The sequence below is a fragment of the Phyllobates terribilis genome, unplaced genomic scaffold (genome assembly GCF_046119375.1).
Source record: "Phyllobates terribilis strain yellow unplaced genomic scaffold, ASM4611937v1 Scaffold_3__8_contigs__length_932513732, whole genome shotgun sequence".
In the NCBI taxonomy this organism is placed as follows: domain Eukaryota; kingdom Metazoa; phylum Chordata; class Amphibia; order Anura; family Dendrobatidae; genus Phyllobates; species Phyllobates terribilis.
This window is the reverse complement of record NW_027362763.1, coordinates 829,447,096-829,519,184: the sequence shown is the minus strand read 5'-3', so window position 1 is coordinate 829,519,184 and position 72,089 is coordinate 829,447,096.

Sequence of the window (72,089 nt, the reverse complement as noted above, 5' to 3'; positions counted from 1 at the left end):
ACTGTATACATGGTCCCTCATAGTGCTCCGTACTGTATATATGGCCCCGCATAGTGCTCCATACTGAGGACAAGTTGCCGCATAATGTTCCGTACTGTATACATGGCCCCGCATAGTGCTTCGTACTGTATACACGGCCCCGAATAGTGCTCCGTACTACTATTTACATGGCCCCGCATAGTGCTCCGTAATGTATACACGGCCCCCGCATTGTGCTCGGTACTACTATATACATGGACCCGCATAGTGCTCCGTACTGTATACATGGCCTCGCATAGTGCTCCATACTGTATACATGGCCTCGCATAGTGCTCCATACAGTATACATGACCCCGCATAGTGCTCCGTACGTATACATGGCCCCACATAGTGCTCCGTACTGTATATATGGCCCCGCATAGTGCTCCGTACTGTATCCACAGCCTGCATAGTGCTTCATATGGTATACCCGGCCCCGCATAGTGCTCCCTACTCTATATACGGCCCCCACATAGTGCTCTGTACTGCATACATGGCCTCGCATAGTGCTCCATACTGTATACATGGCCCCGCATAGTGCTCCGTACTGTATACATGGCCCCGTATAGTGCTCCCTACGTATACATGGCCCCGCATTGTACTCCCTACTGTATACATGTCCCTCGCATAGTGCTTCGTACTGTATACATGGCCTTGCATAGTGCTCAATCCTACTATATACATGGCTCTGCATAGTGCTCCGTACTACTGTATATATGGCCCCGCAGAGTGTTACCTACTGTATACACGGTCCCGCATAGTGCTCCGTACTGTATACATGGCCCCGCATAGTGCTCCGTACTGTATACGTGGCCCCGCATAGTGCTCCGTACTACTGTATACATGGCCCCGCATAGTGCTCCGTACTGCATACATGGCCCCGCATAGTACTCCATACTGTATACATGGCCCCGCATAGTGCTCCGTACTGTATACGTGGCCCGCGCATAGTGCTCCGTACTACTGTATACACGGCCCAGCATAGTGCTCCGTACTACTATATACATGGCCCCGCATAGTGCTCCGTACTGTATACACGGCCCGCGCATTGTGTTCGGTACTACTATATACATGGCCCCGCATAGTGCTCCGTTCTGTATACATGGCCCCGCATTGTGCTCGGTACTACTATATACATGGCCCCGCATAGTGCTCCGTCTTGTATACATGGCCCCGCATAGTGCTCCGTACTGTATACACGGCCCCGCATACAGCTCCATACTGTATACATGGCCCCGCATAATGCTCCGAACTGTATACATGCACCCCTCATAGTGCTCCGCACTGTATATATGGCCCCGCATAGTGCTCCATACTGAGGACAAGTTGCCGCATAATGTTCCGTACTGTATACATGGCCCCGCATAGTGCTTCGTACTGTATACACGGCCCCGTATAGTGCTCCCTACGTATACATGGCCCCGCATTGTACTCCCTACTGTATACATGTCCCTCGCATAGTGCTTCGTACTGTATACATGGCCTTGCATAGTGCTCCATCCTACTATATACATGGCTCTGCATAGTGCTCCGTACTACTGTATATATGGCCCCGCAGAGTGTTACCTACTGTATACACGGTCCCGCATAGTGCTCCGTACTGTATACATGGCCCCGCATAGTGCTCCGTACTGTATACGTGGCCCCGCATAGTGCTCCGTACTACTGTATACATGGCCCCGCATAGTGCTCCGTACTGCATACATGGCCCCGCATAGTACTCCGTACTGTATACATGGCCCCGCATAGTGCTCCGTACTGCATACATGGCCCCGCATAGTACTCCATACTGTATACATGGCCCCGCATAGTGCTCCGTACTGTATACGTGGCCCGCGCATAGTGCTCCGTACTACTGTATACATGGCCCCGCATAGTGCTCCGTACTGTATACACGGCCCGCGCATTGTGTTCGGTACTACTATATACATGGCCCCGCATAGTGCTCCGTTCTGTATACATGGCCCCGCATTGTGCTCGGTACTACTATATACATGGCCCCGCATAGTCCTCCGTACTGTATACATGGCCCCGCATAGTGCTCCGTACTGTATACACGGCCCCGCATACAGCTCCATACTGTATACATAGCCCCGCATAGTGCTACCTACTGTATACATGGTCCCGCATAGTGCTCCGTACTGTATATATGGCCCCGCATAGTGCTCCATACTGAGGACAAGTTGCCGCATAATGTTCCGTACTGTATACATGGCCCCGCATAGTGCTCCATACTGAGGACAAGTTGCCGCATAATGTTCCGTACTGTATACATGGCCCTCGCATAGTGCTCCATACTGTATACATGGCCTCGCATAGTGCTCCATACAGTATACATGACCCCGCATAGTGCTCCGTACGTATACATGGCCCCACATAGTGCTCCGTACTGTATATATGGCCCCGCATAGTGCTCCGTACTGTATCCACAGCCTGCATAGTGCTTCATATGGTATACCCGGCCCCGCATAGTGCTCCCTACTCTATATACGGCCCCCACATAGTGCTCTGTACTGCATACATGGCCTCGCATAGTGCTCCATACTGTATACATGGCCCCGCATAGTGCTCCGTACTGTATACATGGCCCCGTATAGTGCTCCCTACGTATACATGGCCCCGCATTGTACTCCCTACTGTATACATGTCCCTCGCATAGTGCTTCGTACTGTATACATGGCCTTGCATAGTGCTCAATCCTACTATATACATGGCTCTGCATAGTGCTCCGTACTACTGTATATATGGCCCCGCAGAGTGTTACCTACTGTATACACGGTCCCGCATAGTGCTCCGTACTGTATACATGGCCCCGCATAGTGCTCCGTACTGTATACGTGGCCCCGCATAGTGCTCCGTACTACTGTATACATGGCCCCGCATAGTGCTCCGTACTGCATACATGGCCCCGCATAGTACTCCATACTGTATACATGGCCCCGCATAGTGCTCCGTACTGTATACGTGGCCCGCGCATAGTGCTCCGTACTACTGTATACACGGCCCAGCATAGTGCTCCGTACTACTATATACATGGCCCCGCATAGTGCTCCGTACTGTATACACGGCCCGCGCATTGTGTTCGGTACTACTATATACATGGCCCCGCATAGTGCTCCGTTCTGTATACATGGCCCCGCATTGTGCTCGGTACTACTATATACATGGCCCCGCATAGTGCTCCGTCTTGTATACATGGCCCCGCATAGTGCTCCGTACTGTATACACGGCCCCGCATACAGCTCCATACTGTATACATGGCCCCGCATAATGCTCCGAACTGTATACATGTACCCCTCATAGTGCTCCGCACTGTATATATGGCCCCGCATAGTGCTCCATACTGAGGACAAGTTGCCGCATAATGTTCCGTACTGTATACATGGCCCCGCATAGTGCTTCGTACTGTATACACGGCCCCGTATAGTGCTCCCTACGTATACATGGCCCCGCATTGTACTCCCTACTGTATACATGTCCCTCGCATAGTGCTTCGTACTGTATACATGGCCTTGCATAGTGCTCCATCCTACTATATACATGGCTCTGCATAGTGCTCCGTACTACTGTATATATGGCCCCGCAGAGTGTTACCTACTGTATACACGGTCCCGCATAGTGCTCCGTACTGTATACATGGCCCCGCATAGTGCTCCGTACTGTATACGTGGCCCCGCATAGTGCTCCGTACTACTGTATACATGGCCCCGCATAGTGCTCCGTACTGCATACATGGCCCCGCATAGTACTCCGTACTGTATACATGGCCCCGCATAGTGCTCCGTACTGCATACATGGCCCCGCATAGTACTCCATACTGTATACATGGCCCCGCATAGTGCTCCGTACTGTATACGTGGCCCGCGCATAGTGCTCCGTACTACTGTATACATGGCCCCGCATAGTGCTCCGTACTGTATACACGGCCCGCGCATTGTGTTCGGTACTACTATATACATGGCCCCGCATAGTGCTCCGTTCTGTATACATGGCCCCGCATTGTGCTCGGTACTACTATATACATGGCCCCGCATAGTCCTCCGTACTGTATACATGGCCCCGCATAGTGCTCCGTACTGTATACACGGCCCCGCATACAGCTCCATACTGTATACATAGCCCCGCATAGTGCTACCTACTGTATACATGGTCCCGCATAGTGCTCCGTACTGTATATATGGCCCCGCATAGTGCTCCATACTGAGGACAAGTTGCCGCATAATGTTCCGTACTGTATACATGGCCCCGCATAGTGCTTCGTACTGTATACACGGCCCCGAATAGTGCTCCGTACTACTATTTACATGGCCCCGCATAGTGCTCCGTAATGTATACACGGCCCCCGCATTGTGCTCGGTACTACTATATACATGGACCCGCATAGTGCTCCGTACTGTATACATGGCCTCGCATAGTGCTCCATACTGTATACATGACCCCGCATAGTGCTCCGTACTGTATACATGACCCCGCATAGTGCTCCGTACGTATACATGGCCCCGCATAGTGCTCCGTACTGTATATATGGCCCCGCATAGTGCTCCGTACTGTATCCACTGCCTGCATAGTGCTTCATATGGTATACCCGGCCCCGCATAGTGCTCCGTACTGCAGACATGGCCCCGCATAGTACTCCATACTGTATACATGGTCCCAAATACTGCTACCTACTGTATACATGGTCCCGCATAGTACTCCGTACTGTATACATGTCCCCCGCATAGTGCTCCGTACTGTATACATGGTCCCGCATAGTGCTCCATACTGTATACATGTCCCCCGCATAGTGCTTCGTACTGTATACATATCCTTGCATAGTGCTCCATACTGTATACACGGCCCCGCATAGTGCTCCCTATGTATACATGGCCCCGCATAGTGCTCCGTACGTATACATGGCCTCGCATAGTGCTCCATACTGTATACATGGCCCCGCATAGTGCTACGTACTCTATACATGGCCTCGCATAGTACTCCCCACTGTATACATGTCCCTCGCATAGTGCTTCATACTGTATACACGGCCCAGCATAGTGCTCCGTACTACTATATACATGGCCCCGCATAGTGCTCCGTACTGTATACACGGCCCAGCATAGTGCTCCGTACTACTATATACATGGCCCCACATAGTACTCCGTACTGTATACATGGCCCCGCATAGTGCTCCGTACTGTATACACAGCCCACGCATAGTGCTCCGTACTGCAGACATGGCCCCGCATAGTACTCCATACTGTATACATGGTCCCAAATACTGCTACCTACTGTATACATGGTCCCGCATAGTACTCCGTACTGTATACATGTCCCCCGCATAGTGCTCCGTACTGTATACATGGCCCCGCATAGTGCTCCATCCTACTACATATATGGCCCCGCATAGTGCTCCGTACTGTATACATGGCCACGCATAGTGCTCCGTACTGTATACATGGCCCCGCATAGTGCTCCGTACTGTATACATGGCCCCGCATAGTGCTCCATCCTACTACATACATGGCCCCGCATAGTGCTCCGTACTGTATATATGGCCACGCATAGTGCTCCGTACTACTGTATACATGGCCCTGCATAGTGCTACCTACTGAATACATGGTCCCGCATAGTGCTCCGTACTGTATACATGACCCCGCATAGTGCTCCGTATTGTATACATGGCCCCGCATACTGCTACCTACTGTATACATGCCCCGCATAGTGCTCCGTACTGTATACATGGCCCCGCATAGTGCTCCGTACTTATACATGGCCCCGCATAGTGCTCCATCCTATTATATACATGATCCCGCATAGTGCTCCGTACTGTATACATGGCCCCGCATAGTGCTCCGTACTGCTGTATACATGTCCCCCGCATAGTGCTTCGTACTATATAAATGGCCCCGCATAGTGCTCCATCCTACTATATCCATGGCCCCACATAGTGCTCCCTACTGTATACATGTCCCTTGCATAGTGCTCCATCCTACTATATACATGGCCCCGCATAGTGCTCCGTACTGTATACACGGCCCCGCATAGTGCTCCGTACTGTATACACGGCCCACGCATAGTGCTCCGTACTGTATACATGGCTCCGCATAGTGCTCCGTACTGTATACATGGCCCCGCATAGTGCTCCGTACTGTATACACGGCCCACGCATAGTGCTCCGTACTGTATACACGGCCCACGCATAGTGCTCCGTACTGTATACATGGCTCCGCATAGTGCTCCGTACTGCAGACATGGCCCCGCATAGTACTCCATACTGTATACATGGTCCCAAATACTGCTACCTACTGTATACATGGTCCCGCATAGTACTCCGTACTGTATACATGTCCCCCGCATAGTGCTCCGTACTGTATACATGGCCCCGCATAGTGCTCCATCCTACTACATACAAGGCCCCGCATAGTGCTCCGTACTGTATACATGGCCACGCATAGTGCTCCGTACTGTATACATGGCCCCGCATAGTGCTCCATACTGTATACATGGCCCCGCATAGTGCTCCATCCTACTACATACATGGCCCCGCATAGTGCTCCGTACTGTATACATGGCCACGCATAGTGCTCCGTACTACTGTATACATGGCCCTGCATAGTGCTACCTACTGAATACATGGTCCCGCATAGTGCTCCGTACTGTATACATGACCCCGCATAGTACTCCGTATTGTATACATGGCCCCGCATACTGCTACCTACTGTATACATGCCCCGCATAGTGCTCCGTACTGTATACATGGCCCCGCATAGTGCTCCGTACTTATACATGGCCCCGCATAGTGCTCCATCCTACTATATACATGATCCCGCATAGTGCTCCGTACTGTATACATGGCCCCGCATAGTGCTCCGTACTGCTGTATACATGTCCCCCGCATAGTACTTCGTACTGTATAAATGGCCCCGCATAGTGCTCCATCCTACTATATACATGGCCCCACATAGTGCTCCCTACTGTATACATGGTCCCGCATAGTGCACCATACTGTATACATGGCCTTGCATAGTACTCCGTACTACTATATACATGGCCCCGCATAGTGCACCATACTGTATACATGGCCTTGCATAGTGCTCCGTACTACTGTATACATGGCCCCACATACTGCTGTTTTGTATACATGGCCCCGCATAGTGCTGCACACAGTATACATGGCCCCGCATAGTGCTCCGTTCTCTATACATGGCCACCGCATAGTGCTCCGTACTGTATACATGGCCCCGCATAGTGCTCCGTACTGTATACATGGCCCCGCATAGTGCTCCGTACTGTATACATGGCCCCGCATAGTACTCTGTACTACTATATACATGGCCAAGCATCGTGCTCCGTACCGTATATATGGCCCTGCATAGTACTCCATACAACTATATACATGGCCCCGCATAGAGCTCCATACTGTATACATGGCCCCGCATAGTGCTCCGTACTGTATACATGGCCCCGCATAGTACTCCATACTACTATATACATGGCCCCGCATCGTGCTCCGTACTGTATACATGGCCCTGCATAGTACTCCATACTACTTTATACATGGGCCCGCATAGTACTCCGTACTGTATACACGGCCCGCGCATAGTGCTCCGTACTACTGTTTACATGGTCCCGCATATTACTCCATCCTGTATACATGGCCCCACATACTGCTGTTTTGTATACATGGCCCCGCATAGTGCTGCACACAGTATACATCACTCCGCAAAGTGATCCATACTGTATACACGGCCCCCGCATAGTGCTCCGTACTACTATATACATGGCCCCGCATAGTACTCCGTACTGTATACACGGCCCGCGCATAGTGCTCCGTACTACTGTTTACATGGTCCCGCATATTACTCCATCCTGTATACATGGCCCCACATACTGCTGTTTTGTATACATGACCCCGCATAGTGCTGCACACAGTATACATCACTCCGCAAAGTGATCCATACTGTATACACGGCCCCGCATAGTGCCCCGTACTACTATATACATGGCCCCGCATAGTGCTCGGTACTGTATACACGTCCCCCGCATAATGCTCTGTACTACTATATACATGGCCCCGCATAGTGCTCCGTACTGTATACATGACCCCGCATAGTGATCCATACTGTATACACGGCTCCACATAGTGCTCCGTACTACTATATACATGGCCCCGCATAGTGCTCGGTACTGTATACACGTCCCCCGCATAATGCTCTGTACTACTATATACATGGCCCCGCATAGTGCTTTGTACTGTATACATGGCCCCGCATAGTGCTCTGTAATAATATATACATGGCCAAGCATAGTGCTCTGTACTGTATACATGGCCACCGCATAGTGCTCCGTACTGTATACACGGTCCCGCATAGTGCTCCGTACTGTATACATGGCCCCGCATAGTGCTCCATGCTGTAAACATGGCCCCGCATAGTGCTCCGAACTGTATACATGGCCCCGCAAATGTGAAGCCCAGCTGTGCTTGGTATCACAGATCCTAGAAGGGTGTATTGAAGGATTCCTCCACAAGAGGCCCCCATAACCATTCACACATCTCCACCTTCCACCTCAGACCACCAGAGGGATTTTCCCGTTAGGGATAGATAAATAGAGAAGGTGGAGCCAGGTAGCAGTTAGTCTAGACTGGAGTCGACAGAGAGCAGAAGTCTGTTGAGAGAGTTCCTGCAGTAGAAGCCTGAGAGAGGTTAGTCTGCAGTGGAGTATGTTCTAGACTCAGTTGTAGCTCAGAGAAGTGAGCTTAGGTGTGCCGGCGCCATAAGATCTGTGAAGCGCGGCAAGCGGTGAGTAGCCTAGGAGGGCCCGAGTAGGCCGAAGGCGAGTAGAGAGAGTTAGTTCATAGGGGCAGAGGAGCTTAACTAGCTCACCCCGAAGAAGAAGCAGTTACCGGACACCGGGTCCGAAGCTTACCGGGATCTCCATGACCCAGTAAGATAAATCGGAATCCCTGGAGAACTACAAGTCCCAGGATCACTAAAGTGCTGATACGTATCAGAGCCAGGAGACACATAGGCCCCGTAGGTCGGGAGAGTGCACTCCAAGAGAAGGCCCTACCACAAGGTCAGCCAGCGCAGGACAGAGACAAAGTTAGGCCTAGCTTCAGGCACGTCAGAAACTTACTACGCAGAAGCAAGAAACAGGAGGCCCAAAACCCGCTCATTGGGGAGGATCCGGACATACACCCTTCACCCTACAGTGCTCCGGGAAGTGCCTGAATTTCCATCAGTAAAAGGTACTGAAGTCCCTGTTATTGCTCTGACTCGGCTGAGTCTCTCCGTCCTGCTTTCCCCGTCCATACCCTGCGCAGATGCTTAGCTCCACCTGTGGGGAGCCATACCATCTAGCTGCCTTATCACCGGCCTCAGTGGACTGCGCAGCGCTGGTGAATATCATCAGAAACCATAGGTGACGTCACGAACTCTTTAATAAAACTTAACATCTATCAACGCCTTTTTAAAGAGAGACCCCAGAGTACGGGCCCGGGAGCCGACCACCGCGACCTCCTTAAGGCTAAAGGCCCGGTAACCGAGTCATCCCCATCCCCTGGGCTAGTCATCTCTTCTGGCGTCATGAACAGGATCACATGCCCGCTGCAACGACAGAGTGTTGTGCCCATTGCCACCGGGTACTGTGTGCCTTTATTCTGAACTGTGTACGTGAAGTTGTGGTGAAGGTTGCCGTCATTGTTGGGTCGCTGAGCGAGAAGAAGGGCGTAATCGCGGGAAAATAAGGGGCGTACCTGCAAAAGAGTGCGAAGTCCCGGACACGCCCCACGCTTTGACGTCAAACCAACAAGCGCCAGGTCCTGTAAGGAGCGTCGCTGAACGCGCTGACGTAGGACGCAAGCGACGCAAGGTCCTGAAGACACCCGTCACCTGCGGAGCTGCGGCCTACTGGAAGAAAAACCAGAAGGTAGGCCACGGTTAACTAGGGGGGCGCCAAGATGTCCGACGAGCAGCAGAACACCGACCTACCGGTCAACGTCCCTGAAGTTCAGCCCGCGCCCGATGATGAGCAGGACGAAGCCGCCGCTCCACCAGCAGCCCCCATAACACCTGTAATACCTATGAATTTACCGTACATTCCTGGAGCAAAGTGGCTCCCCCAGTACAACGGCAAACCAGATACCCTGTCTGGATTCAAACGGAAGTTATGTGGTATCTTGGACATGTACTCCATGACAGGTAAACAAAGAGCCGCCGTTGTATTAGGACAACTGACAGGTGCTGCGGAACGGGAAGTGGAAACATGGTCGGCCGCAGACCAGGAGTCAGTGTCCGCAATATTCCAAAAACTACAGACTGTCTTTGAGGACCTTACTGAGGCGGACCTCCGGATGAGGTTCTACAGCTGTTCCCAACAACCAGAGGACAATGTTCGGGACTACGCCTGGCATCTCCAAGGGGCCCTGTGGGCTCTGGACCAGGTTAGTCCAACCAGCGTTGAAAATGAGAACAAAATGCTGAAGGAACAGTTTGTCCGGGGACTGAGGTCTCCAGAGGAGAGCAGGACTGTGCGTTGGTGGTCCCTGGATCATCCAGATGCCACCTTTGACAATCTCAAGGACATGGCTATAAAAGGACAGCAGCCCCTGGAAACAAATGCCATCCAACGTTACCAGGGTGGGGCTACCCCAGAGCCTGCAACACCCACCTTTTCCCCAGTGACTGCTGAAGCTAAGGTTCCAGTAACGTACCCTAGAGAGCTGGACAGTCTGAGCTCTGAAGTGCGTCAGTTGAGCAAAACCCTGACCACTGTGCTGAGTGCTCTACAGCTGCGGACGGAGCCTGAGGAAGGAGGGAAGATCCTGCTAGCCGATAGCCCTGAGGATGTCCCCTGGATGCGAAGGAGGAGGAGGCCAACACCACCCTCGCCGAGGACCAGTGACCAGCGCCGTCCACCTAAGGACCCAGCCTGCTACCGCTGCCGCAAGACCGGCCATATCGTCCAGAATTGTCCTTTAAACGAGAAAACCCTGGGTCCGAGGGCCGACACCCAGGAGTAGACTCACCAGGCCCATCAGACTGGTACAACAGGTTCGTCGGAGGAAGACCTTTCCTGTCCATTGTGTTGGACGGGATCCCGACGCATGCCCTGCTGGACACAGGATCTCAGGTAACCATCATGCCTGAAGTCCTCTACAAGAGGTTCTGGTCCATGGACGATCTACGTCCGCCAGCTCCAAATTTGTCTGTATATGCTTCAAATGGACTCCCCCTTAACCTACTCGGGGTTAAAAATGTGACTGTAAAGGTGGGGAGAGTGGAGCTGAATGACCAGGGATTAATTGTAGTGGAGACTAACCCTGATGACAGCAACCCATATATGGTATTGGGCACTAACGTTGTTGGTAACTGTTTGGGAGAAGTTGTGTTTTTGCTCCAACAGATAGCCGACACTGCCAGACCGAGACAGAGGAGGGCACTGCAGAGGGAGATCCGCGTCCTGATGTATCAACAGCAAGTAAAGTTAACAGATGGTGAAATCGGTAACGTGCGAGTAAAAGACCCCATACCCATTGTCATCCCCCCAATGAGTGAAATGCTCATCTGGTGTAGAGCTGCCATAGGTCTTAGAGGACAGAGCTATCAGGCGGTAGTATCACCCCTTTGCTCCGAGCATAGACCCACGCTCTTAACTGCCAGGGGAGTGGTAGACGTACGTAATGGGAGGGTGCCCGTCCGTCTTCTCAACTTAGGGGAAGATGAGGTCAACCTGCCACGTTATGCCACTGTTGCCAAATTACATGCTGTCAATAATAACTGCATTTATGAGGCGGAGTCCTTAACTTCACCAGAAGAAGTGGAGGATAATGACCCTGCAACCCAGGTGGAGGATTGGTGTCAACAGCTCCATGTTGGGTCGGACACCACTCCTACCCATCAAAAACAGGGTGTACACCGGGTGGTTCAAGAGTACTCGCAGGTGTTCAGTAAACATCCACTAGACTTCGGGAGGGTTAAGGGGGTTCAACATCATATCCCCACAGGCAACCATTCCCAAATCAAAGAACGTTATAGGCCTATACCCCCAGCTCACTACCAGAAGGAAAAAGAAATGCTGCATGACATGAGGAAAGCGGGAGTGATAAGGGATAGTTGTAGTCCCTGGGCAGCTCCCCTAGTGCTGGTTAGGAAGAAGGACGGGAGCATGAGAATGTGTGTAGATTACCGTCAAGTAAATCGCATTACACATAAAGATGCATACCCTTTACCACGCATAGAGGAGTCCCTAGCTGCCTTAAAGTCTGCAAATTACTTTTCCACCCTTGACCTCACTAGTGGGTACTGGCAAGTAGCTGTGGCTGAGGAGGATCGGGAGAAGACGGCCTTCACCACCCCGATGGGACTCTGCGAGTTCAACAGTATGCCGTTTGGATTCTGCAATGCCCCCGGAACGTTCCAGAGATTGATGGAGTGCTGCCGGGGACACCGCAACTTCGAGACTGTGTTACTTTACCTGGATGACGTAATTGTGTACTCCAGAACGTACGAGGACCACTTGAAACACCTGGCAGAGGTATTTGAGTCACTGTCCCGGTACGGGATGAAGTTGAAGCCCTCAAAGTGCCACCTGCTCAAGAGGAAGTACAGTACCTGGGGCACATTGTCAGTCCGGAAGGGGTAGCATCAAACCCGGAGAAAGTCACAGCCATCCAGAAGTGGCCGGAGCCGAAGAACCTCAAGGAGGTGCGTCAGTTCCTGGGACTAATAGGATACTACCGGAGGTTCGTAAAGGACTACACTAAGAAAGCAGCTCCTCTGCAAGACCTCCTGGTAGGGCAGTCGCCCAAAGGCAAAAACCCCCCATTCCACTGGGGTAAGGAACAAGCCGAGTCGTTTCAGGAGATGAAGGAGATCCTGACAGGTGATGAGATCCTAGCCTACCCTGACTACAGCCAACCGTTCCTGCTGTATACAGATGCCAGCAACGAAGGCCTGGGTGCTGTTCTAAGTCAGAAGCAGAATGGGCAAGAGAAAGTGATCACATACGCAAGCAGGAAGCTCCGCCCGACTGAGAGGAACCCAGAGAACTATAGCAGCTTCAAGTTGGAGTTCCTCGCCTTGGTCTGGGTCATCACTGAAAGATTCAAGCACTATCTGGCTTCCAGCAAGTTCACTGCCTTTACTGATAACAACCCCTTGACCCACCTTGAAACAGCTAAGTTGGGGGCTCTGGAACAACGATGGATGGCTCGGCTGTCAACCTACCAATTTACAATTAAATACCGGGCGTGCCGCAAGAACGCCAACGCCGACGCCTTGTCTAGGATGCCTCACCAGTCAGACACAGAAGAAGAAGTGGATGACTTGGAAGAGATTGAGCTACCTGCCTTTCATCGGAATGGGATGATCCATGAGCAGAGAGTCTCCAGGAAGCAGCGTGGAAAGACGTTAAACCCCCTGCCTCACCACAGCTGGAAAGAGACCCAGGACAGCGACCCGGTTGTCAGCCGCATTAAACAGCTGATAACCCAAGAAGGTGCCTCCCTGGAGAAGGATGCGTCTCTCCAATCAAAGCAACTGTGGAACGAGAGAAGCCGGCTGTTTATCTACCGTGAGAAGCTGTGCCGGAGGTACGTCAATCCAAAAACTCATGAGATGGTATGGCAGATAGTGGTCCCGAAGACAGACATCCAGATGGTATTAGAGGCTTACCACGATCAGGCGGGGCACTTTGGCTTTAAAAAGCTAGAGACCCTGCTGAAATGTCGATTCTACTGGGTAGGAATGCACAGCTCCATTGAGAGGTGGTGCTGGGACTGTGAACCCTGCGGCCTAAGAAGGAAAGACTTCAGCAGCCAGAAGGCACCCCTGCAACCCATCGAGAAGACTCGACCCCTGGAGAGGGGTCCCCCAGCAGGTCAGGGTACTCCTATGCTCTGAACATGGTGGATCACTACTCACGTTTCCTGGTGGTCGCCCCTGTCAAAGACCTGACGGCAGAGACAGCAGCGAAGACGTTCCAAGCGTATTTCTGCAGGCCCCATGGTTACCCTGAGCAGGTGCTGACGGACCAAGGCCCGGTCTTTGAGGCTGAGTTGTTTAAGGAGTTCTGCCATTTGTACGGTTGTAAAAAAATCAGAACTACACCGTACCATCCACAAACCAACGGTCTCTGCGAAAAGATGAACAACATCATCATCGACCTGCTAAAGACTATACCACTTGAGGAGAGAAACCAGTGGCCAGACCTACTACCTGACCTAGTGGATCTGTATAATCATATACCAGTGAGTTCCACCAATTGTACTCCGGCATATCTCATGCGGGCAAGGCCAGGAAAGCTGCCCATGGATTTGAAGCTTGGTGTAGCTGAACCTGAAGCTGATATGACCACTGAGGACTGGGACAAGACCAGACAAGAGCAGTACAGAAGGGTACAATCTTGTGTCAAGGACAGTCTTACTCGGGTTAGAGAAAAGCAGGAAGTTCAATACAACAAAAACGCACCCGCAGAACCTTTTACACCTGGTGAAACAGTACTAAAAAGGAAAAGACGTAACCACAAACTTGATGACCAGTGGGAAAAAGACCCCTACACTGTGTTACCGTCAAGGTTTGACAACAAAAAGACATGCATAATCAGTCGTGATGGAGGAAAAACATCAGCTACAGTGTCCAGGGACCACTTAAAGTTGTGTCCAGATTTACTGAAACCTCAGGAACAAGTGCCTTTCACAATCCCGGAAGAACCAAAAGAAGCAGTGATACACACTGACCTTGGAGACTTCCCAGCTGATTGGCCTCAGATAGGAGGTGCAGTAATTATTCCAGTACTCCAATTCTATGAACAGCCAGAAAACCCTCCACAGCAAGTTGTACCTGTAAGTGCTGCAGAAGAGCCAGCTCAAGAAGTATCCCCGGATGAAGGATCCCCGGCAGGAGCAGAGCAAGAGGGCCCAGCCAATGGTAGACTTGCCAGTCCAAGAGAGAGGTTAAGGCAGTTTTACAACATGGTCACACGTAGAACTGGTAGAGTGACTGAGGAAACAGACACTGACACTCCACCAACCACAGCACTACGCAGATCAGTGCGTAGCACAAGAGGTAAACCCCCTGCTAGGTACACTGAATAAAGTAGTCAAATCTCTGGGAGTGTAGATAGTTACCCCTGGGGTATTGTATATTAAATTGTAATGTACTGCATAATTGTTTATTTTCATGCATGCTTATCAATTTGTGCTTTTTCCTATTAATTCTTTATTGCCTATATAATGAACTTCGTGGCTGAGGACTATGTGCAGCCCAAAAACTCTTATTGTATTTAGTTGCGCTCCCTGAAGTGCCCTTTTAGGTGACCTCAGAAGGAAAACCTGTCTGGAGTGGCTCTCTTGGAGGTCCAACTCGGGATCTTCATGCCCTGCAGCCACCCCAGGGCCTACGTAGGGGGGTTTAGGACAGGTCCCTCCAAATCACCAAGTACTCTACCTTGTGGGATGGACATCCTTCTTGGGAACCTCGCCATAGGAGATTTGGATTCTGAGGACACTCTGCATTTGTTATTGTTATGTAACGTTTAAGATTCGTGCCTCCCATAAAGGGAAGATTGTTCTTGTATTGCTTATGTTTTCCAATGTTCCTGTTGTTATAAAAAAAAGTACTTCAGCCCGGGAGTGATGAGTTTAACTAGGGGGGAATGTGAAGCCCAGCTGTGCTTGGTATCACAGATCCTAGAAGGGTGTATTGAAGGATTCCTCCACAAGAGGCCCCCATAACCATTCACACATCTCCACCTTCCACCTCAGACCACCAGAGGGAGGAGCCCGTTAGGGATAGATAAATAGAGAAGGTGGAGCCAGGTAGCAGTTAGTCTAGACTGGAGTCGACAGAAATCAGAAGTCTGTTGAGAGAGTTCCTGCAGTAGAAGCCTGAGAGAGGTTAGTCTGCAGTGGAGTATGTTCTAGACTCAGTTGTAGCTCAGAGAAATGAGCTTAGGTGTGCCGGCGCCATAAGATCGGTGAAGCGCGGCAAGCTGCCATTAGTGTGAGTAGCCTAGGAGGGCCCGAGTAGGCCGAAGGCGAGTAGAGAGAGTTAGTTCATAGGGGCAGAGGAGCTTAACTAGCTCACCCCGAAGAAGAAGCAGTTACCGGACACCGGGTCCGAAGCTTACCGGGATCTCCATGACCCAGTAAGATAAACTGGAATCCCTGGAGAACTACAAGTCCCAGGATCGCTAAAGTGCTGATGCGTATCAGAGCCAGGAGACACATAGGCCGCGTAGGTCGGGAGCGTGCGCTCCAAGAGAAGGCCCTACCACAAGGTCAGCCAGCAGAAGGACAGAGACAAAGTTAGGCCTAGCTTCAGGCAGGTCAGAAACTTACTACGCAGAAGCAAGAAACAGGAGGCCCAAAACTCGCTCATTGGGGAGGATCCGGACATACACCCTTCACCCTACAGTGCTCCGGGAAGTGCCTGAATTTCCATCAGTAAAAGGTACTGAAGTGACTATTGTGTCCGTCCCTGTTCTTGCTCTGACTCGGCTGAGTCTCTCCGTCCTGCTTTCCCCGTCCATACGCTGCCCTGAGGCCTAGCTCCACCTGTGGGGAGCCATACCATCTAGCTGCCTTATCACTGGCCTCAGTGGACTGCGCAGCGCTGGTGAATATCATCAGAAACCATAGGTGGTGTCACGAACTCTTTAATAAAACTTAACATCTATCAATGCCTTTTTAAAGAGAGACCCCAGAGAATGGGCCCGGGAGCCGACCACCGCGACCTCCTTAAGGCTAAAGGCCCGGGTAACCGAGTCATCCTCATCCCCTGGGCTAGTCACATAGTGCTCTGTACTGTATACATGGCCCCGAATAGTGCTCCGTACTGGATACATGGCCCCGCATAGTGCTCCATACTGTATACACGGCCCCGCATAGTGCTCCGTACTGTATACACGGCCCCGCATAGTGCTCCATACTGTATACACGGCCCCGCATAGTGCTCCGTACTGTATACACGGCCCCGAATAGTGCTCTGTACTGTATACATGGCCCCGCATAGTGCTCCATACTGTATACACGGCCCCGCATAGTGCTCCGTACTGTATACACGGCCCCGCATCGTGCTCTGTACTGTATACATGGCCCCGCATAGTACTCAGTACTGTATACATGGCCCCGCATAGTGCTCCGTACTGTATACATGTCCCCCTCATATTGCTCCGTACCGTATACATGGCCCCGCGTAGTGCTACCTACTGTATACATGGCCCCGCATAGTGCTCCATACTGTATACATGGCCCAGCATAGTGCTCCATACTGTATACATGGCCCCGCATAGTGCTCGGTACTGTATACATGGCCCCGCATAGTGCTCCATACTGTATACATGGCCCAGCATAGTGCTCCATACTGTTTACATGGCCCCACATAGTGCTCGGTACTGTATACATGGCCCCGCATAGTACTCCGTACTGTATACATGTGTCCCTCATAGTGCTTCGTACTGTATACATGGCCCCGCATAGTGCTCCGTACTACTATATACATGGCCCCGCATAGTGCTCCGTACTGTATACATGGCCCCGCATAGTGCTCCATACTGTATACAAGGCCCCGCATAGTGCTCCGTACTGTATACACGGCGCCTCTCTCGACATCTGCCTCCCTGCTATGGACCCCTAACAGTGTTATTGCCCCCTGGGGATTACATGTGGATACTGGAGAGCTGCGGTAAGCATACAATGGGGACATCTATGTTCCCTCTATTCATCTAGTGCACCGCACGTGACAATAGTAGTAGGTAATAGGAGGGTGATATGGTAGATGACTTCCACATGTATCCACTATATATCAGTGAGGGTAATCAGTATATATAATATCCACTTCAAGGCTTACACTTGTTATCTACACATCAGATATAATATAATAAAAGTAAATATATAGGATCTGTGTTTGCTTTGGATTACTTACACTATGGGTCCTTTTATGGGGTCACATGTGGAGAGGGCTGTTGTTGATTTTATTGTCCTCTTTTTTATATTGTTGTACTGATCTCTGTATATGTCTGATCTTTGTATCATAATAAACATTGACTATCTTTTGCTATAGAATTGTTGATTCGGTCTTCGCTTTTTTCTTTGGTAGTTCTATATTTTGGCGATGGAGTCGCATTTAGTCCATATAGGGTAGTAATTAACAGGAGGTACACATTATACCTATATCTACACACACTGTGTGATTTATACTACCCATCCATGATTGGTGTTTTTTATATGTATACACGGCCCCGCATAGTGCTCTGTACTGTATACATGGCCCCGCATAGTGCTCCGTACTGTATACATGTCCCCCTCATATTGCTCTGTACCGTATACATGGCACCGTGTAGTGCTACCTACTGTATACATGGTCCCGCATAGTGCTCCGTACTGTATACATGGCCCCGCATAGTGCTCTCTACTGTATACATGGCCCTGCATAGTGCTACCTACTGTATACATGGTCCCGCATAGTGCTCCATACTGTATATATGGCCCAGCATAGTGCTCCATACTGTATACAAGGCCCCGCATAGTGCTCCGTACTGTATACACGGCCCCGCATAGTGCTCTGTACTGTATACATGGCCCCGCATAGTACTCAGTACTGTATACATGGCCCCGCATAGTACTCCGTACTGTATACATGTCCCCCTCATATTGCTCTGTACCGTATACATGGCCCCGCATAGTGCTCCATCCTACTATATACATGGCCCCGCATAGTGCTCTGTACTGTATACATGGCCCCGCGTAGTGCTACCTACTGTATACATGGTCCCGCATAGTGGTCCATACTGTATATATGGCCCAGCATAGTGCTCCATACTGTATACATGGCCCAGCATAGTGCTCCGTACTGTATACATGGCCCCGCATAGTACTCCGTACTGTATTTATGGCCCCGCATAGTGCTTCATACTGTGAACATGGCCCCGCATAGTGCTCCGTACTGTATGCATGGACCCGCATAGTACTCCGTACTGTATACATCTGCCCCTCATAGTGCTTCGTACTGTATACATGGCCCCGCATAGTGCTCCGTACTACTATTTGCATGGCCCCGCATAGTGCTCTGTACTGTATACATGGCCTTGAATAGTGCTCCATACTTTATACATGGACTCGCATACTGCTCTGTTTTGTATATATGGCTCCGTATAGTACTGCATACAGTATACATGGCCCCGCCTAGTGCTCCGTACGTATACATGACCCCGCATAGTGCTCCGTACGTATACATGGCCCCGCATAGTGCTCCGTACTGTATATATGGCCCCGCATAGTGCTCCGTACTGTATCCACGGCCCCGCATAGTGCTCCATATTGTATACCTGGACCCGCATAGTGCTCCGTACTCTATATACGGCCCCCGCATAGTGCTCTGTACTGTATACATGGTCTCGCATAGTGCTCCATACTGTATACATGGCCCCGAATAGTGCTCCGTACTGTATACATGGCCCCGCATAGTGCTCCGTACTGTATACATGGCCACGCATAGTGCTCCGTACTGTATACATGGCCCCACATAGTGCTCTGTACTGTATACATGGCCCCGCATAGTGCTCCGTACTGTATTCATGGCCCTGCATAGTGCTCCATACTGTATATATGTCCCCGCATAGTGCTGCACACAGTATACATGGCTCCGCATAGTGCTCCGTACCGTATACATGACCATAAATGTTCCCGCATAGTGCTCTGTACTGTATACATGGCCCTGCATAGTACTTCGTACTCTATTCATGGCTCCGCATAGTGCTCCGTACTACTATATACATGGTCCCGCATAGTGCTCCGTATGTATACATGGCCCCGCATAGGACTCCGTACTGTATACATGTCCCCCGCATAGTGCTCCGAATTACTGTATACATGGCCCTGCATAGTGGTGCACACAGTATACATGGCACCGCATAGAGCTCCGTACTGTATACATGGCCCCGCATAGTGCTACCTACTGTATACATGCCCCGCATAGTGCTACCTACTGTATACATGCCCCGCATAGTGCTACCTACTGTATACATGGCCCCGCATAGTGCTCCGTACTGTATACATGGGCCGCATAGTGCTCCGTACCGTATACATGTCCCCCTCATAGTGCTCTGTACCGTATACACGGCCACCGCATAGTGCTCCGTACTGTATACACGGCCCCGCATAGTGCTCCGTACTGTATACACGGCCTCGCATAGTGCTCCGTACTGTATATACGGCCCCGCATAGTGCTCCGTACTGTATACATGGCCCCAGATTAAAAAAAAAAAATACCTCTGCCATTCCAACGCTGATCCCTACCTGTGGACCCACGGACCATCATCTCACCCTTGTCAGCGCACGCGCCTTCCCCCTTTCTCTATCGCCGCAGCCACTCTCCTCTGCCACTACCCTCCCATCAGGCCCAGACCATGGAGGCACAGGGAGGGCAGTAGTACTATATGGGGGCACTGAGAGGGCACTAGCACTATATTGGGGCTCAGAGAGGGCACTAGTACTATATGGGGGCACAGAGGGGGCACTAGTACTATATGAGGGCACAGAGAGGGCACTAGTACTATATGGGGGAACAGAGAGGCACTAGTATTATATGGGGGCACAGAGGGGGCACTATTACTATATGGGGGCACAGAGGTGGCACTAGTACTATATGGGGGAACAGAGAGGGCGCTAGTACTATATTGGGGCTCAGAGAGGGCACTAGTACTATATGGGGGAACAGAGGGGGCACTAGTACTATATGGGGGCACAGAGGAGGCACTAGTACTATATGGGGGAACAGAGAGGCACTAGTATTATATGGGGGCACAGAGGGGGCACTATTACTATATGGGGCTTTTCCAGAAGTAAACGAGTGAGTATGACACACTGTATTATCAGAACTACTTCTCACTAAATGTCCTTTTAGCACTCTAGCACTTTAGATTGGTACTTTCCACATTACTGATTCACAGTGAATATGTCCTGTTAGCACTGTAGCACCTTAGATTAGGTTATTTCAGTCTATTGTTTCACAGTGACCATTTTCTGAATACTTGCACTTTAGCATTCTGCACTTCTCTTCTTTGCACTTTATACGTCCCTCAATGAATGCCATTATTTTGGCTTTTTAGCACTTTATATTAGTTATATTGTCTACACAACATCAGCACTTTTGCACTTTAAATTTACACAACTTAATATGTATTATTGGTGGAATTTCTACATAATGTGTACCATAATGATTATTAAACTCACTGTTATGTATTATTTTGCACTTCTGGGTACCGATGTGTCCTTTAATATTCTATGGGCTCCTGTAGAATTTTAGAATAGTCCTATGGATTTTTTCTTCTGTGTCTGTCCTATTTAATAAAGAACCCCTTTTTTCACTTTCATTGTGTAGGGTGGTTTTATACACTCTTGTGTCACCATATTTAAAAAAAAACTTTTTTATTCTCACTTTTTATTTGAATGGATTCACTTGAGGGGTATTTTTATGACACTGTAGGATTGACTTGAGATGTATGATTTCGGTGCATCATTTCCCTGTTTTTGAATATTTTCACTCATTGCACTTGATTTGGTGGCTGAATACTAATATGTGAAGAACATTAATAATGTTATGTGTTTTTATGTGTCCATATACATATGTGTGTGTGCACTTGTGTGTGCACATGCACATGTATGAATAAACATTTTTTTGCTTGTGTACACACATGCAGGCAATGTGTTTGAGAGGTATGATTTTGTGTGGTTAGGGACAGATGAATGGATGTATGAATGAGTTATATCAGATGATATTTACTCCCAATTGACAACTTCAGCATATGCATGTGTAATCTTGGAAAAAAAACAAAAAAACATTTATTTTCTTTTAGGGATTCAGTAAGTATCTATGTCCATAGGTTTACATACCGTATATGCAGGTTTAGCTCTTACGAATCTATGCAGTGGTGTTTCCGTTTTGTGTGCCAGACTCTGGGTTTGATTGTCTGGACATCAATATATATCTTTTGGATGGGATCTTTCCATATTAATATCTCCCTTTGGTTGGTTCCCTATGACCCCTACTACACTCTAACACATATTTTGTGTGTGGCGTCTGAATTTGCCTGTGTGATGCTGTTTCCCAGATGGTGCACATATATACTCTGTGCATGACTTCGGAATGTATGACTATACGGCCTACTATACGCAGCCCACTGAAAACCCCCCACTTACTATAAATAAAAACCACCACACTGTGACATTGGATATAATGGCCACAGCAGCCTCATTTATTATATAACAGCATGTAAACATAAATAACATTAATTAACATTAAATTAACTCTGAAAAAGGAGGAGGGGAATTGAAGGCTCCACCATTTTTGAAGAAAAACTGCAACAAACAGCTCCACCATGCCACCCCTAGCCGCACCGCAACCGGCCCAGGGGGACCCAGCTGACTGTTGCCCATACATTTTGAAAAACTGCAACAAACAGCTCCACCATGCCTCCCCTAGCCGCACCGCAACCGGCCCAAGGGGACCCAGCTGACTGTTGCCCATCCAGAAATGTCCCGCTGAGACCTCGCTCAGTAGGGACCCGTTTTAAATTTTAACACCCGCTTAACACCGATGGGAGTCACCCATCCCTGCAGTGGGTTCCCCGGTCCTCCTTCGATGTAAGCAACCGCCTTCAAAACCTCCCTCCTTTTCCGCCATAGCGAGCAGGCATGACACCTTATGCCTGAAAGTCCCGCCATACCAAAAGTGCCTTTTCAACTCCCTCCATCAATGCTAATGCCCACATATCTATGCCAATATCATTCAAATGGACCCCATCAGACCGCAGAAATTCCCTAGACGGAACTTCCAGATCCCGATGACGAACCACAACCCCCCCATGCAGAGCAATGAATCGGGAAACCTCCCTATTCACCTTGCTCCGAGCTTTATTTATCCTTTCGACTGACCTGGCGTGTCGCCATGCCAGGCGTGCGACGATGTCCGACCATACGAGCACTAATCCCGGTTAGGTTTCCAAAAGCCTCAGGCAGTCAAACGACGTCACGGATCTAGTCTCTAGACGTCCTGAGCCCAAGTCATTCCCACCCGCATGCAAAACGAGTATATCCGGGGGCCTAAATTAGCATAAAAATGAAATTCGGGCATTACCCGGATCCACAGCAAATCCCTGATACCGATACACCGAACCATCGCAACCTCCTTCGTTGTGCCCAACTGGCGCCCCGCCGGTCTTGCGTTGGCCCGAATGGAACCCCAATATACATACGAGTGACCTAACACCCAGATAAACCGAGGGGGTCCTGAAACATAAAACAAAGAGGGGGGGGGGGGATGTAAAAAAGAAAAGAAAATCGTTGCCAAATAATAACGCTATCAAAAAATTGGGGGAAAATCTTATAACATATGAGGCCGGACATAAGACCGATACCTCGCCGACTCCCAGCGACCAATCTTTTTCACAGCTTTAACCCCCAAACCCCAGCGAGCAGCCTCAGTGGCAGCCCCAATCCGAAATGAGAACCAAACTCCAAACCATTCAGACCCCAACTAGCTAAACCCCGCCTGAAGGTGGTAATGAACTGATAAACCGATAATGCAGATCCATCTTGATGTAACAAAAAGGCACCCGATGATGGACCTCTCACCTCCAGAAATGCAGAAACCCATCTCACAGGGCATTCAAACAAACCGTCCACAGCCCACAATTCCACCAAACAACCCTTACCGGCTGTATCGGTTTTTGACCGCCTCAAATAACACCGTACTGCCTCCTCCGAGAACACTACATCCTGTGATAACAGCCCACCATGACACTTAACATTTCTGCTCACCAATTCGCTTATCCTAAATGCCCCAAAAAACGCCAGAACAAAGGCCGCCCCAAATAGCCGACATTCATATTCAGAACTACACACACAGCTAAGGCAACGCAAAAGCTGACCCAGTATTTCAAACTATACCGGGCGCCGCCAATCTCGTACCGGATAGCTCCTCCGAAATGCCTTCATCGCCTGGCGAACCAAGAAATCCTTGGTAAAGTCCCTCCAACCACTTAACTTAAAGAAGAAGGCCAAACCTGCTAACCTACCAGCTACAGCTGAGCCTGATAAACCCTCCTGAAATGCCCTGCCGATCATATACAACAATAAATAGGGACGGTCCGCTTCCATCACCTGCTCACCTGCCGACTCCTCTAGCTCCCGCCAAAGACGCCACGCAGAAACATATCGAGACCAAGTACTGGGGTTAACAGAACACCTCACCAAATTCAACGCTGCACGGACACTAGATCCCACAACCACCAGGGCCAATCGGTCTCCAACTGCTCCGCGTCCGGCGCTAGTTCCTGAAAACGATCCCACTGGAAGCGAGACAATGCATCAGCTATTGAATTCTGAACACCCGGTACATGAACAGCACAAAACCAGACATTAAAATCCAAACACCTGAGCACTAGATGGCGCAAAAGAGACAGAACTGGCAATGAAACAGCTGACAAGTTGTTAATACAATGCACTACACTTAAGTTGTCACAGAAGAAACGCACTTTCTTGTTCCTCAGCTCAGAGCCCCAAACCTCCAAATCCACCACAATAGGAAACATTTCCAGCAATGCCACGTTTCTTGTCAAACCTGCATCCTTCCATGATTCGGGCCACTCTCCCACACACCATTTTCCACCGAAATAGGCCCCAAAACCATAAGAACCTGACGCGTCTGTAAACAATACCAGATCCACATTAGAAACGACTTGATCCATCCAAACCGACCTGCCATTATAAGATTGAAGAAAATCCGCCCAAATGGACAAATCAGCCTTGTGTTCCGAATTCAATCTTACAAAATGCAACGGATGTTTAATGCCTGCTGTTGCCTGAGCCAACCTACGTGAAAAAACTCTTCCCATAGGTAAAATCCTGCACGCAAAATTTAACTTACCCAAAAGAGATTGCAGTTGGCGCAGGCGCAATTTCTTTGCCCACAAAGCCTCTTGGACACAAGACTTCAGATCTAACAACTTGTCCTCTGGCAAGCGGCATTCCATCCTGACGGAATCCAATTCAATGCCCAAAAACTTCAAAACCATGGAGGGGCCCTCCGTTTTCTCCGGGGCCAACGAAATGCCAAAGCGAGATGCTACCTGTTCAACCGTCGTAAGCTGCAAAGAACAAACTGAGGACCCAGCTGGCCCAATACACAAAAAGTCATCTAAATAGTGCAATACGGAGTCCAAGCCGGATTCCTCCCTAACTACCCATTCAATAAAACAACTAAACTTTTCAAAGTAGGAACACGAGATCGAACATCCCATCGGTAGACAACAATCCACGTAATAATGACCGTCCCAAAAACAACCAAGTAAATGAAAACTGTCTGGGTGCACAGGAAGCAGACGAAAAGCGGACTTAATGTCCGTTTTTGCCATGAGAGATCCTTTTCCCAGCTTGCGCACCCAGTCCACGGCCTTGTCAAAAGAAACATACGATACTAATGCCAAATCTGGATCAATACCATAATTTACTGAACTACCATGAGGATACGACAAGTGATGGATTAACCAAAACTTGTTATGCTCCTTTTTGGGCACAACGCCCAGAGGAGAAACACATAAACACGGCAACGGAGGTTCCAAAAAAGGACCAGCCATGCGACCAAACTTAATTTCCTTATCCAATTTTTCCTTAACAACTGCCGCATGCATCCGAGCCGAAATCAAATTCTTAGGCCGCACTGTACGTGGCACAACTGCCGACGGAATCCTGAAGCCAAAATTAAAACCATCCCTCAACAACACAGCTGCTTCCTTATCCGGATACCTACTTAGAAACGGAAGCATCCGATCTATTCTCACTGGTGTCCTCCCTTTTTGAAAAAGAGTCGCTTGATTTTTTCTTTCCTTTCTTAAAGCACTTGGAATGGCTGTGAAACCCTCCGCAGCCTGAGCATTCGTGCTTAAACTTACAGTCTGTGCCAAAACGGCATTCCCTCTCGTTAAACTGCCAGCACAACCCCTTCCTGGAGCCTGACGAGGATGCCGCCGAATTGGCAGAACCCCAGCTACTCCCAGGAAAGGACTGCGAGGCCGACTTTGGTGCTGTCATCAATCGCAACCATCTCCCTGTGGTCCCACCGTAAACTCGGACGGACTGCCTTTCTTTGCCTAAACTGTTCATCATACCTCAGCCAGGCCGTCCCGCCATAAACACGGTATGCTTCACTAATCGAATCTAAATAACAAAATAATGCAGAACAGTTCTCCAGAGCTTTCTCCCCAGTGACACTCGCTAGTGTGATAAACGCCTGCAGCCAATTTTGAAAAGTGCGAGGAATCAGACGATAACGCCTGCGCTCCTCCTCATCCTTCTTACTCTCATCTGGATTTACCCTGTCCAAATTAAACTTCTCCAATGGTAGCAAAGAAAAAATTTCCACATACTCATCCTTCCATATTTTTTCTCGCACCTTCTGCTTTAAATGAGCTCCCAAGGGGCCATCAAAGCACATATAAACCTCGCCCCTCGCTCTGTCATCCAGCCGCACTGTATCCACTGGAGTCGCCGCAGCCGCTGGTGCTGCAACCGTCTCATTAGCTGCAACTGGTGCGGGAATCCCTGCACTCACAACTGCGGGGCCTCCGCAACCGCCCCTGAACCTCCAGCACCACCCTGCCAAACTTCGCTAGGACCTGCCGCAGGTGACAAAAAACCCCGCACCATGCTATGAAATTCCGACATAACATCGCTCACCTGTTCACTACCCATCGCCCTGTCAGCCGCCAAGCCCCTCTGAAAATACCGCTCCCTCTGATCTACATCATCCGCATTCCCCCGAGGCGCATTTAAACCATGTGACTTACCAGGCCGACTACGAGGAAGCCTCGGAACAGCCGTTTCGTGTCCTCCGCGGCAATCGTCCCCACTCTCTTCACTGCCAGATGAAATCTGGCCCTCTTCTTCAGAGGCAGAGTCAGGCTCGGGGACATTGCCAGGTAAACCCGACGGAGTCAACCCACAGCTAGACCTGGACCTCCTATCCACAATAGCGCGCTGTCTGGGAGGAGGAGAGACTTCAGCTGCATGCCTGCAGCCCGCATCCCTAGCAGCAATCTGCCCTCTCCCATGGACATTGCACCGGTCATCGGTGCTACCGACATCCCGGGTGGGTCGTCTCCTGGCACCCCCGCACTGGTCTTCCCGATCTCCGCCGCCGGGGTCCTGCTGATCCTGACGCCTGGGCCCGGTGCGGTTGCAACTGCCGTTCTTCTGGGTCAGCTCCAACTGACCGGTACTCCTTTGCTTTCCCCGCTGCATGGGCCCGGCGCGGCTGTGCCTGCCGCTCACCTGAAATAGCTCCGGCTGACCTATTCACCCTCCTGCCTCCTTCTGCTCCCTGGGTCCGGCATCCTTCAGGCTCAGCTCTCCTTCCTCTGGCTGCTTGCTGGGCCCGAAGTGGATGCCCCGGCCGTTCATATAATGTATCTCTCCCTCCTGCAGCAGCAGAGGCCCTGCTCTTTCTGGATAGTGGAGCCACATGACCGGGATGACCTCACAGGGGGGGGGGCGAAGCCAACGACGTCACTCACCCCGGCCTTTGGACGATGCTGACGCTGAGAGATTCTTCCAGAGCGGCGTGCGGCAGATGGGGGCTGGGGTTGTGCCTGTGATCCGGAGGGGTCCCTGGAGGGGCTTTGCAACCTGCGACTGGTCCGGGGAGTCACTTCCGGGCTGAGTCTCTCCGGCGGCCTGGACCTCCTTGCACCTCTCTGAGGTGCTGCGGGTGCAGCCACCTCTCCGGCCGTCCCTTCAGTGTTCCATCGCTGCAGCTGATCCTGGAGCCACAGCTGTCCCCTGCTCTCAGCCAAGGAACGGATCTCCTGGAAAAGAGCCTCCATTCCTCAGGACCCGACGTAGATTCATGTATGTTAACTTTTCCCGAATGGACTACCCCCACAACCCCTCACCTTATATACCCCCCCACAGAGATACTTCCCACTAGCCAATCAGATAACTATCCCCCTGCCCCTATACTCCTTCCCTACAAATTCGCGCCCAAAACTCTATTCCTTACATTAACCCCTTACCACCCCAAATTATGGCCTAGCAGACCTCCTGAGTCATGCGGCCCTCCCCTTAAGGCCCCTATGGGGGGATGCAGTCTGGGCCATACTACCTCTGGAGTAGTCCAGGCAACACGCACTTTCATATGGACTCTTCTTCCTCTGACGTGTTGTCACACGTGGTGGGAATGGATGCACTATTTGGCGTCTGGGGTTGACCGGGCAACACACGCTCTCCCTGATTGAACTTCGCTCCTCCCTCCTCTCGCATGTGACTGCACGGCGAGGAAGCGAGGTGCAACAGGGAGCCCGCCCTGCAGGTGAGCTTGGCGTTTTTTACCCCAATCGATATCTGGTGTATAGTGCTATATACTCCTCATTCTATAAAGGGTTAACATCTCCATGTAACATTCTCATGCAATAATTTTAAATAGCATTTGATGTGTAAGGTAGTGGATTAGCTGTCCAATTACATAAATACCCAGTCTCTGTCTACTCAGTATACCCTTTTGAAGAAGCTTTGAAGCGAAACGCGCGTTAGAGGGTTTACTGCAGTGAATATGAATTGCTTGCTGTCCTTTGAGACTTATTTATGTTCAATAGCACTGTTTTAAGGATTTTTCAGTCTGCTGACTATGTGGTTATATTGAGCACTTGTTCTGTTTATAGTTATACTTTTTTCTGAGTACCACTCCTCAGCATTCTGTCTCATCCTGTTGCCACTACCCTTATGGAGTGAATCCACGGGAATATAAAATCTTTTTTCTATATATTGATCTTTGTGAACAGTTTTATTGTGCGACCATAGTATTTCTATTTGATGAACACTAGGTGGATCACACATTGTGTACTTCTGGCACTATTACTTAGGTCTAAGAGTGAACTTTCACTATTTATATTACATGTTTATACAGCCGGGTGGATCCCCCTTGATGTTCATTACTGTTCAGGGCATTTATAAGTATATATTTGGATTCTCATCCTTTATATGTTTTTTCTTCATATTGGTTTTTAGTGGCTCCATGTGCAATTTATATTTGTATTTGTAACCTGTCCAACTTTCTAGGACAAGCATGCTAATTTGCATTCATCCACCATCTCTGTAGTATCACTTTTTTAATGTTGTCTAATTGATTGTTGAATAAAGATTGACTGATTTTTGTACATGGGAATTCTCTTTTTTGGCTTTTTGTATGAGAAGATAGTATATAAGAGTGGACACTGTCCTAATAAATTTGAGAAGGTTTGGAAGCTTTGGTGTGACCCATATCCTACTGATCCTACCTCTCAATTCAGTCTGGGAGATAATAGTTTTCCTTGTATTTCCCCTATAAACACCTGTGTAATGTGTATTGCTGTATTCTTTAAACTTGACTGACATGATGTGTATGGAGATGTATATAAAGAGCTAATAACAGATATGATGTTGTTGAATAATTATGTATTTTCATTCTGGAACCATTGTTATTCTTTTTTTCCTGTTATGCAATCTCTCAATTACTTGAATTAAAAAAAAAGATAATCTTGGAGAGGTGACGTCTAAGAAGGAAAAGAGATTTAGACATGGTCTATTCCAACTTGGATGGAAGACACCCCTTGCCAGAAAAAGAGCGAAAACTAACACAGGACACAAGCAGAGGTGCACATGAATGAAAGTGATCAGAGAGACATCTGCGTTTTCATTTTAAGACTACGCTAAACTCCTTTGTTTCATCAAATATTGGTGAACATCTCCTTTAATATTGGAAGTGGCTGGTGTGAATTGTCAACTCTGATCATGGACCTAAAGGAAGTTGTTCTTCATTTGTATCTGGATCCTTAGTGAAATGTAAGACATGTTTAAATAATTCTGAAGCCCCCACTACTTTCTTACCAGAGTGGTTTTATACCAGGGAGTGGAACTGATTCATTTGAGGAAAGTGTTTAACAATATTAGGAGACGGAGACCACCGCTCCATCATGGCATCAAAGGCCACAAAGACTTGTAACAGGGTGGTGTAGGAGTTCTTGTGGAGGGTACGCAAGATGTTTGGGTTCAGGGAGAATTTTATCAGGTGGATCAAACTATTATACCATTCACCCCAAGCCAGAGGTACAAAACGTTGATGCCCCCTCTCTTATCTTCTCACTGTATTTTCCTTGAGGAAATCAGTGGTTTTGGCAGCAGTGGAGAGGGGGAAAGATATTGATCTATGCAGATGATATTCTGCTGATTTTGTTAGAGATGGGGAAATCTTTCCTGTGGACCATAGAGGTGACCGTGTCTTTTGGTGCCCACTTTGGCTTGGATAGCGACTGTAGTATATGGGTTTTATTACCATTTGATGAAAAAATCAGAAAAGCGTGAAGAGATTTACAGACTTTAGTAAAAAGATGGCTTTGAATATTTAGGGATAAATATCACATGGGAGCTTGTGAGTTTTGTATCGCTTAACATTATATTGTTTATTAGGAAATTAAAATAGATGTTGATGTGGATGCTGCTGCCGATATCTAATGTGGATAGAATAACCCTGATTAAGATGATGGTCTCTCGCCTCTAGTTCGTTATGTCCTCAGCGTCTGCCCGGTATGGGTAAATGAGAAAATTTTTAAATAAACAGAAACTCTTCTGAACGACCTGATTTGTTGGCGAGAGAGGGTGAGAATAAAAGTAACTATCTTCTGAAGTCTCAGACAGAAGGAGGCTTGGCCGCTCCTTATTTCCACAGATATTTCTGGGAAGCCCAATTACTTAAATTTCAGGAATTCTGATTTTAAAAGATTTTTACTAAATAAGAAAAAAAGGGATTTTGTAACATTTATGAATTTTTGAAATCAGGGATTTTTTTTCAGGGGAATCTAGGAGATGACAAATGTTTCATTCTTGCAATTATACTTGATTATTTAAAGAAGATATTAAATATTAACACGTCAATTGGATACGCCTCATCATAGGATAATATAAATATATATAAAATTGTTAAGATACAGGGTTTTGGAGGAGAAAAGGTTGCATTTGGTTAAACATTTAATCCATGAAGATGAGTTGTTGCCATTTAATGTGATGAAGACACAGTTTAGCTTAAGTAAAGTGCACGATTTTAGATATTGTCAAATTCAACAAGCGATGAAGAGTATGAAGGAATCAAATTGAGGAATGGATTATTTTTTGATTGGTTGCCATTTAAAAAAGAATCTATCTAATATTAATAAACTTATATATTTTATACAATATTCTATTATATAATAAATATAATATTAATAAAAAATTAACCGTGATTCCTTATATATTTAATGTTTAAGAAGAAGATTAGTTGAGAAAGTAAAGAGTAAATATTGCAGAGGCTCAATATATATAAAAACAAAAGTGGGATGTCAATTAATCAAACTATAAATTAATCCAATTGATCCATTAGTTCTATTATTTTCACCAGGTATTATACAGAATGGAGAAGATAGTTGACAATACTTGTAAGTTGTGTAAGAAACAAGGGCAGAATTGATACATTTATCATAGGGTATAAAGATATAGAGGGGAAACTGGGGACTTAGATCTCCATTGAGGTCAAATCAACAATTGTAACCTGCTCTCTGGAACGGAAGAGATGAAATGAGGAAGAAGAGTTCGTAAGTAGGCGACTTTATACAGCAAGAGTGGATTTGGTTAGGAAATGGATAGGGAAAAAAATTAAATACAACAGAATGGAAGAATTTTTTTCAAAGAGTAATAAAATACAAGAGGGTGTGGCTTTGCTCCTCAGAGAATTCAAAAAATTGGGAGAAGATTTTGCAAAAAATGTAGCGTAGAGCATTAAAACTTGGGGGAGAGGGATAATCAATCGCCTATATTTTCGGGGTTTCTATGTTTTTTTAAATCTTGTTTTTTGTCGACTTTTTTGATTATTATTTTTTTTCTGAACAATTCAAAAAAGGGCAGGAGTTAGGGAATTAGAAGGATTGTTGTTTTTTTCTGGATTTATGTTTTGTATTTCTGCAGTACGTTTTGTAGATTTAAATAAAGTTAAATAAAAAACAAACAATCGCATCATTCCGATGATGCCACAATGACTGGACGATATAGAACGCCCCGTCATCCAGAGTTCCGCTGAGGGATTTTGTAGGCGTTTGTGGAGAGAGGAGTGTTGTAAGTGATTTTTGCAAATATGATGAGAAAAAAGCGATTTAAGCGCATTATAGTTCTCTCTGACACCGAGGACAGCAGTGATGATGACGATTTCCATCAGGTGAGCGTCATTTTTATATTTTTAAATAATGAGAATACATTTGCGATAAAAATCCCATTAAAGACAAATGGTGGAACCAAAAATAGAGCCCCAGGAAGTGGCATGATGGGGTGATAGTTTGGATCATGTTTCCAGAGTAATGACTGCCTTTAGTTGTGGTATTTGTGTCAACATGTCCATGTACAGGGTACATAATAATATTGTATGAAGACACGAAAATGTCACCACCGCCCCTATCCATATCCTAACCATAAGTGTCCCGCATACCCGTCCTACTCTGCACATGAAGTAAGTGCAGGCCAATGGTAACTATATTCATATAGGCATCTACCTGGGGTTTGTAGAATGTAAGCTTGCGAGCAGGGACCTCACTACTGATGTAACTGTTTAAACTGTCTCCCCTTGTATTGAATTTATTGTTTGTACATGTCCCCGCTTAATTGTAAAGTGCTGCGGAATATGTTGGCGCTATATAAATAAAAATTAATATTATTATTATTATTATACCTGTAAGTCAGTGGAAAATGGAGGAAGATTATAAATTTGAGATGTTCATGCTCATAGATTCTATCTGACATGTTTGATCATTTTTCAGTATCATCCACGAAAGAAGCCAATACCGAGGTCTCCAGGCCAGGTTATCATCAGTGGCTTCAATTCGGGCCCGACTCCGAATTTACCAGGTACTGTGCTCCGATCCAGTAACAGCTCTGATATATTGATGTGTCATTATAGTCATTGGGTGCAGCTCATTGTGGTCAGGGCTTGGATTTATCTCTATTATACGTCTAAGGTAATGAGTTCATATTAAACATTTCTTTTCAGCATTTGGTCAGGAATATTTATGCAGGCATTATAAAGTCAGACAGAAATGAGATTTGGGGATTTCTTCTCATGGTGGCCATGTACAGGGCAGGTTACTGTACCTGAATGTGGTGTTTTGCCCCTTGTACATATAGGGGTACACTGGATACATTATTAGGATTTATTTCTTTTGACAATATTCTAATAAGAGATTTATGTTGTGTTGCCCCCACAGATCTGATTTTACCACCTTCAGATCCTGATCCGGACAGTACCACCTGGTAAGACCCACGTCTCCTCCATTGCTAGGTATATGATGGGGATTAATGATTAATAGTCAGCTCATTATTCGTTACCTTTATTTCACAGCTCCGATGCCATCATTATTAATGATGATGAGGATTCCAATAGAGCAGGAACTTCCGCATATAATAGTAAGTGATCATTTCTAGATACAATCAGGGTAATGTTATTGTAGAAAAAACATTGAATTTTCTGTACTGTCACAGATCAGTTACCAAATGTAACAATTAAAGGCAAATTATAAATGGGTCTGTGCATTTTTAAATTAAAGATACATTAAAGGGGTAATCCTATTTTAGATAAGCTTTATTGGTGTGAGTCCTATGTCTGGGACACTTCCATAGTGGCAGAACAACATTTCTTTTCAGCATTTGGTCAGGAACATTATTCATGCATTCGCTCTATAGTCGGTCAGGATTGGGATTCGGGGATTTCTTCTCATGGTGGCCATGCACAGTGCAGGTTACTTTAGCTGAATGTGGTCTATTTCCCAATCTACATATAGTTGTACACTGAATACTGTATTAGGATTTATTTCTTTGATGTTCCTCTGTAGTTGTTATTACAATATTCTAATAAGAGATTTATGTTGTGTTGCCCCCACAGATCTGATTTTACCACCTTCAGATACTGATCCGGACAGTACCACCTGGTAAGACTCACATCTCCTCCATTACTAGATACCTGATGGGGATTAATGATTAATGGTGGCTCATATTCTGTTACATTTATGTCACAGCTCCGATGATGACATCATTGTTATTACTGACGATGATGATTCCAATACTGGAGAATCTTCCACATATCATGGTAAGTCATCATTTCTAGATACAACCAGGGTTTTGTTATTGTAGAAAGAACAATGTTTTTTTGTACTGTCAGTGTCCAAATCTAACAACTAAACGCAAATTACAGTTGGGTCTGTACCTTTAACCCCTTAGGGACTGGTCAATTTGTAGTCTACTTATGTCTTTTCCTCTCCTTCTTCCTTGAGACTTATCTGTTTTTATATTTCCATCCACATAGACATATAATGGGTTGCTTTTAGTGCAATGAGATGTTCTTCTCAATGGCACAATTCACATTACCATACAATGTATTGCAAAATGCAAAAAAATTCCAAGTAAGGGAAAACTGAAAAAAAAAATGGATTTTTTGGAGGGTTTTTGATTTTTAAGGTCTTCATTGCACAGTAAAATGAACCTGGAAATATGATTCTCCAGGCCAGTATGATTATGTCCATACCAAACTTGCAAAGTTTTTCTTTTTAAGTGTGAAAAACAATTCTGATATTATTAATAAGTATATTTGATTTTGTCGCCATTTTCTGAGATCTGTAACATTTTTATTTTGCTATTGATGGAGGCGTATGAGGGCTTGTTCTTTTATAAGGCGGCTCGATGTTTTTATTGATAATATTATGGGGTGGATGTGACATTTAAATTGCTTCTTATTGCATTTTTTGAGTAGTTGCAGAGAGAAAAAAACCCACAATTCTGGCATTTTGATTCAGATGTATTTTCACTTTACAGCATTTATTATGTTTTCTCTCTAGCATGGATCTGCATTCTGACCTGTCTGATTACAAATTTTCATTCTTCCATATTTCTGTACAGATAATTTACCATCTGATAGTGAGGAGAGCTCCGCTACAGAGGAGAGGTGAGTTATGCCGGATGCATCTACCTCTGTGGAAAACCATGAACTAGGTCAGATGTTTCCTTTGGATTTATTTCTGATTCCTTATCTTTCCCAGGACACCACTATGTAACATCCCCGGCTGTTTCCTGGAAGACATTATTTCTCCATCTTCCATATACGTTACCCACTTTCAGGTAACAAAGGAGAAGCTGGTGGAGCGACTGTACCATCTATACAACAGGACAGTCTTCGAGAATAAGGTATCTTATTATCGGTATCTGGGCGACACATGACTTATCCATTATCTCCACCTTCAAACAATCATTTCTATCATTCTAAGTTTCTGAAGAGCACCCTAACTCCCTTGTCATGGTTCTGAAATCTCAGGCAAAACTCACTTAGTTTGGTAAATGCCATCACCTTCTTCTTATCTGTGGGATGAGTGGAGACCTTACATGATCCATCATGCAGACATATAGAGATTAGCAACTTTTTGTAGTTCACAGGATTTTACATTTACATATAAAAACCAATTTGTTGATATCTGGACATTTTAGGAAAGGTTTATTTTTATTTTTGTTCTCACATGTTGGACTTCTCAGTAGACCCCATGTCCCATACAAGGAGACTAGTGCTGTAAATCACACAGGAGAGTTGGGTGCTTTGTTAGAATGGGGTCAAAGAGTTTACTGATTTAGTGGAATTTGTTTCCTCTATTTTAGCTCCCGAGGAAAATGGACGTAGTCTGGAATAAGAGGCTGACATCAGCATCCGGTCAATGCCGTCACAAGTTGGAGAACAACCACCGTTCCTCAGTTATTGAGCTTTCCGATAAGGTCTTGGATTCTTCCGGTAGGTTTCATATCACGTCCATCCTGCAGCTTTATGAGACAACCTCTATAGGTTGCAAAACTGCTACTTGTGATGTAATACATCTTATAAATTCATCGTACATGCTGTCATGGGAAAAACTAAGTACACCCTCTTTGGAATCTAATGTTTTACATATTAGGACAAAATCAAAAAAGCATCAGGTCCTTAGAAGATCTTAAAAGTAAGAAAATACAATCTCAGAAAACAACATGATAAATAATATAGTGTAATTATTTATCTAACAAAAAGAAGGCCAAAATGCAAAAGCAGTGTGTGATAAATTAAGTACACCCTTGCTGAAGCTTCAAGTTATTATTGATAAAGATCATTCTAAAAGCTAGTGATTCATGGGGTGTACTTATTTTTCACTCTCTGCTTCTGCATTTTGAAGTAGTTATTGGTAAATAAGTAATGGCACGTTGTGACTTTTCATGTGTTTTTCATTTCAGGATGTATTTACCTAATTTGAAGACGTTTTAAGGACCAGATATTTTATATTATATCCTTAATCCTGATATGTAAAACCAAAGAGTTCAAGCAGGGTGTACTTAGATTTTCTTATGCCTGTATAAACTCTTTTTTAGTGCGACTACGATCCACACTTGCGCACGAGATGTGCCATGCTGCCTGTTGGATAATCGACGGTGAAGGCAGAGATAACCATGGCCCGTTATGGCAGACTTATACCAGAAGGGTAAATGACATCCATCCCGAGCTGCCGGAAGTGACGATGTGTCACAGCTATACCATCAGCTATAAGTACAACTACCAGTGCTCCCTGTGTGATAACAAGTAAGTAGATTTGATGATTCATCGCGTCATGAAACACAATCACCGTGCAGAGACGTCAGGGCGGTTCTGTTGGTATAAGGCTTTTATACTTTACTACTATCAGAGCGGACTGACGTCTGGGGACTGTAGGGCTTAGGATGCTACATGTTATATTTTCTGTGCTGGGGCCAGTCCTTAATATATTGGTTTCAATTTGTTCTTTTTAACATGATCCATGGTATTAACCAACGTTCATTCCAGTCTGGTAACCAATATTTCTCTTATCTTTGTAGACTTGGGCGTTTTCAAAGAATAGCTGATAATAAATCTTATTGCCGCCGGTGTGGAGGCCGATTACGTCAATTGTCCATCAGCTAAACATGTAACTATTCTTCAGAATATTTAGTCTCTAATTTTGTTTCTTTATAATTTAAAGTTCAGATACTTTTATATATTTTCCCCTGAGTAGCAAGACAATGAGTATTTGTGCTCATCACCAGCACCAGCGATTAGCAGCAAACATTCAGAATCCATCCTCATAGGTTACCATATTAATACTGGATACATTTCCATAACTTGCTGGATATGGAACGATTGATAATTTCCATCAATTATCTACAATGCTTTTGAAAACCTTTTATAATTTCAAGCTTAGTTGGATGTAATTATGTTTCTTTATATTTTCAGGTTCACTATTTGAACTATTTGAACATTGATATTCGTCTAAATATCATCATCTCATCTACCTAAGATGAAGGTAAGAAAGAAGCCTCCACTATCATCAACAATCAGTAATAAGCTATTTTTAAAATATTGAGAATCTTAAGTCTCTAATTTAGTCTCTTATTGCCGTATATCATTTAAAGTGTAACTACTTTTATATATTTAGCTTTTCTTTCACCACGTAGGGAGACAATCAGCATACGTCTTCATCACGAGCAGCTAACAACAAACATTCAGAATCCACCTATCCTGATTCACACAAAGCTTCCAACATGTATTTTCCAGGTAAATATTTTGTTTTTCCTCCATGACTTCTCTTTAGTTTGTTTTATTTGATAACCGGTATACAGTACAGACCAAAAGTTTGGACACACCTTCTCATTTAAAGATTTTTCTGTATTTTCATGACTTTGAAAATAGTACATTCACACTGAAGGCAACAAAACTATGAATTACCACATGTTGAATTATATACTTAACAAAAAAGTGTGAAACAACTGAAAATATGTCTTATATTCTAGGTTCTTCAAAGTAGCCACCGTTTGCTTTCATGACTGTTTTGCACACTCTTGGCTTTCTCTTGATGAAGTTTAAGAGGTAGTCACCGGAAATGGTTTTCACTTCACAGGTGTGCCCTGTCAGGTTTAATAAGTGGGATTTCTTGCCTTATAAATGTGGTTGGGACCATCAGTTGTGTTGTGCAGAAGTCAGGTGGATACACAGCTGATAGTCCTACTGAATAGACTGTTAGAATTTGAATTATGGCAAGAAAAAAGCAGCTAAGTAAAGAAAAACGAGTGGCCATCATTACTTTAAGAAACGAAGGTCAGTCAGTCCGAAAAATTGGGAAAACTTTGAAAGTGTCCCCAAGTGCAGTTGCAAAAACCATCAAGCGCTACAAAGAAACTGGCTCACACGAGGACCGCCCCAGGAAAGGATGACCAAGAGTCACCTCTGCTTCTGAGGATAAGTTTTTCCGAGTCACCAGCCTCAGAAATCGCAGGTTAACAGCAGCTCAGATTAGAGACCAGGTCAATGCCACACAGAGTTCTAGTAGCAGACACATCTCTACAACAACTGTTAAGAGGAGACTTTGTGCAGTATGCCTTCATGGTAAAATAGCTGCTAGGAAACCACTGCTAAGGAAAGGCAACAAGCAGAAGAGACTTGTTTGGGCTAAAGAACACAAGGAATGGACATTAGACCAGTGGAAATCTGTACTTTGGTCTGATGAGTCCAAATTTGAGATCTTTGGTTCCAACCGCCGTGTCTTTGACTCTACGTGCCTGGTTCCCACCGTGAAGCATGGAGGAGGAGGTGTGATGGTGTGGGGGGGGGGCTTTGCTGGTGACACTGTTGGGGATTTATTCAAAATTGAAGGCATACTGAACCAGCATGGCTACCACAGCATCTTGCAGCGGCATGCTATTCCATCAGGTTTGCGTTTAGTTGGGCTATCATTTATTTCTCAACAGGACAATGACTCCAAACACACCTCCAGGCTGTGTAAGGGCTATTTGACCAAGAAGGAGAGTGATGGGGTGCTACGCCAGATGACCTGGCCTCCACAGTCCCAGTCCTGAACCCAATTGAGATGGTGTGGGGTGAGCTGGACCGCAGAGTGAAGGCAAAAGGGCCAACAAGTGCTAAGCATCTCTGGGAACTCCTTCAAGATTGTTGGAAGACCATTTCCAGTGACTACCTCTTGAAGCTCATCAAGAGAATGCCAAGAGTGTGCAAAGCAGTCATCAAAGCAAAAGGTGGCTACTTTGAAGAACCTAGAATATAAGACATATTTTCAGTTGTTTCATACTTTTTTGTTAAGTATGTAATTCCACATGTGTTAATTCATAGTTTTGATGCATTCAGTGTGAATGTACAATTTTCAAAGTCATGAAAATACAGAAAAATCTTTAAATGAGAAGGTGTGTCCAAACTTTTGGTCTTTACTGTATATTCAAAATTTTTAAAAAAACATGTATTTTAATTGTTTTCAGATTAATGAGAAAGGCGTCTTATTGTTTCTATACAGGCATGAGACATCTTGTTAGAAAGAGGTGAAGACCTGCACCCACCTGCACTGATAACATGATCAGAAGCAGTTTCCAAGACCTGGAGAATCTCTACATGTGTTTTTTCAGAGCTGCCCAGCAATGGATATGATGGATATGGTGTGGAACATTTGAACATTGTTTTTTTTTTACATTTAAATATAAAAAACATAAAAAAATATATATATATAATTCTTTCTAGTTTTGGATTTTTGTTCTGGAAAGCGATGGTTTTTGCTAAACATATTACAATCAGTATAAACCTAAAGAACTTCAACTTGGGTTACTACAACTATCACTGTCATTCATCCCTCCTTTTCGAGTTACCTTGCTTGAATTGTATGTATTTTTTTATTATTTTCTAATAAATATTATTATTATTATTATTATTATTTATTATTATAGCGCCATTTATTCCATGGCGCTTTACATGTGATAGGGATATGCATAACAAAAGCATTTACATAATCTTAACAAAACGAGTCAGCGACTGGTACAGGAGGAGCGAGGACCCTGCCCGCGAGGGCTCACAGTCTACAAGGGATGGGTGAGGATACAGTAGGTGAGGGTAGAGCTGGTCGTGCAGTGGTGTTTACTGCAGGTTGTAGGCTTGTCGGAAGAGGTGGGTCTTCAGGTTCCTTTTGAAGGTTTCCACGGTCGGCGAGAGTCTGATATGTTGGGGTAGAGAGTTCCAGAGTAGGGGGGAAGCACGGGAGAAATCTTGTATACGATTGTGGGAGGAGGAGATAAGAGGGGAGTAGAGCAGGAGATCTTGTGAGGATCGGAGGTTGCGTGCAGGTAAGTAGCGGGAGACTAGGTCACAGATGTATGGGGGAGACAGGTTGTGGATGGCTTTGTATGCCATGGTTAGAGTTTTGAACTGAATTCTCTGGGCAATGGGGAGCCAGTGAAGGGATTGACAGAGAGGAGAGGCCGGGGAATAGCGGGGGGACAGGTGGATTAGTCGAGCAGCAGAGTTTTGGATAGATTGGAGAGGTGCAAGAGTGTTGGAAGGGATGCCACGGAGCAGGAGGTTGCAGTAGTCGAGGCGGGATATGATGAGGGCATGCACTAGTGTTTTTGCAGAGTCTTTGCTGAGGAATGCACGGATCCGGGAGATGTTTTTGAGTTGGAGTCGGCAGGAGGTGGAAAGGGCTTGGATATGTGGCTTGAAGGAATATATATCTTTTAATCATGTGGGGATGTCATTCATTTTGGTTTATATTTATTTCGTCAAAGTGTTTTCCCAGTTACTGCTATGTGGATCCAGTTTAGGATTTTTTCCTTGTTGTATATTACAATCAATACTGTCTACGTGTGTTATTGAGCCATCATCTGCCTCTAACAGCGGAGCTCCGTCTACGTCTGTTAAATGCTGCTGTCAGTCTGTGACAGCAGCATTTAATGCGCGCCGGCAGGGGGGCTCACTATTCTAGGCGCCCAATGGCCCCCCGAGACGTTATCATGGCGCGTCAATGGGTTGCCATCATGGTCGGGAGTCTGCTGAAGACCCACATGCCGGTCATGATACAAAAGTTCAAATCACCTATTTTCCCCCATTAAAAATGATGAAATATAAAAAAATACACATATTTGATATCACTGCGATCATCAAAGTCCATCTATCAATGTATAGAATAAATTATTCCAATCAGTAAATGGCAAGAAGAAAATCAAAACGCCAAAATAGCATTTTTTCAGCCATCACAACAGCACAAGAAAATGTAATCAAAACATCCTATCCACCCCAAAGTTATATCAGTAAAAACAATGTCTCGGAGTACAAGAAACCAGACCTCGCACAGACCCAAGTCCTGAAAAAAGAAAATGCTGCAGTGCATACAGCTTGAGGCTGATGTTGACGTTCCAGAAATGGAGGGTGAGGAGAAGGTGCAGGAACTGCTGTAGAAAGTGGGGGCAACCCTGATTGAACCAGGGCCCGCAATCCTCGGTGTCGGTAGCACATGTTCCATCCCTGGGTTGACTGGGTCCCGGCTTCCATAATATTCACCCAGTGTGCCGTCAGGGAAATGTAGTGTCCCTGGCCACAAGCACTTGTCCACGTGTCCGTGGTTAGGTGGACCTTCCCAGTAACTGCATTGTGAGGGCACGGGTAATGTTATGGGACATGTGCTCGTGTAAGGCGGGGACAGCATACCGGGAGAAATAGCGGCAGTTGGGGACCAAGTACCGAGGGACAGCCGCCATGAGGTTGCGGAAAGCTTCCGTCTCCACAAGCCTAAAAGACAACATTTCCAGTGCAAGCAGTCTGGAAATGTGGCAGTTTAGTATTTTGGCCTGTATGTGAGTGGTTGCATATTTGTGCTTGCGTTCCAAGGACTGGGGTAGGGACAAACACTTGGTTGCAAGTGCAGGTGGGAGGCATCTTCGCCTGCATCATGGACAGGGGATTTGATAGAAGAAGATGCGCAATCATCTGTAGATTTGGTGCAGGCTGAATAGGATACTATCCCCTGTAAGGATATAGATAACAGCCGTACTCAAAGGTAATTTGCAAAGGTGGAAACAGTTTATTCAAATATATACATTCACCACACTGTTGAAAACCAACAAGGAGGAGCTTAAAGCAATATGCCATGACGTTTCGACCAAAAGTGGTCTTTTTCAAACATCGGTATAAGAGAAATATAGAAGCATTAATCGCATATAAAAGCACCTAAGGGTTAATAAACTTCTGGAATGTGGTTTTGAGCACCTTGAGGGGTGCAGTTTTTAGGAGGGTGTCACTTTCGGGTATTTTCTGTCACATAGGCCTTTCAGTCACTTCAAAGGTGATGTGGTTCCTTTCAAAAAAATTAAAAGTTTTATTGGAAAAATTAGAAATTGCTGATAAACCTTTAACCCTTCTAACTTTCTAACAAAAATAAATTGTTTAAAAAATTATGCAGAAGTAAAGTAGACATGTGGGAAATGTTAGGGAAATTAGGGAAACTATTTTGTGTGATATAACTCTCTGGTTTAAGAGCATAAAATTCAAAGTTTGAAAATTGCTGAAGTTTCAAAATTTTTCACCAAATTTCTGATATCTTCACAAATAGATGCAAAAAATATTGACCTAAATTTACCACTAACATAAAGTACAATATGTCACAAAAAACATAGGGTTGGAGTATAATAATGACTTTGTGGAAGAGCAATGGAATAAAAACAAGCACAAAGATATAAGGGGTAAAAAGAAGATTTTATTTATAGATGGGGATTATTTTATATTATAATATCATGTATGTGTAAATTATTCATCTATCAGACTAATCCTATTTATGGGCCGTGTTGATCCAGAGGAAGGTGAAAACCCCCTGTGAGGAATAGGCCAATTGTCCTCATATCAGGGGGGAAAATTCCTTCCTGACCCCAAATAAAGAATGGCGGTCAGAATAAATCCCAGGATCAAAGGCTGATACCGAACCTGTGAAATGTAAGTGCAAATTAAAAACAAACAGAAACAAATGATTTTTGCATGTGTGCACTAATTTATGTCTATATTTGGCTTAGCTAACATTTTTTTTCACTAATATTTTATTTCATACCTTATTCTTATACTCTCAAAGTATGTACCCACTTATTAACCTCTCACACTAAATGTATGTAGGGGCCGTGTTGATCCAGAGGAAGGCGAAAACCCCCTGTGAGGAATAAGCCAATTGTCCTCATATCAGGGGGAAAATTCCTTCCTGACCCCAAATATGGCGATCAGAACGAATCCCAAGATCAAAGGCCAATACCTGACCTGTGTAATGTACCTAACCTGTGTAATGTATCTAAGCTGTGTAATGTACATGACCTGTGTAATGTACCTAAGCTGTGTAATGTACCTGACCTGTGTAATGTACCTGACCTGTGTAATGTACCTAACCTGTGTAATGTACCTAAGCTGTGTAATGTACCTGAACTGTGTAATGTACCTAAGCTGTGTAATGTACCTAAGCTGTGTAATGTACCTGACCTCTGTAATGTACCTAACCTGCGTAATGTACCTAAGCTGTGTGCAGCGTCGGCGTCCCTGCCTCCTGCTAGGCAGGGACGCTGTTCCCCTCACCTCTCCGCTCCGTGCCCGGCGTCTTCCTCCCGCTCTGCTAGCAGCGCGCGCTCCTTCCCGGCCACGGTGCTTAGGGCGCGCGCGCGCTCCCCCTCTCTTAAAGGGGTCGCGCGCGCCGTCCTAAGGAGTCCCCGGCCAATGGCCAGAGGACTTCACCATATATAAGGCACCTCCTCCAAAATGGAGGTGCCCGAGCAATGTTGTAGCACAGTTCATCACTCTGCTTCAGCCCTCAGGTCCCGTTTCCAGTTACCTGCCAGTTTCCTGCCAGCTTCCTGTCTGATACCTGCCTGTCTCGTGTCAACCTGCTACTATTCCTGCGGTCCGACAGTCTGCCTACCAGCCCTGCCAGTCTGTCTATGGATCCGTCTGCCCGCTCACCTGGGAGCGCACATCTGCTACCTGCCTGCTAGCCTACCTGGAGGCTCCGCCGTCACGTGCTGTGACCACCAGCCTGTCCAGAGACTCTTGCCCGCTCACCTGGGAGCGCTCACCTTCTACCTGTCTGCTAGCCTACCTGGAGGCTCCGCCGTCACGTGCTGTGACCACCTGCCTGTCCAGAGACTCTTGCCCGCTCACCTGGGAGCGCTCACCTTCTACCTGTCTGCTAGCCTACCTGGAGGCTCCGCCGTCACGTGCTGTGACCACCTGCCTGTCCAGAGACTCTTGCCCGCTCACCTGGGAGCGTCCACCTGCTACCAGCCTGCTTGCCTACCTGGAGGCTCTGCCGTCACTTGCCGTGACCACCCGCCTGTCAAGAGACTGTCCCGGTCACTTGCCGTGACCACCTGCCCGTTTACCCAGAGACTGCCCCGGTCACTTGCCGTGACCACCTGCCCGTTTACCCAGAGACTGTCCCGGTCACTTGCCGTGACCACCTGCCCGTTTACCCAGAGACTGTCCCGGTCACTTGCCGTGACCACCTGCCCATTTACCCAGAGACTGTCCCGGTCACTTGCCGTGACCACCTGCCCGTTTTCCCAGAGACTGTCCCTGTCACTTGCTGTGACTACCTGCCCGTCTTCCCTGGGCGCCACCCGCTTTCTTACAAGGGCCGCCCCCTTGTATAGTTGCTCAGAGGTTCCGCCTCCCAGACCCGTTACAGTTTGCTTGGGCCATGGAACCCGGTGGCACCCAAGCTCCCTCGCTCTCGGACCTATGTCATGAACTGTCCCGTCAGAGGTCCCAACAGGAGTCCATCCTGGGTCACCTGCGGAATGTCAACTCTCGCCTGGACACTCTGACTGCTCCACCAGCAACCACCGCTAGCGTCATGACCCGCAACCCGGCAGCGCCGCTGCCCACCAATACCGTGGTATCCTGCCCCGGACCCCGGCTTTCTGCACCTCCTCGCTTCGGAGGCGACCCCGCTCAAGCTCGGGGCTTCATAAACCAGTGCACCCTGCACTTTGAACTCCTGTCCCACCAGTTTATCTCTGACCGGGCCAAAGTTGCCTTCATCATGTCTCATCTCACGGGGGAGGCACTGGCTTGGCTAAATCCTCTATGGGAGAGAGGAGACCTCCTGGTGTCCGACCTGCCAGCCTTTCTCACGGCTTTCCAGAAAGTCTTCGACGAACCCGGACGGAAGACCTCATCCGCATACTCTCTGCTACGCCTCCGTCAAGGAGATCTCACCGTGGGCCAATATGCCATACGGTTCCGTACCCTTGCTTCGGAGCTGGCCTGGGATAACGACGCTCTGGTGTCTGTCTTCTGGGAGAGTCTGTCCGGCCTTATTAAAGATGAACTCGCCGGTCGGGACATTCCTACCACTCTCGACGACTTGATAACACTTGCCACCCGGATTGACATCCGGTTCCAGGAGCGCGCCAAAGAGGTCACCCGTGAGAGGAGGTTTCCACGTCTAGCCCCTACTTTCCAGAAACCCGTCACTCCCTCCGTTACTCCCCAGGCACACTCACCTGAGCCTATGCAGGTCGACCAGACCAAGATGGTCAAAACCCGTCAAGACTCACGCCGTGCCGAGGGGAGCTGCTTCTACTGTGGCAGTAAGGAGCACCGGATCCGTTCCTGCCCTGAGAGATCGGGAAACGCCTGTGTCTAGGGTCGCTCAGAGAGGTCGCCCTAGACAAAAGTAAACCCTCTCCATCCCTGATGCTGTCAGTCTCTATCACCTGCGGAGAGAACCGCTATTTCGAACTGGCTCAACTTGACTCAGGAGCTGCTGGTAATCTCATCTCTCAATCCCTGGTAGAGAGGTACCGCATTCCTACCAAACCTCTGGCCGTACCTTTATCTGTCGCCGCCGTGGATGGGGGCCTCTTACCACATCCTATCCAACTCATCACAGAATCCATAACTCTGCAGGTGGGAATGCTGCATTCTGAGAGCATCTCCTTTCATGTTCTACCTGAACTCTCTCACGCACTATTGCTGGGTCTACCTTGGCTCCAGAAACATGCACCCGTGCTTGACTGGCGGACCGGAGAGGTCCTTCGCTGGGGACAGGAATGCCATAAGACTTGTCTAGTTCCCGTTCATCCTGCTCGTCCTTCTCCTACCCCAGTCAATCTACCCGGTCTACCGGCTCCCTATTGGTCTTATGCGGATGTCTTCAATAAAAAAGAAGCAGAGACATTACCCCCTCATAGACCATATGACTGTCCAATCGACCTGATACCCGGCTCTACTCCTCCCCGTGGGCGTATCTACCCTTTGTCCGCAGCAGAGACCCGGTCCATGTCTGAATATATTGAGGAGAATCTGGCCCGGGGATTTATCCGGAAATCTACCTCCCCGGCGGGAGCAGGCTTCTTCTTCGTCAAAAAGAAGGACGGCTCACTCCGTCCATGTATAGATTACAGAGGCCTTAACCAGATTACAGTGAAGAATAAATACCCCCTCCCGCTCATTCCTGAATTATTTGACCGCCTGAGGGGGGCTAGAATCTTCACCAAACTGGACCTCCGTGGGGCGTATAACCTGGTCCGTATCCGTCAGGGGGATGAATGGAAGACGGCATTCAACACCCGGGACGGCCACTATGAATATCTGGTAATGCCCTTTGGTCTCTGTAACGCTCCCGCCGTCTTTCAAGAGTTGGTCAATGACATCTTCCGGGACCTTCTCTACTCCTGCGTAGTGGTGTACCTGGACGACATCTTGGTCTTCTCTCCGGATCTTCAGACTCACCGGAGGGATGTTCGTCAGGTCCTGCTCAGGCTCAGGCAGAACCACCTCTACGCTAAATATGAGAAGTGCCTCTTTGAGCAGACCTCGCTTCCGTTTTTGGGCTACATAATTTCTCAGACCGGCTTACGAATGGATCCTGAGAATCTGTCTGCCATCGAGAAGTGGCCTCGACCAGAGGGGTTGAAGGCTATTCAGCGGTTCCTGGGCTTCGCCAACTATTACCGCCTCTTTATACCGCACTTCTCTTCCCGGACTGCCCCAATTTCCGCGCTCACCCGTAAGGGCACTAATCCCAGAGAATGGCCGCCCGCAGCAGAGGAAGCCTTTCTTTCCTTAAAACAGGCTTTCTCTTCCGCCCCGGTGCTGCATCGCCCGGACGGCAACAAGCAGTTCTTCCTGGAAGTTGACGCCTCCTCCTCTGGAGCCGGAGCGGTACTTACCCAAAAATCGTCTTCCGGGAGAATGGTAACTTGCGGCTTCTTCTCCAAACTCTTCTCCTCTTCTGAGCGCACCTATTCTATTGGAGACCGAGAGTTATTGGCCATTAAGCTGGCTTTGGAGGAGTGGCGTTACCTGCTCGAGGGGGCTCTTCACCCGGTAATAATTTACACTGACCACAAGAACTTGGCTTACCTCCAGATTGCCCAGAGACTTAACCCGCGCCAAGCCCAGTGGTCCTTGTTTTTTGCTCGCTTTGATTTTGTTCTTCATTTTCGCCCGGCTGACAAAAACATCAAAGCGGACGCCTTGTCCCGATCCTTTCTGGTGTCTGATCTCGAGGAGGAACCTAAACATATCATCGATCCCGCCAGAGTAATGCAGGTGGCTCCCGTGAGTCTAAATCGTCTCCCTCCCGGTAAGACGTTCGTCACTGTATCTGATCGGGAGAAGATCCTACACTGGGGTCACTCGTCTAAACTTGCTGGCCACGCCGGTCAGAAAAAGACCCTCCAGCTTATTACCCGGCACTACTGGTGGCCTACCCTGCACAAGGACGTAATAGACTTTGTTTCTGCCTGTGTGTCCTGCGCCCGCAACAAGGTTCCGAGACACCTGCCAGCCGGTCGCCTCCTTCCGCTTCCTGTACCTGCTGCCCCCTGGCAGCATATAGCTATGGACTTCATAACAGACCTCCCTGTCTCTGCCGGTTGTACAGTCATTTGGGTGGACCCTGACCGCTTTTCCAAAATGGCCCATTTCATTCCCCTGCCAGGCCTCCCGTATGCACCCGAGCTGGCTAAAGACTTTATCCGCCACATCTTCCGTTTTCATGGCCTGCCTCTCCACATCGTGTCGGATCGTGGGGTTCAGTTCACCTCACGCTTCTGGAGAGCCACATGTAAACTGCTAGACGTCACCTTGGACTTCTCCGCTTACCATCCACAGTCCAATGGTCAAGTGGAGCGGATCAATCAGATCCTGACCAGTAGAGATGAGCGTTGTTCTACTCGAACTGTTCGCCAATCTCAAATTCGAGCTGTTTTGGGCGGTGTTCGAGCCGTTCGGCGAACACGAACGATTTGAGAAAAATTCGGCTGTTCGAGGTTATGTTCGATAACTGTTCGTGCACCAAAATCATAACTGGATTTTTTCTCAGTAATGATGAAAATTAATGTTAATACGCAGTTTGAGTGTACAGCGGGGTGGGGGGAGGGGCAGGGGATGGATCTCTGCAGGAATAATGAAGATCTCCATTTTTTTTTCTCTTTCCTGCATTTGCAGTGGGGAGGTGCAGTCTGTCAGCCTATCAGCAGCGCACACACGGAGCGAACTGCTGTTTTTCACACAAGCAAGGGCATGTGTCATTGGCAGTGTATGTCACATGTCCTTGCCCTATAAGACCAAGCCATTTTCCCCGTCGCCACCATTTTCTCACTGCTGCAGCTGCGTGTTAGACGGCACCGCTGTTGCTGTGTGCGCTATACCTTGTTAATTTCAAGCCAATTTTCGCACAAATCTACAGATAGCTTGGGAGTAGGGAATAGTTGTGATTGCAGTCCTTTTAAGGACTAGGTTACAGCATTTCCTATGACTTTTATCAGGCAGGTCTGTGCTATTAAATAGATAGATTGTGGGAGTAAAGACTAATTGTAATTGCAGTCCTTTTCAGGACTAGGTTACATCAGTTCCTATCAGTTTTTGCCAGGCAGGTCTGTGCCAGTGCTGTGCAAGTTTTTTCACAGCATTTGGCTGAATCTAGCAAAGCTAATCCTTTTTGGCCTATTGCAGAGTGTGTTAGTCAGTGGAGTAGCCTATCTGTGTTGCAAGATATACCACCTGTGTATAGAATACCAATTTTTTTACTGCACCTAGTGAAGTAAAATCTTTTGGGCATAGCATCATTCTATTAGTCCATCTATACTTACCTCCATCAGGTTGCAAATTGAATATAATTTTTTTCTGCATCTAGCTCTGAAAAAATATTTGGGCTTCTAGCAGTGTGTGGGACTTGTTCTATTAGTCCATCTATACTGACCTCCATCAGGTTGCAAACTGAATATAATTTTTTTCTGCATCTAGCGCTGAAAAAATATTTGGCCTTCTAGCAGTGTGTGGGACTTTCTCTATTAGTCCATCTATACTGACCTCCATCAGGTTGCAAATTAAAAATAATTTTTATCTGCATCTAGATCTGAAAAAATATTTGGCCTTCTAGCAGTGTGTGGGACTTTCTCTATTAGTCCATCTATACTGACCTCCATCAGGTTGCAAATTAAAAATAATTTTTATCTGCATCTACCTCTGAAAAAATATTTGGCCTTCTAGCAGTGTGTGGGACTTTCTCTATTAGTCCATCTATACTGACCTCCATCAGGTTGCAAACTGAATATATTTTTTTTCTGCATCTACCTCTGAAAAAATATTGGGCTTCTAGCTGTGTGTGGGACTTGTTCTATTAATCCATCTATACAGACCTCCATCAGGTTGCAAACTGAATATATTTTTTTTCTGCATCTACCTCTGAAAAAATATTGGGCTTCTAGCTGTGTGTGGGACTTGTTCTATTAATCCATCTATACAGACCTCCATCAGGTTGCAAACTGAATATATTTTTTTTCTGCATCTACCTCTGAAAATATATTGGGCTTCTAGCTGTGTGTGGGACTTGTTCTATTAATCCATCTATACAGACCTCCATCAGGTTGCAAACTGAATATAATTTTTTTCTGCATCTAGCTCTGAAAAAATAGTTGGCCTTCTAGCAGTGTGTGGGACTTTCTCTATTAGTCCATCTATACTGACCTCCATCAGGTTGCAAATTAAAAATAATTTTTATCTGCATCTAGCTCTGAAAAAATATTTGGCCTTCTAGCAGTGTGTGGGACTTTCTCTATTAGTCCATCTATACTGACCTCCATCAGGTTGCAAATTAAAAATAATTTTTATCTGCATCTACCTCTGAAAAAATATTTGGGCTTCTAGCTGTGTGTGGGACTTGTTCTATTAGTCAATCTATACTGACCTCCATCAGGTTGCAAACTGAATATATTTTTTTCTGCATCTAGCTCTGAAAAAATATTTGGCCTTCTAGTAGTGTGTGGGACTTTCTCTATTAGTCCATCTATACTGACCTCCATCAGGTTGCAAATTAAAAATAATTTTTATCTGCATCTAGCTCTGAAAAAATATTTGGCCTTCTAGCAGTGTGTGGGACTTTCTCTATTAGTCCATCTATACTGACCTCCATCAGGTTGCAAATTAAATATAATTTTTATCTGCATCTACCTCTGAAAAAATATTTGGGCTTCTAGCTGTGTGTGGGACTTGTTCTATTAGTCCATCTATACTGACCTTCATCAGGATGCAAACTGAATATAATTTTTTTCTGCATCTAGCTCTGAAAAAATATTTGGCCTTCTAGCAGTGTGTGGGACTTTCTCTATTAGTCCATCTATACTGACCTCCATCAGGTTGCAAATTAAAAATAATATTTATCTACATCTACCTCTGAAAAAATATTTGGCCTTCTAGCAGTGTGTGGGACTTTCTCTATTAGTCCATCTATACTGACCTTCATCAGGTTGCAAATTAAAAATAATTTTTATCTGCATCTAGCTCTGAAAAAATATTTGGCCTTCTAGCAGTGTGTGGGACTTTCTCTATTAGTCCATCTATACTGACCTCCATCAGGTTGCAAATTAAAAATAATTTTTATCTGCATCTACCTCTGAAAAAATATTTGGGCTTCTAGCTGTGTGTGGGACTTGTTCTATTAGTCCATCTATACTGACCTCCATCAGGTTGCAAACTGAATATAATTTTTTTCTGCATCTAGCTCTGAAAAAATATTTGGCCTTCTAGCAGTGTGTGGGACTTTCTCTATTAGTCCATCTATACTGACCTCCATCAGGTTGCAAATTAAAAATAATTTTTTTTCTGCATCTACCTCTGAAAAAATATTGGGCTTCTAGCTGTGTGTGGGACTTGTTCTAATAATCCATCTATACAGACCTCCATCAGGTTGCAAACTGAATATATTTTTTTCTGCATCTACCTCTGAAAAAATATTGGGCTTCTAGCTGTGTGTGGGACTTGTTCTATTAATCCATCTATACAGACCTCCATCAGGTTGCAAACTGAATATAATTTTTTTCTGCATCTAGCTCTGAAAAAATAGTTGGCCTTCTAGCAGTGTGTGGGACTTTCTCTATTAGTCCATCTATACTGACCTCCATCAGGTTGCAAATTAAAAATAATTTTTATCTGCATCTAGCTCTGAAAAAATATTTGGCCTTCGAGCAGTGTGTGGGACTTTCTCTATTAGTCCATCTATACTGACCTCCATCAGGTTGCAAATTAAAAATAATTTTTATCTGCATCTAGCTCTGAAAAAATATTTGGCCTTCTAGCAGTGTGTGGGACTTTCTCTATTAGTCCATCTATACTGACCTCCATCAGGTTGCAAATTAAAAATAATTTTTATCTGCATCTAGCTCTGAAAAAATATTTGGCCTTCTAGCAGTGTGTGGGACTTTCTCTATTAGTCCATCTATACTGACCTCCATCAGGTTGCAAATTAAAAATAATTTTTATCTGCATCTACCTCTGAAAAAATATTTGGGCTTCTAGCTGTGTGTGGGACTTGTTCTATTAGTCAATCTATACTGACCTCCATCAGGTTGCAAACTGAATATATTTTTTTCTGCTTCTAGCTCTGAAAAAATATTTGGCCTTCTAGTAGTGTGTGGGACTTTCTCTATTAGTCCATCTATACTGACCTCCATCAGGTTGCAAATTAAAAATAATTTTTATCTACATCTACCTCTGAAAAAATATTTGGCCTTCTAGCAGTGTGTGGGACTTCTTCTATTAGTCCATCTATACTGACCTTCATCAGGTTGCAAATTAAAAATAATTTTTATCTGCATCTAGCTCTGAAAAAATATCTGGCCTTCTAGCAGTGTGTGGGACTTTCTCTATTAGTCCATCTATACTGACCTCCATCAGGTTGCAAATTAAAAATAATTTTTATCTGCATCTACCTCTGAAAAAATATTTGGGCTTCTAACTGTGTGTGGGACTTGTTCTATTAGTCCATCTATACTGACCTCCATCAGGTTGCAAACTGAATATAATTTTTTTCTGCATCTAGCTCTGAAAAAATATTTGGCCTTCTAGCAGTGTGTGGGACTTTCTCTATTAGTCCATCTATACTGACCTCCATCAGGTTGCAAATTAAAAATAATTTTTTTTCTGCATCTACCTCTGAAAAAATATTGGGCTTCTAGCTGTGTGTGGGACTTGTTCTAATAATCCATCTATACAGACCTCCATCAGGTTGCAAACTGAATATATTTTTTTCTGCATCTACCTCTGAAAAAATATTGGGCTTCTAGCTGTGTGTGGGACTTGTTCTATTAATCCATCTATACAGACCTCCATCAGGTTGCAAACTGAATATAATTTTTTTCTGCATCTAGCTCTGAAAAAATAGTTGGCCTTCTAGCAGTGTGTGGGACTTTCTCTATTAGTCCATCTATACTGACCTCCATCAGGTTGCAAATTAAAAATAATTTTTATCTGCATCTAGCTCTGAAAAAATATTTGGCCTTCTAGCAGTGTGTGGGACTTTCTCTATTAGTCCATCTATACTGACCTCCATCAGGTTGCAAATTAAAAATAATTTTTATCTGCATCTACCTCTGAAAAAATATTTGGGCTTCTAGCTGTGTGTGGGACTTGTTCTATTAGTCAATCTATACTGACCTCCATCAGGTTGCAAACTGAATATATTTTTTTCTGCATCTAGCTCTGAAAAAATATTTGGCCTTCTAGTAGTGTGTGGGACTTTCTCTATTAGTCCATCTATACTGACCTCCATCAGGTTGCAAATTAAAAATAATTTTTATCTGCATCTAGCTCTGAAAAAATATTTGGCCTTCTAGCAGTGTGTGGGACTTTCTCTATTAGTCCATCTATACTGACCTCCATCAGGTTGCAAATTAAATATAATTTTTATCTGCATCTACCTCTGAAAAAATATTTGGGCTTCTAGCTGTGTGTGGGACTTGTTCTATTAGTCCATCTATACTGACCTTCATCAGGATGCAAACTGAATATAATTTTTTTCTGCATCTAGCTCTGAAAAAATATTTGGCCTTCTAGCAGTGTGTGGGACTTTCTCTATTAGTCCATCTATACTGACCTCCATCAGGTTGCAAATTAAAAATAATATTTATCTACATCTACCTCTGAAAAAATATTTGGCCTTCTAGCAGTGTGTGGGACTTTCTCTATTAGTCCATCTATACTGACCTTCATCAGGTTGCAAATTAAAAATAATTTTTATCTGCATCTAGCTCTGAAAAAATATTTGGCCTTCTAGCAGTGTGTGGGACTTTCTCTATTAGTCCATCTATACTGACCTCCATCAGGTTGCAAATTAAAAATAATTTTTATCTGCATCTACCTCTGAAAAAATATTTGGGCTTCTAGCTGTGTGTGGGACTTGTTCTATTAGTCCATCTATACTGACCTCCATCAGGTTGCAAACTGAATATAATTTTTTTCTGCATCTAGCTCTGAAAAAATATTTGGCCTTCTAGCAGTGTGTGGGACTTTCTCTATTAGTCCATCTATACTGACCTCCATCAGGTTGCAAATTAAAAATAATTTTTTTTCTGCATCTACCTCTGAAAAAATATTGGGCTTCTAGCTGTGTGTGGGACTTGTTCTAATAATCCATCTATACAGACCTCCATCAGGTTGCAAACTGAATATATTTTTTTCTGCATCTACCTCTGAAAAAATATTGGGCTTCTAGCTGTGTGTGGGACTTGTTCTATTAATCCATCTATACAGACCTCCATCAGGTTGCAAACTGAATATAATTTTTTTCTGCATCTAGCTCTGAAAAAATAGTTGGCCTTCTAGCAGTGTGTGGGACTTTCTCTATTAGTCCATCTATACTGACCTCCATCAGGTTGCAAATTAAAAATAATTTTTATCTGCATCTAGCTCTGAAAAAATATTTGGCCTTCGAGCAGTGTGTGGGACTTTCTCTATTAGTCCATCTATACTGACCTCCATCAGGTTGCAAATTAAAAATAATTTTTATCTGCATCTAGCTCTGAAAAAATATTTGGCCTTCTAGCAGTGTGTGGGACTTTCTCTATTAGTCCATCTATACTGACCTCCATCAGGTTGCAAATTAAAAATAATTTTTATCTGCATCTAGCTCTGAAAAAATATTTGGCCTTCTAGCAGTGTGTGGGACTTTCTCTATTAGTCCATCTATACTGACCTCCATCAGGTTGCAAATTAAAAATAATTTTTATCTGCATCTACCTCTGAAAAAATATTTGGGCTTCTAGCTGTGTGTGGGACTTGTTCTATTAGTCAATCTATACTGACCTCCATCAGGTTGCAAACTGAATATATTTTTTTCTGCTTCTAGCTCTGAAAAAATATTTGGCCTTCTAGTAGTGTGTGGGACTTTCTCTATTAGTCCATCTATACTGACCTCCATCAGGTTGCAAATTAAAAATAATTTTTATCTACATCTACCTCTGAAAAAATATTTGGCCTTCTAGCAGTGTGTGGGACTTCTTCTATTAGTCCATCTATACTGACCTTCATCAGGTTGCAAATTAAAAATAATTTTTATCTGCATCTAGCTCTGAAAAAATATCTGGCCTTCTAGCAGTGTGTGGGACTTTCTCTATTAGTCCATCTATACTGACCTCCATCAGGTTGCAAATTAAAAATAATTTTTATCTGCATCTACCTCTGAAAAAATATTTGGGCTTCTAACTGTGTGTGGGACTTGTTCTATTAGTCCATCTATACTGACCTCCATCAGGTTGCAAACTGAATATAATTTTTTTCTGCATCTAGCTCTGAAAAAATATTTGGCCTTCTAGCAGTGTGTGGGACTTTCTCTATTAGTCCATCTATACTGACCTCCATCAGGTTGCAAATTAAAAATAATTTTTTTTCTGCATCTACCTCTGAAAAAATATTGGGCTTCCAGCTGTGTGTGGGACTTGTTCTAATAATCCATCTATACAGACCTCCATCAGGTTGCAAACTGAATATATTTTTTTCTGCATCTACCTCTGAAAAAATATTGGGCTTCTAGCTGTGTGTGGGACTTGTTCTATTAATCCATCTATACAGACCTCCATCAGGTTGCAAACTGAATATAATTTTTTTCTGCATCTAGCTCTGAAAAAATAGTTGGCCTTCTAGCAGTGTGTGGGACTTTCTCTATTAGTCCATCTATACTGACCTCCATCAGGTTGCAAATTAAAAATAATTTTTATCTGCATCTAGCTCTGAAAAAATATTTGGCCTTAGAGCAGTGTGTGGGACTTTCTCTATTAGTCCATCTATACTGACCTCCATCAGGTTGCAAATTAAAAATAATTTTTATCTGCATCTAGCTCTGAAAAAATATTTGGCCTTCTAGCAGTGTGTGGGACTTTCTCTATTAGTCCATCTATACTGACCTCCATCAGGTTGCAAATTAAAAATAATTTTTATCTGCATCTAGCTCTGAAAAAATATTTGGCCTTCTAGCAGTGTGTGGGACTTTCTCTATTAGTCCATCTATACTGACCTCCATCAGGTTGCAAATTAAAAATAATTTTTATTTGCATCTACCTCTGAAAAAATATTTGGGCTTCTAGCTGTGTGTGGGACTTGTTCTATTAGTCCATCTATACTGACCTCCATCAGGTTGCAAACTGAATATAATTTTTTTCTGCATATAGCTCTGAAAAAATATTTGGCCTTCTAGCAGTGTGTGGGACTTTCTCTATTAGTCCATCTATACTGACCTCCATCAGGTTGCAAATTAAAAATAATTTTTTTTCTGCATCTACCTCTGAAAAAATATTGGGCTTCTAGCTGTGTGTGGGACTTGTTCTATTAATCCATCTATACAGACCTCCATCAGGTTGCAAACTGAATATAATTTTTTTCTGCATCTACCTCTGAAAAAATATTTGGGCTTCTAGCTGTGTGTGGGACTTGTTCTATTAGTCCATCTATACTGACCTCCATCAGGTTGCAAACTGAATATAATTTTTTTCTGCATCTAGCTCTGAAAAAATATTTGGCCTTCTAGCAGTGTGTGGGACTTGTTCTATTAGTCCACCTATACTGACCTCCATCAGGTTGCAAATTCAAAATAATTTTTTGTCTGCATCTAGCTCTGAAAAAACATTTGGCCTTCTAGCAGTGTGTGGGACTTTCTCTATTAGTCCATCTATACTGACCTCCATCAGGTTGCAAACTGAATATATTTTTTTTCTGCATCTACCTCTGAAAAAATATTTGGCCTTCTAGCAGTGTGTGGGACTTGTTCTATTAGTCCACCTATACTGACCTCCATCAGGTTGCAAATTCAAAATAATTTTTTGTCTGCATCTAGCTCTGAAAAAATATTTGGCCTTCTAGCTGTGTGTGGGACTTGTTCTATTAGTCCATCTATACTGACCTCCATCAGGTTGCAAATCGAATATAATTTTTTTCTCCATCTAACCCAGCCAATAGTTTTGGCCTAATACCACAGTTTGGCCACTCAGCTCTGCTCGGTTCCCATCCATTGTTTTTTTGTGCAAACAACTCCAGAGTTGTGAATTAGTTAACCACCAAAATGAGTGGAAAAAGGCCTGCTGCTTGTGGAAAGGGGAATAGGCGTGTTGGGAAGGGGAAAAAAGGTTGTGTCCGTGGGGTAGGTGTTAAAGCAACAGTAACATCTGCAGAAGAAAGACCATCTTCCAGCCAAACTAAAATGTCTACTTCTTTTAGCGGACAATGTGATAAGATCCCTTTCTTACGGCCACGCCAATCGCTACAAATTCCAGATGAGGCACAAAAACAGCAGGTGCTTCAACGGATATCAAGTGCTCCTTTAAGTGGGCTCTCCTCCACATCAACTTCAACATCACAAATACTCCAGTCCTCAAAGGTGTCACCCCAATCGCACTTGCTTCCTCACAGCTCCCAAATCTCCAGCTGCCCGTCTGAGTATGAGGTAGAACAGATGGTTGAGTCTGCAGAACTGTTTACTCATACTATAGCCTGGGAATCAGAGGTCGACTCCAGCGCTTCTGTGAATCCAGACGAGGAAATGATCTGCACTGATGCCCAGAATCTTTATGAGTCGGATCCAGGACCAGACGCAGAAGGTTCTGACTATAATGTAGACCCTCATTCCCAAACTGTAACTCCTGTTGGTGGAGACAATGAGGAAGACGATGATTAGACTCAAATACCTGATTGGAGCGACAACTTTAGTTTTTTGTCAGGGCAGGAACAGGTTGGCTCTGAGGACGACGGGTGTGATAACGCACAGGGTGATGATGATGAGGTTGGAGATCCCACTTACTGTCAACCCACAGTCAGCCAAGAGATGAGGTCAGCAGAGGAGGTGGAGGAAGATGCTAGTGACGACGAGGTCAGGTTGCGCCTTCCTGGACAGAGACGTAGTACTGGAAGCACGTCAACAACTGCATCCTCAAACACAACTCTGCCTCTCACCACAAGTCGTGGTGGCTCTTCAGGTCGCATGGGTGCTAAGCCTTGCATAGCCTGGGCATTTTTTCAGATTGATAAAGATGACCCAACTCGTGTTATCTGTAACATTTGTCAGCAAAAGCTAAGTAGAGGCCAAAAAATACATAGTTTGAGTACTTCATGCATGAACCGGCACATGGACATGAAGCATAAGTTGCAGTGGGAAGCTCAGTGTGCTACAATGCGGCCTAGCCGGCCGGGCCAACCACCGTCTGCCATATCTTGTGCATCCGCGGCCTCTTCATCCTCTGTGACTGGGGGGACAGCAGTCACACCTGTTTTGGGGCGCAGACCTGCCACCTCTTTACCCGCAACAGACAGCGTGATTGGCAGGTCATCATTTTCTTTGGAGGTGGTAACACCAGCTGGTGTTGAGCGCTGTCCGACATCGATAGCACCACCTTTGGATCAAGGCAACCTAACATGTCCGCCTGCATCTTCCTCACAGACCGGCAGTTTGCCGGGGACACCCTTATCAACCCCATCTAAGCACAATAGCCAGCCCTCGGTCCCTCAGATGTGGACAAGTAAAAGACCATTTCCTCCTAGCCATGAGAAAGCTAAGAGGTTGAATTTCACCATCTGCAAGCTCTTGGCTACAGAAATGCTGCCTTTCCGCCTGGTGGACACAGAGGATTTTCGAGACCTTATGTCCGTCGCAGTGCCCCAGTACCAGATGCCCAGTCGGCACTACTTCTCAAAGAAAGGTGTGCCTGCGCTCCACCAGCATGTCGCACACAACATCACCGCTTCTTTGAGAAACTCTGTGTGTGACAGGGTGCATTTCACCACAGACACTTGGACGAGTAGGCATGGACAGGGGCGTTACATGTCTCTGACTGGGCACTGGGTAACTATGGTGACAGCAGGACAAGGGGCTGCTGTCCAAGTCTTGCCGTCCCCACGAGTTGTGCGTCAATCCTCTTTATGTCAAAGTTCCTCCACTGCTTCTGCCTCCTCAACCTCCTCTCGGTCTTCCACCTGCACCCAAAGCCTGTCTGGTCATGCCACAAGCTTTCTAACTGCGCAGAAGGGATCCTGCACACTATGCTGGCAGTAGGGCTCAACGTCATCAGGTGGTTTTTACTTTGAAATGTCTGGGAAATGTGAGTCACACAGCTGAGGAGTTGTGGTCAGCTCTGGAGAACCAATTTCATAAATGGTTGTCTCCACTGGACCTGAAACCAGGGAAGGCCGTGTGCGACAATGCTGCAAACCTGGGTGCGGCCCTTCGCCGGGGCAATGTCACACACGTGCCTTGTATGGCTCACGTGTTGAACCTGGTTGTCCAGCAATTTTTAGCCCACTATCCCAGACTAGATGGCCTTCTGCAGAGGGCACAGTCGCTGTGTGCTCACTTCCGCCGTTCGCATCCCGCAGCTCAGCGACTTACATCTCTACAGAAGTCGTTGGGCCTGCCACTTCACCGGCTAAAATGCGATGTGCCTACCCGGTGGAATTCAACTCTGCACATGTTGCAGCGACTGTGGCAGCACCGACAAACCCTGGTGCAATACGTTCTGACGTATAGCCTGGGCCAACGAGATCCAGACGTGGGGCAAATCACGCTGGAGGAGTGGTCTCAGATCAGGGACCTATGCACCCTTCTGCACAGTTTTGAAATGGCGACGAAGATGTTTAGTGCTGACGATGCCATTATCAGCATGACTATTCCGGTGATTTACATGCTGGAGCACATGTTAAACAGAATTCGGAGTCAGGTGGTGGCACAAGAGGAGGTGGAGGAAGTAGAGGAGGAGGAGTTGTATGTGGAAGGGCTAACATCTGCAAGGTCCAGACGGTCGGCAGCACCAAGGCGGCAGGCATGTGAGGGTGGGGGAGATGGTTTTACCAGGGCGCATGGTAGCAGCCAAACTAGTGAGGAAGGTGCAGGAGCCCAGGAAGAAGTGGAGGACGAACTGATGGAAGACTCATCAGATGAGGGAGACCTTGATCACATTTCTGTTGTGCGAGGTTGGGGGGAGAGGACAGAGGAAGGAAGCATGATTGTTACCTCGCCACCAACACAACAGGGACTTGGTGCTCCTGGATGCGCAACACACATGAGTACCTTCTTGCTGCACTACCTGCAACATGACCCTCGAATTGTGAGAATTAGAAATAATCCTGACTACTGGGTTGCCACACTGTTAGATCCCCGGTACAAAAGTAAATTTGCAGAAATTATTCCTGCCATAGAAAGGGATGCACGCATGCAGGAGTATCAGCAGAGACTGTTGCAGAATCTTACATGTGCTTTTCCACAAAACACCAGTGGTGCACGTAGTGAATCTCACAGTTCCAACTTGCCAACCGTGGGACCGTCAAGTGTTCAGCACTCAAACCGTAACAGAACCACAGTATCTGCTGGTAACATCAATTTTGCGGAATCATTTCACCACTTTTTTAGCCCATCCTTTGCAAGGCCACAGGAGACAAGAAGTCTGACACATAGTCAACGCCTAGAGACGATGGTACAGGAGTATCTCCAAGTAAACATTGAAGCCATGACTGTGTCACTGGACCCTTGCTCTTTTTGGGCTTCCAATCTGGATAAATGGCCGGAGCTAGCCACTTACGCCTTGGAGATCTTGTCATGCCCCGCAGCCAGCGTTCTGTCTGAACGTGTGTTCAGCGCTGCTGGTGGTGTGCTGACAGATAAGCGCACGCGGCTCTCCACTGATAATGTAGACAGACTCACGTTCATAAAGATGAACAAATCATGGATCCGAAACGACTTTTCTACCCCTGTGTCATCCTGGGGAGAGTAAAAGCTTGATGATTGGTTAAAATCACTCTACCAACCGTTTTAAGCTTTCAAATTACTAATCATGTTTATCTGTATCTTGGCTGGAAAATAATTTGGGCTTTGTAGCAGTGTGCAGCACTGATTCTATTAGGCCATCTATAATAAGCTCCACCAGATTTAAAATTACTAATCATGTTTATCTGTATCTTGGCTGGAAAATAATTTGGGCTTTGTAGCAGTGTGTAGCACTGATCCTATTAGGTCATCTATACTAAGCTCCACCAGATTTAAAATTAATAATAATTTTTAGCTGCATCTAGCCTGGAAAATAATTTTGGGGCTCCGAGATGCGCAAGACACATAAGTGCCTTCTTGCTGCACTACCTGCAACATGACCCTCATATTGTCAGAATTCGAAGTAATCATGACTACTGGGTTGCCACACTCTTAGATCCCCCAAACTTTTCGATCAACCTTTTCATTTTAATAAAGACCAAAAAAATGGTCATTTTTGAAATTATAAGCATTAGCAGGTTATTAGAAACTGAAATCAAACAGTTTTCAACTCAAAACTTTATTCTAGGTGATGTTACATTTTCACATAGGACCCCTTGTTCGAAAGGAGCTTCTGAACTCTCTAGTCCATTGAATTTGTCAGGTTTTGGATGGTTTCTGCTTCAATTGTTTTGCATGAGGACAGAATACCCTCCCAGAGGTGTTGCTTAGATGTCAACTGCCTCCCGCCATCATAGACACTCCTTTTGATGATGCTCCAGAGGTTCTGAATGGGGTAGAGGTCAGGGGAGCATGGGGGTCACACCATAAGTTTGTCCCCTTTTATGCCCATATCAGCCAGAGATGCAGATGTTTTATGTGCAGCATGAGATGGTGCATTATCATGCAAAAAAATGATCTTGCTGTGAAATACACGGTTCTTCTTCTTGAACCATGGCAGGAAGTGCTGTTTGAGAAAATCCACATACATTATGGAGTTCATCTTTAGCGCCTTCAGGGATCCTAAAGGGGCCGACAATCTCTCTCCCCATGATTCCAGCCCAAAACATTACTCCACCTCCTCCTTGTTGGCTCTGTAGCCGTGTTTGCGTGGGGTGTCCATCAACCAGCCATCCTCCACTCCATCCATCTGGACCATCGAGCGCTGCACGGCACTCATCCGCGAACAAAACAGTTTTGAAATCAGTTTTCATGTAATGTTTAGCCCACTGGAGCCGTTTCTGCTTGTGTGAAGTGGATAGAGGAGGTCGACAGGATGGCGTATGCACAGCTGCAAACCTCTGAAGGACCCTGCATCTTGTTGTTCGGGGGACGTTGGAGGCACCAGCAGCTTCAAAAACTTGTCTGCTGCTATGACAAGGCTTTTTTGCCGCTGCTCTTTTAACTTGACGTAATTGCCTGTAGGAAAGAGTCCTCAATTTGCCCTTATCAGCACGCACACGTTTGTACTGTGAATCAGCTACATACTTCTTGATTGCCAAGACACTTCATCCTGATCATCGCACAATGTTGATTGTAGTCATGCCTTGACCTAAACACTCCACAATTTGTTGCTTCTCAGCAGCCGACACATCCTTTTTCTTTCCCATTTTGGCAGAAAATGTAGGCTGCTTAATAATGTGAGACAGCCTTCTTAAGTAGTCTTGCCTTTCATTGGACACACCTGCCAAACTAATTAGCACAGGTGTCTGCAATTGCTTACAGTGATATAAAGAGCCCTGACACACATCACCATCAATGAGTTTAACTGACAAAGAAACAAATTCTTCCCTTATCACTCCTAAACACTTTTTGCATAATAATTTGGAACACAGTGTACATGTGCTTTTCCACAAAACACCAGTGGTTCACGTAGTGAATCTTACAGTTCTAACTTGCCAACCGTGGTCTGTATGGAGTTGTTCAATAAAGGGCCCAAAATTAAGATAACATAGATGGGAGAGGTCTCTATGAATAGGAATTCCTAAGTATTTGATACCCTGTGAGGGCCAGGCAAAGGGAAAGTTGGACTGGATGGAATCCTATATGGATTTGGGGAGGGAGACATCGAGGGCCTCAGACTTCGCTGCATTGATTTTAAAATTTGACCATGTAACAAAGTGATCTATTTCAGCCATAACAGCATGGATGGATATATGTGATTGAGTGATATATACTAGGACATCATCAGCAAATAGAGAGCACTTGAACTCGGTGCCTCCCACCTCAATCCACCTAATATTGAGGTTATGGCGAATTGATGAGAGCAGGTGCTCTGTCACTAGGATGTATAAGAGAGGGGACAGAGGACATCCCTGCCTTGTCCCATTGGTGATTGTGAAAGGTGATGAAAATGTTCTGATGCACCCCCTGGGCCTTGGGACACCCGGAGCCGGACCCTTTTTGGTGGATGCTGGTGGTTGTAGTCTTCGTGGCAGCGACCCGGTTCCGTGGCTCAGGGTGGTCAAACCAGTGGCGGAACTATTTATGTGGTTTTGATGTTTAAATGTCCGACTACGCCACCCGTGGATTGCGGTCAGAGTGAACTGCCGCTGCAGGGCAGACCACTGAGGCTGGTGTTGTGGGTGCAGCAGAGCGTAGCATAACTCCCCACGGGAGGAGTATAGCCTCAGGGCAGTGTATGCGGAGGATGGGGGTGATGGTGCAGGGCAGCAGCAGTAACGACACGGAGTCAGTGATGCAGTCCAGGGCCTTTACTCACAGTTCTTATTATCCAGACCACGTCTGCAGGTAACGGCTGCCCACGTTGTACTGTGCTCACCAGGTGAGGGGATCAGACAACTCCCAGATAACTTTGGAGCACTTCACAGGACCCCCTTTGTGTGTCCTTTGTCTGGCCTTTCTTACCAACCCTTCTGTCCGGCTGCCTCGGGCCTCCTCTTGGTAAACTTGGCGCCAGTTTCCCTGACCCTATGTGGTGCCTTCCTAGCGGGTGTAACGAGGGGCTGCGCCACATAAAATGTCAGAGCCTCCGGTTTCTAGCTGAGGGTCGTTTCCTGCCTCCACTAGTTTCGGGGACCGGTCTCCCCCTTTGGCCTGACCCCTCCACGCAGGTGGATTCGGGCGTGCGGTGGCGACTCGCCCGTCCGCACCCCTGGGATCCCTTCATTCCTCGTTCCTGGAGCCTTCTCCGCTCCTCTTCCTTCCTTCTCCCTCTTCCAGGCCTGGGCCTCTGTTACTAGGCCCGCCTCCGGAGCAGAGCTCATGCAGAGCCCCTGCTCCCTGCCACTTCTGCTCAGACTTCTCTGCACTGAACTAAGATGGTGCCCACCTTTTATACTCCCTTCTAAATGCACCCAGGAACTGCTTCCTCCCTGCTCCTGCACTACAGGGTTCCCCTTCCTCAGTGTTCCCTCCCCCCACTCCAGCCAGGGACAGGGACTGTCGTGCCCATCTCAGAGGCATATTGGTCGCCCTGCCCCACGGCAATGTGGTGTAATGCATGCAGGTGTCGGGTCCTGATCCACACTCCATCCTTACCTGAGAGTGAGATATCACACCTCTGGGTGAGGTGCAATACCTCTGTAGCAACTGAGCCCTCAGGGTGCTACAGTTCCATTTATCTTCAGCCTAGGTGACGTATTGTGATACAGGGCCGTGATTTTGGCTATAAAAGGGTCCCCTAGACCCCTACCCCAAGCTTTTTAAGAGAATCATATATGGCGTGCCAGGAGACTCTATGGAATGCTTTCTCAGCATCCAACGAGAGTATCTAATTACAAATTTTTAACTGCATCTAGCCCAGTAAATACTTTGTGCCTAGTAGCAGTGTCTGCTAGTCAGCGGATTATCCCGTCTGTTAAGCAAGCTACACCACCTGTAGTTTGGACACTTAATTTTTTCAAAGGAAATGCTTCGGGACCACGGGATACTCAGTGAAGAGCATCAGGAGGCACCCCAAGGCATAGGGGCTGGGACTGGCAGTAGGATGCCTTGCGGTGGACAGCCGAGCTCGATCCTTATAAAAGCTTTTTAACTGCAGCAGCTTTAGTGGACACTACTGGAGCTGGAATTACGCGGCTGCTGGCATGAGACTTGCCCTCCAATAGATCCTTGTAAATGGATTTAAAGTGTATTCATTCAAATTAGAGAGACAATTTAAATTAAAAAGCTTAGAGCTGCCTCCACCACAGGGGGGCTCGCTCGACCCACCAGCGGACAGGCACCAGTATTGGGAGAGGGGGGCTGGCCGTCAGGGTTCACCGCGGCTCTGGCACAAACCCGGCGACACGGAGGTGGCACGGGCAGGAGCACACTGAACGTGTCGGCTTCTCACTTTTTGGATTTTAGAAGGGCATGACATGCCTATATTTGTGTCTCCCCCTCCTTTTACTCCTCCACCTCTTTTCTTTTCGCATGACTATATGTACTTATGACTTTTCCATGTGTTAGTTGTGTCTTCTGAGCAGTTTGTCAGCTTTTCTATGTGTTTCTATGTGTTTTTGTTTGCCTGCCATTGGTTTTAACGGTGTTCGAAGGTGTTCGACGAACAGTTCGACGAACAGTTCGGCGAACACACGGGTGTTCGACGAACCGAATCGAACTCGAACACTACGGGGGTGGCTCAACACTACTGACCAGTTACCTCTGGCACTTCGTTAATGCCCACCATTCAGACTGGGTGGATCTTCTGCCATGGGCCGAATTCTCTTACAACAATCACGAGAGCGAATCTTCCTCCAAATCCCCGTTTTTTGTAGTCTTCGGTCAGCATCCTCGGATCCCATTTCCCATTTCCCGTCTCCACCTCGGTGGATAATCCGGCTGCGGAATCTCTCGTTAGCGAATTTTCCTCCATTTGGGAGAGTACCCGATCCGCACTCCTTCAGTCGTCCGAGCGGATGAAAAAACACGCTGACAAAAAACGCCTGGATCCTCCACAATTCCTTCCTGGAGATAAAGTCTTGTTCTCGCCCAAGTATGTCCGGCTCAAGATTCCCTCCTACAAGTTAGGGCCTCGGTTCATCGGCCCACTGGAGGTTCTCAAACAGATCAACCCGGTGGCCTATAAATTGAAACTCCCGGCCAACTTGCGGATCCCTAACTCCTTCCATGTATCTCTCCTCAAACCCGTGGTACTTAACTCTTTTTTCAGGTCTACAGGTACGCCTCCTGCTCCGGTTTCTGCTGAAGACGAGTTTGAGGTAGAGAACATTCTGGCCACCAAAAGGGTAAGAGGAAAGACCTTTTTTCTGGTAGATTGGAAGGGGTTTGGTCCTGAGGAGAGAACGTGGGAGCCCCGGGAGAACATCCATGCCCCGCTCATCCTTGCTAAATTTCTGTCTGGCCTAAAAAAGGGGGGGCCTAAAGGGGAGGGTACTGTAGCGTCGGCGTCCCTGCCTCCTGCTAGGCAGGGACGCTGTTCCCCTCACCTCTCCGCTCCGTGCCCGGCGTCTTCCTCCCGCTCTGCTAGCAGCGCGCGCTCCTTGCCGGCCACGGTGCTTAGGGCGCGCGCGCGCTCCCCCTCTCTTAAAGGGGCAGCGCGCGCCGTCCTAAGGAGTCCCCGGCCAATGGCCGGAGGACTTCACCATATATAAGGCACCTCCTCCAAAATGGAGGTGCCCGAGCAATGTTGTAGCACAGTTCATCACTCTGCTTCAGCTCTCAGGTCCCGTTTCCAGTTACCTGCCAGTTTCCTGCCAGCTTCCTGTCTGATACCTGCCTGTCTCGTGTCAACCTGCTACTATTCCTGCGGTCCGACAGTCTGCCTACCAGCCCTGCCAGTCTGTCTATGGATCCGTCTGCCCGCTCACCTGGGAGCGCACATCTGCTACCTGCCCGCTAGCCTACCTGGAGGCTCCGCCGTCACGTGCTGTGACCACCAGCCTGTCCAGAGACTCTTGCCCGCTCACCTGGGAGCGCTCACCTTCTACCTGTCTGCTAGCCTACCTGGAGGCTCCGCCGTCACGTGCTGTGACCACCTGCCTGTCCAGAGACTCTTGCCCGCTCACCTGGGAGCGCTCACCTTCTACCTGTCTGCTAGCCTACCTGGAGGCTCCGCCGTCACGTGCTGTGACCACCTGCCTGTCCAGAGACTCTTGCCCGCTCACCTGGGAGCGTCCACCTGCTACCAGCCTGCTTGCCTACCTGGAGGCTCTGCCGTCACTTGCCGTGACCACCCGCCTGTCAAGAGACTGTCCCGGTCACTTGCCGTGACCACCTGCCCGTTTACCCAGAGACTGCCCCGGTCACTTGCCGTGACCACCTGCCCGTTTACCCAGAGACGGTCGCGGTCACTTGCCGTGACCACCTGCCCGTTTACCCAGAGACTGTCCCGGTCACTTGCCGTGACCACTTACCCATTTACCCAGAGACTGTCCCGGTCACTTGCCGTGACCACCTGCCCGTTTTCCCAGAGACTGTCCCTGTCACTTGCTGTGACTACCTGCCCGTCTTCCCTGGGCGCCACCCGCTTTCTTACGAGGGCCGCCCCCTTGTATAGTTGCTCAGAGGTTCCGCCTCCCAGACCCGTTACACTGTGTAATGTACCTGACCTGTGTAATGTACCTGACCTGTGTAATATACCTAAGCTGTGTAATTTTCTAAGTAACAAAAATTATTTGCTAGTACTAATTATCATTTATATTTGAATAAACTAATTTTTCTTTTTAACTAAGAAAATGTTATTTTATTTTTTATAATTTCTTTTCTTCTGTGTGAATCTACTTATTAATTTATGATACTAAACCTATGTAAGGCCGTGTAGATCCAGAGGAAGGCGAAAACCCCTATGAAAAATGGGCCAATTATCCTCATATTAGGGGGAAAAATTCCTTCCTGACCCCGAATATGAAGATCAGATTAAATCCCGATCAAAAGCCGAACTATGTCCTACATCTATGTGCCAAAATTACTGTGTGCACTGTGTGTGCCTATACTAATCATGTAGTGTGTGTGCCTATAATAATCATGTAGTGTGTGTGCCTATACTGATCATGTAGTGTGTGTGCCTATACTGATCATGTAGTGTGTGTGCCTATAATAATCATGTAGTGTGTGTGCCTATACTGATCATGTAGTGTGTGTGCCTATACTGATCATGTAGTGTGTGTGCCTATACTGATCATGTAGTGTGTGTGCCTATACTGATCATGCAGTGTGTGTGCCTATACTTATCATGTAGTGTGTGTAGCTATACTTATCATGTAGTGTGTGTAGCTATACTGATCATGCAGTGTGTATGCCTATACTTATCATGTAGTGTGTGTGCCTATACTGATCATGTAGTGTGTGTGCCTATACTAATCATGTAGTGTGTGTGCCTATACTGATCATGTAGTGTGTGTAGCTATACTGATCATGTAGTGTCTGCCTATACTGATCATGCAGTGTGTGTGCCTATACTGATCATGTAGTGTGTGTGCCTATACTAATCATGTAGTGAGTGTGCCTATACTAATCATGTAGTGAGTGTGCCTATACTGATCATGTAGTGTGTGTGCCTATACTAATCATGTAGTGTGTGTAGCTATACTGATCATGTAGTGTCTGCCTATACTGATCATGTAGTGTGTGTGCCTATACTGATCATGTAGTGTGTGTGCCTATACTAATCATGTAGTGTGTGTGCCTATACTGATCATGTAGTGTGTGTGCCTATACTGATCATGTAGTGTGTGCCCCTATACTGATCATGTAGTGTGTGTGCCTATACTGATCATGCAGTGTGTGTGCCTATACTGATCATGTAGTGTGTGTGCCTATACTGATCATGTAGTGTGTGTGCCTATACTGATCATGTAGTGTGTGCCCCTATACTGATCATGCAGTGTGTGCCCCTATACTGATCATGCAGTGTGTGTGCCTATACTAATCATGTAGTGTGTGTGCCTATACTGATCATGCAGTGTGTGTGCCTATACTAATCATGTAGTGTGTGTGCCTATACTGATCATGTAGTGTGTGTGCCTATACTGATCATGTAGTGTGTGCCCCTATACTGATCATGCAGTGTGTGCCCCTATACTGATCATGCAGTGTGTGTGCCTATACTGATCATGTAGTGTGTGTGCCCCTATACTGATCATGTAGTGTGTGTAGCTATACTGATCATGTAGTGTGTGTGCCTATACTGATCATGTAGTGTGTGTGCCTATACTAATCATGTAGTGTGTGCCCCTATACTGATCCTGTAGTGTGTGTGCCCCTATACTGATCATGTAGTGTGTGTGCCTATACTGATCATGTAGTGTGTGCCCCTATACTGATCATGCAGTGTGTGTGCCTATACTGATCATGTAGTGTGTGTGCCCCTATACTGATCATGTAGTGTGTGTGCCTATACTAATCATGTAGTGTGTGCCCCTATACTGATCCTGTAGTGTGTGTGCCCCTATACTGATCATGTAGTGTGTGTGCCTATACTAATCATGTAGTGTGTGCCCCTATACTGATCATGCAGTGTGTGTGCCTATACTGATCATGTAGTGTGTGTGCCTATACTGATCATGTAGTGTGTGTGCCCCTATACTGATCATGTAGTGTGTGTAGCTATACTGATCATGTAGTGTGTGTGCCTATACTGATCATGTAGTGTGTGTGCCTATACTAATCATGTAGTGTGTGCCCCTATACTGATCCTGTAGTGTGTGTGCCCCTATACTGATCATGTAGTGTGTGTGCCTATACTGATCATGTAGTGTGTGCCCCTATACTGATCATGCAGTGTGTGTGCCTATACTGATCATGTAGTGTGTGTGCCCCTATACTGATCATGTAGTGTGTGTGCCTATACTGATCATGTAGTGTGTGCCCCTATACTGATCATGCAGTGTGTGTGCCTATACTGATCATGTAGTGTGTGTGCCCCTATACTGATCATGTAGTGTGTGTGCCTATACTAATCATGTAGTGTGTGCCCCTATACTGATCATGCAGTGTGTGTGCCTATACTGATCATGTAGTGTGTGTGCCCCTATACTGATCATGTAGTGTGTGCCCCTATACTGATCATGCAGTGTGTGCCCCTATACTGATCATGTAGTGTGTGTGCCTATACTGATCATGTAGTGTGTGTGCCCCTATACTGATCATGTAGTGTGTGTAGCTATACTGATCATGTAGTGTGTGTGCCTATACTGATCATGTAGTGTGTGTGCCTATACTGATCATGTAGTGTGTGTGCCCCTATACTGATCATGTAGTGTGTGTAGCTATACTAATCATGTAGTGTGTGCCCCTATACTGATCCTGTAGTGTGTGTGCCCCTATACTGATCATGTAGTGTGTGTGCCTATACTTATCATGTAGTGTGTGTGCCTATACTGATCATGTAGTGTGTGTGCCTATACTAATCATGTAGTGTGTGCCCCTATACTGATCCTGTAGTGTGTGTGCCCCTATACTGATCATGCAGTGTGTGTGCCTATACTGATCATGTAGTGTGTGTGCCTATACTAATCATGTAGTGTGTGCCCCTATACTGATCATGCAGTGTGTGTGCCTATACTGATCATGTAGTGTGTGTGCCCCTATACTGATCATGTAGTGTGTGTGCCTATACTGATCGTGTAGTGTGTGTGCCCCTATACTGATCATGTAGTGTGTGTGCCCCTATACTGATCATGTAGTGTGTGTGCCTATACTTATCATGTAGTGTGTGTGCCTATACTTATCATGCAGTGTGTGTGCCTATACTGATCATGTAGTGTGTGTGCCTATACTTATCATGCAGTGTGTGTGCCTATACTGATCATGCAGTGTGTGTGCCTATACTGATCATGTAGTGTGTGCCCCTATACTGATCATGTAGTGTGTGTGCCTATACTGATCATGCAGTGTGTGTGCCTATACTGATCATGTAGTGTGTGTGCCTATACTGATCATGTAGTGTGTGTGCCTATACTGATCATGCAGTGTGTGCCCCTATATTGATCATGCAGTGTGTGTGCCTATACTGATCATGTAGTGTGTGTGCCTATACTGATCATGCAGTGTGTGCCCCTATACTGATCATGCAGTGTGTGCCCCTATACTGATCATGTAGTGTGTGTGCCTATACTGATCATGCAGTGTGTGCCCCTATACTGATCATGCAGTGTGTGCCCCTATACTGATCATGTAGTGTGTGTGCCTATACTGATCATGTAGTGTGTGTAGCTATACTGATCATGTAGTGTGTGTGCCTATACTGATCATGTAGTGTGTGTAGCTATACTGATCATGTAGTGTGTGTAGCTATACTGATCATGTAGTGTGTCTGCCTATACTGATCATGTAGTGTGTGTGCCTATACTGATCATGCAGTGTGTGCCCCTATACTGATCATGCAGTGTGTGCCCCTATACTGATCATGTAGTGTGTGTGCCTATACTGATCATGTAGTGTGTGTAGCTATACTGATCATGTAGTGTGTGTGCCTATACTGATCATGTAGTGTGTGTGCCTATACTGATCATGCAGTGTGTGTGCCTATACTGATCATGTAGTGTGTCTGCCTATACTGATCATGTAGTGTGTGTGCCTATACTTATCATGTAGTGTGTGCCCCTATACTAATCATGTAGTGTGTGTAGCTATACTGATCATGTAGTGTGTGTAGCTATACTGATCATGTAGTGTGTCTGCCTATACTGATCATGTAGTGTGTGTGCCTATACTTATCATGTAGTGTGTGCCCCTATACTAATCATGTAGTGTGTGTAGCTATACTGATCATGTAGTGTGTGTGCCTATACTGATCATGTAGTGTGTGTGCCTATACTGATCATGCAGTGTGTGCCCCTATACTGATCATGGATCATGCAGTGTGTGCCTATACTGATCATGTAGTGTGTGTGCCTATATTGATCATGTAGTGTCTGCCTATACTGATCATGTAGTGTGTGTGCCTATACTGATCATGTAGTGTGTGCCCCTATACTGATCATGTAGTGTGTGTGCTTATACTGATCATGCAGTGTGTGTGCCTATACTGATCATGTAGTGTGTGTGCCTATACTTATCATGCAGTGTGTGTAGCTATAATGATCATGTAGTGTGTGTAGCTATACTGATCATGTAGTGTCTGCCTATACTGATCATGTAGTGTGTGTGCCTATACTGATCATGTAGTGTGTGTGCCTATACTGATCATGTAGTGTATGCCTATACTGATCATGTAGTGTGTGTGCCTATACTTATCATGCAGTGTCTGTGACGCGCCCCTGGGCCTGAGTCGCGCAGCGTTGCGCACGCGAGAGCCTACCCGGAGCCGGATCTGAATAGGGGTAGTAGTCCTTGTGGCGGTGACCCGGTCCGTGCCCAAGGTGTCAAACTAAGTGGCAGTCTATGGCAGTAGATGTTAATTTTATCGACTACGCCACCCGTTGAGTGCGGCTTTGAAGCCGCCGCTGCAGAGCAGTCCGCTGAGGCCGGTGGTATGGGTGCAGCGATGATGGTATAACCCCCAACAGGAGGGGTATGGCCTCAGGGCAGCAGGGGTGTATGATGGAGGTGATGGTGGTACACGAGCGCAGCAAAGACAACTCGGAGTCCTGATGGTGCAGTTCAGGGTCTTTACTCACAGTTACTCGGTTACTGCTCCAGGCCACCGCTGCAGAGGTGGCCGCCTCTGTCGCGCTGCGCTCACCAGGTGAGGGGCTCGGTTAACCCCCAGGTCTTTCTGGAGTGCTCTGCAGGACCCCCTTTATGTCTCCTGTCTCTGGTCTTCA